The sequence below is a fragment of the Notothenia rossii genome (assembly GCF_949606895.1).
Source record: "Notothenia rossii genome assembly, chromosome: 7".
Taxonomy (NCBI): Eukaryota; Metazoa; Chordata; class Actinopteri; order Perciformes; family Nototheniidae; genus Notothenia; species Notothenia rossii.
In genome coordinates this window covers 53,183,982-53,256,070 of record NC_136905.1, presented here as the reverse complement: position 1 = coordinate 53,256,070, position 72,089 = coordinate 53,183,982, and the positions used below count along the sequence as shown (strand labels likewise).

The 72,089-nt window shown below is 39.6% G+C and overlaps 2 protein-coding genes across 3 annotated transcripts; one reads left to right on the top strand and one right to left on the bottom strand.

Moving 5' to 3' along the window:
* The first annotated feature begins 17,220 nt into the window (after nt 1-17,220).
* On the top strand, nt 17,221-66,594 carry gabra2a (gamma-aminobutyric acid type A receptor subunit alpha2a). Of its 2 annotated transcripts, XM_079691734.1 has the most exons (10): nt 17,221-17,392; nt 17,617-17,693; nt 26,790-26,899; nt 31,593-31,660; nt 38,997-39,217; nt 40,670-40,752; nt 42,183-42,326; nt 44,028-44,180; nt 59,278-59,480; nt 63,635-66,594. In XM_079691734.1, exons 2-10 carry the CDS (start codon nt 17,626-17,628, stop codon nt 63,935-63,937), a joined length of 1,353 nt encoding a protein of 450 aa, XP_079547860.1. In that variant the 5' UTR covers nt 17,221-17,392; nt 17,617-17,625; the 3' UTR covers nt 63,938-66,594. The 2 variants fall into 2 exon arrangements, with proteins under 2 accessions (XP_079547860.1, XP_079547861.1); XM_079691735.1 differs by lacking the exons at nt 17,221-17,392; nt 17,617-17,693 and adding an exon at nt 26,616-26,666.
* LOC307013443 (uncharacterized protein) lies at nt 47,229-49,355 on the bottom strand (the record flags this gene model as incomplete). Its single annotated transcript, XM_079640842.1, has 6 exons — nt 48,945-49,355; nt 48,696-48,853; nt 48,471-48,579; nt 47,853-48,096; nt 47,605-47,761; nt 47,229-47,501 (listed from the first exon to the last, which is right to left on the bottom strand). Exons 1-6 carry the CDS (start codon nt 49,048-49,050, stop codon nt 47,229-47,231), a joined length of 1,047 nt encoding a protein of 348 aa, XP_079496968.1. The 5' UTR covers nt 49,051-49,355.
* Nucleotides 66,595-72,089: the final 5,495 nt, after the last annotated feature.

Genomic DNA, 72,089 nt, shown 5'->3' with positions numbered 1-72,089 from the left:
TGAAAAATGGGAGCAAAAACAATAGTGTTGCGTTTATATTTTTGTTCAGTGTATTTCACATAAACAGACAATGAAAAAATGTGTCCTTCATGATGATAACTACTGTATGCATCTGCCAATTAGTATTCTAAGCAGAGTAGTGTGTTGAATCCTTATTTCTTGCATTTGAAACAGATACAATAAAAAAAAGTGAACTTACCGTTGTGTTCAACTTCTGCCAAAAACTGTACATTTTTCCCACAGGAGCCACAGAACACTTGAACTGTCCCCAGAAGTTGGCCACAGAAAGGACAAAACATGGCAGCCTGAAAAGACATACATTGATGTAGTAAATCCATTTAATCAAGTCAATCAAAAACACATAGTCTAAATAGTGGTTAGCCAAATAAATAGAAAGATACATCATGTTTACCGTTGAATCTGTGTTTTGTCTCTCTCTCTCTCCTTGAATGTATTCTCTATATTTGTTATTGAGCATGTCTAATGCACACTACTCTCCTGTCATTACTTTGTCCCTCTTCACATTTTGTCACTTCTCTCTCTCTCTTTCTCTCTCAATTCAGTAGCTTTATTAGCATGACCATAGTTACAGGCAATTGCTAAAGCTCTGTATTGCAACATCTATGCACAAATACATACATATAAACAAACCGTTAAGAATTCAAATGTCCTTTTTCCGCGGTACTCACTATGGCCCGTGTTATTTGCCTGCACTTGATTTGTCATCTCTTTTAACAATGTTCTTCCCTCACTTTATTTTCTCTTCACGTGAAGCTCTCCTCTCCTCAGCTGGTGCAGTAGTTAGGCACGCTAACGCTAGCTATATAAATATGACGCTCTATGAATAAAAACAAAACTTACCTTCTTATATCTTTCTCCACTTAAATGAACTTTCTTTCCTCCCGATTTCCATCACTCTTGTTCGTTCTCTATGTCTGGTTATACATCAATCTGTTCCACGTAGAGCGCCCCCTAGAGGCCTGGAGCACTTCCGGAATGTTTTTTTTTTGTTTGTGTTTTGGGATTTGTATGTGCTTTGGACTTTGCATATCGTTTTGGTATTTGCAGCGTTTTATTGTTGCGTTTGTTTTCGGGATTTGTGTGTTGTATTTAGTTTGCACCATTTCTGTAAATGCAGCGTTTTTCTGTTGTATTTGTTCTCAGGGTTTGTTTGTTTTTCATTTCATTATTTGCAGGTGTTTCCTGCTTATGTTTGCGTTTTGGCCGTTGTTCCGCGTTTGCACCTGCCGGCCACCGAATTCATGCTCTACGCTCACTGCCATTGATTGCTGAAATTTCAAAGGGAAGCTGTCTTGACCACCTACTCTAATTTCCCATGAACATTATTCCCCAAGCACATACACGTAACCCCTTGTGTGTGTGGCCCCCCCCCCCCCCCCGCCCCCCCCCCCCCTTAGGATCACACTGATGATCATCCAACAATGCAGATGTTCCCCAGCTGTAAATGTCAACAAATGTCACGTGCAAACTGTGATCATTGGTCAACAAAGAAAAAACTGTGCATGGAAATTATTTTGGTCGGGTCATAAACATATTAGCTTCTAGTCAGAAACCTACATTTTAAGACAACAGCTGTTCCTGTCTGCCTGGTATGAAGTACTTAAATGTTTGCTAGCATTAAAAAGGACATTCTAATATTAAAATGTGTGTGTCATATTATATTATAATACATCCATATAAGGGCTGTCAACTTTGATCAATCAACTCAATCAAATCAACCTGAGACTCTCTGGGGGACTCCGTCCTGGGATCAGCCTGACCCAGGAAACATGTACAATTATATCAGCTTATTATAGGAATCAAACACATCTATGAGCTATATGTATGTGTATTTTGTTTAAAGACTTTCCTCATTGTATTGAATTAAAGAGCAGTGTGCTTGAATCTAATTTTACAAGATACCGACTGAGGATGAAACAAGGCCTTATTTAAAATCAATTGAAGTCCATTAAATATGCTACAAGCTAGAAGCACTACAGAACCTTCTCTGTGGTTGTCCACTCTACTCTGATCAGTCGATATTACTATAGAAACAACACACTAGAATTCAATACAATAAAATATAAAACCAAATCAACAAATGTACAATATAATACATAAACCCAGCAACATCAAAAACACTTGCAAATAAATCATAAAACGCAATTACAGGCCACAGTTGAGTGAAGTAAAGTGAATTCTGAGAAAGGGATTTTATGTGAATGTATATACAGTACCTCCAGCAGAGTTGTGTCTGGAAGCAGCATTGCACATGTTTCCTGGGTCAGGCTGATCCCAGGACGGAGTCCCCGAGAGAGCCTCAGGTTGATTCTTCATACTGGACTGAACCTGTCACAACAGGTCAGCTGTAAGTGGAGCACCACGGCTGATGGTTGGTGTACTGTAATCTATGAAACAGTAACCACCCAACACAGTAAAGGGTTTGATTGAAAACACTGAAGCCAAAGGCTTGTATCGATCAACTATCTAAAATAGTTGTGTTAATTAAACGCACAAGGGTTCGAATGAAATAATATTATAAAGGCAAACCAGAATTGATAACGCCCAATCTACTCCTTAAACAAAATAAACAGAGACAGATTTCATGCATTGATCCATTATATTGACAGTTTTTCAGCCAAACAACACAAACAAAATGAAACAGTCCGCTCTGCACCAAAATTGTCTTTACTGCCTAATCCAGGCCATTATTGTTCATTGCTCCTGCGCCCGTCGGTGGCAAAAACAGAAATGTTTGTAGGCCTATTCAGGCTATAATCCACAAAAAAAGGAAACACGAGGACCGGCGTGTCCCAGAGGAGCGATCTCACCCGGGGTTGTAGAGAATATCTCTCTCTTTGAGCAACACGTTCTCACTCCCAACCCGTCACATATTGACGGACGGTCAGGGTCCCTCCCCGTCACTCTATTACGTACAGGGTACCCCTTGGAAGTCAGTTTTCAATGGGCAGGGCGTCCCATTGACTTGCATAGAGCTCCCTGAACGTTGGTAATAGGAGTTGGGATCTCGGCGAAATGCTCCCCGCAGATCCATTCTCACAGCGTTTATCAACCTTTTTCTTACTCCATATCAAGCCACACTTATTGTTTTTACTTTTTTATTTTAATTGAATAATGTAGGACTTTTGTTGCCGTCAGTTATGGGGAGAGTAGGGGCTCAGAATACTGAAATCTGTATTGTTTCATCGTTTTTTCCTTCAAATGTTGTAATCTAACTTTTTACTCAACAATAACACATAATTATCCTTGTTTTTATTTATTTGTTTGATTAATAAACACAAGTTGGAGTCCGTCAGGTTGCTTTAGAGCAGTGGGTCCCAAACTTTTTCAGTCGGGCCCCCCTTGGGTAATTGGAAATATGTTCGGGACCCCCCCCCAACCCGGTTCCCATCTATATTGGTAGGATTCATTGTATAGTGTTGTAAAAAACATTACATTTTCTCTGCTAATAATAAGAAGATACAAAGATCCAACTAATTTTATATTTTATTATGGATTACACATGAACAAAAGTGCTTGTAATAGATACTGTGAATTAATTTGGCCTAATTAAAACTGGTTGGCCTTCTTCCCTGAGTAGTAGATTTTTTAATTCAAATTTCGTTAAGGAAAATATATTAATTAACTACTATTTCTACTGCAGGTTGCAAACGATCACATCACTTTACCATTCCTATTCCACACATAGCTTATCAATTACTTGTGTGTGCTTGCTTTCCCTTGCAGATCTTCTCAAACCGGGGCTGTTGTTTTGAGAATGCCACTCTCACTTCATTCTCAATGATCAGCTTTGATCTGTATTTCGTTTTGATGGCAGCAAGAAAAGCCTATCTCACACAAGTAGGATGTTGCAATAGGCAGCATTATGCCCACAGATCTCTGACCAGTGAGATATTTTCAAGCAGTGCTTGATCACAATTGAATAATAATAATAATAATACATTTGATTTATATAGCAAACTTTAAAAACAACGTAATCACAAGGTGCTTCACAAAGCTAAAAGGAGAAAATAATAAAATAAAAAAATCTTCCCGCGCTCCCCCTGCAGTACCTCCGCGACCCAGAGAGAATTTTACACCCGGAAGTAAGTATTCTCTCCGCTTCGCGTGACAAACCCCGTGATAGTCCTCAAGCTCTGTGATTGGATGTTTGAGTGTGCGCCGAGGGTTACGCCAAGTGTCGAACAACACTTTGAAATGGGATGGAACCACGGCAAACTGTCCAAAACTGGATTTGAACGGGTCCACCCCGTCCCCTCCATCCCCCCCTCCCCCACCCCGTCCCCAGAACTACACATGCTGGCTATTTTATGTTTAGCAACATGCTCTATGGCACGTCTCTACTGGGAATTGTAGTTTTAAAAGACGTTTTCGTATTTCCCATAATAAGAAGTTGCCAGTATTAAACTGTGTACATCCCTGGAGGTTGAGGGGATAGGAAACACTCAAATTTAAAACATATAATTAATAAATGGGGGAAAATTGCTTGTGCCCATAATGGGCAGCATTAATATATACCCACATGCCAGCTAAGGTCAGAAGAGCTTTATTTAACAGCTGGTCTTATGTCTGTGACCCCTCCTGTTGATAAGCCTGAAACATGCACTTGTCAAGGTTCATAGGCAAATATTGCATAGCCATCGATCATCTTACATTACATTACATTGCATTTAGCTGACACTTTTATCCAAAGCGACTTACAATAAGTGCGTTCGACCAACAAGATACAAACTTGAAGAAAACAGAATCATATAAGTACATCAGGTTTGATAGAGTTACTCAACTGGCTTTAGATAAGCCAGTCCTTTATAAGTGCTTTGTTAGTAATTATATCGCTCGAAGTGGAGTCGAAAGAGATAAGATATACTTTATTGATCCTAAGTTGGAAACATTTGCGTTACATCAGCATGTGTAACAGTTGTAAATATGCAGTGGTGTTTATTTGTAAATCATTTAGTACAATCACACACATTCTGTGTTTTATATTTAATAATTCTGTGTTCTTTATTTTTGGAAAAACTTGGGTCGCAGGTTCCTCAACAGTGCATTACAAGACATCTATCAATATGTGTGTATACCTCCACCATTAAACTGTCGTATTCTGCACATTTCTTATACTATCTACATACATCTTATAAGAGAATAATACATATCTATAATATCAGTTAAAATAAGTGCTTAAACATACAGTAGTTAACATTGCAGGAAAGCAATATATTAGTACTTTGTCAGGCATGTATACCCCCATAGCTTTTTTCTTATTCAAAATAAGACCTTAACCTAAAGTAGTATTTAATCTTTAAATAAAGCCTTATTAGTTTGTCTGTCTATGTCTCCTATTGATATCTAATAATAAAAATAATACATTTCAATAACGTGCTTTAACCACCAGGTGTCCCTTCCTATCAGCTGTGCACGTTATGGTGTACATATACCAATATAACGATTGGATCAAAGATAAACGTCAGCCGAATTAGTATTGATACTGCAAGGAGACGTATTGTGTGAAGAGAAATTGAAGATTTAGTTTGATTGCTGATATATTTATGATCCACGTCACATATTCAGTTTCGGCGGCAGTTATTCCTGTTTGTCTAGAAGTCTTCTCATCAGGGCTCTATAAATAGCGAACTACGGCAGATATGTAATATTTAATGCAGCCAAAACGTGTATTACAATGCCGTTATGTGATCACCTCCAAAGAGAAAAGCAAGCACACTCGGAATAAAGTATTATTTTATTTTTTAAAGATTTTTTCGGATTTCACATCAACAGGAAGTCCGGTTAACTATAATGTCCGTGCGCAACAATACCCTAACCCAGGGGTCTGCAACCTTTTTGACCAAAAGAGCCATTTTGTTCCTTTTTCCCCCAAAATGTTTTGTCTGGAGCCGCAAAACATATTTCATAGCTTGATAGCTAATAAAGTTGTATTTATTGCTATATCAGACAAAAACTACAGTTTTTTTGCATTTATTAGGCTATTTATTACATTATATACAACTGTTAACCTCTAATAAGAAACAAAGAACTCCTATAAGGAGAATTACAAATAATACACAGGCCTACTTTAAAATAAATTAAACACAGCACTTGGGGAGTCCTCTGAACATTTGAAGGAAAAAAAAATATTATTAAAATGGTCCCACTTTGAAATAAATAAAACATATAGCTGCACCCTAAAAAGAGTTAAAGGTAGGGTAGGTAAGAATGGAGAAACCAGCTTGAGTGCACTAGAATTTGAAAATACACAACCGGAAAAAATAGGCCTCTTCCTTCAGACTTTCTTACAGAGTCCCTCCTCCAACACATACGAACGTGCATCATCAATGAGGCCACGAGATAAGTTTGTGCACAGATGGAACAGAGATGGAAGGCTGACAGGCAGGTAGGCCATCCAGTTATTTTAGCCAGGTCGGCTAAAATGATTGGTCGTGCTTTTTACAGCGCTACGGCTTCCAGAGATGAAGTTTTGTATGTATTTATTGTCAAAGCATTTAATATATTTATTGCTATCGGGACGTTAAGAGCATTCCATGGAATATAACAAAAAGTGTTTTCTGAAATAAATTACATACCCCATTGAATTATGACTGAAGATCGTCAGCTGTCTTCCTCTCCCGTGTTGTTCCTCGATACGTAAAGGCTGCAGCACCTTTGACAACTTCTCTCTAGATATCAAACATACCGGTAAACCAGCATCGTTTGCTGTGAAAGCATATAACTCTGTCCACACAGAATTAAATCCTGTGTACCTCCGGTACTTTTCTTTGATTTATCCATAGTTCGCTCATCGAGCCGGGGGTCCCCGCGCGAGTGCCTCCAAGAAAAGGCGCTCGCACGGGACCGTAGCAGGATGTGACGCATATTTTAGTTGATCTAATTGAAACCGTTTTGTTTTTTATTTATGTGTCACAGTATCACCTCAAAATACAAGATACGAAACATTTTCAACCGTGCAACAAAATATAAATAGTCCTACAAGTACTTTTATTTTATTTCCTTCTTATTTTTGTCTAAGCTCAAGGGAGCCAGAGCAGAGGGCTTAAAGGGCCGCATGCGGCCGACCCCTGCCCTAACCCATAGATCCGCGGGTGAATAATAATCACCACATTACACACATCCCTTCACATTTAAATTTAAATGTACATTAAAGTATTTCGTGAGGCCTTCTAAAATGTTTTTAAATATAATTAGGGTTGTAGTTGAAGAGTTTTTAAATTATTGCGTTGCGAGTAGTTATAAGACACCGGTTTCTGCCCGATTTTGATTTAGGACCCTGATAAGGAATGATTTATGACCCTAAACCGGAAGTCCCGCCTCCCAAACCGGGAGTCCCGCCCCCAAAAACCGGGTGTCACCTGTCACTCTGAAATCAGACCTTGGACCCTCTTATCTATTCTGACCTTTGACCACCTTATCTTTTATTACTTGTTTGTGCGAACATTGCCCTGTAGCGGCAGATAAGCCCCTTTGATGTGACCCTGTTAATATTTTACTAGGTCATGATCGGTCAATGATAAACCAAATATAACCCCCTGTTAATATCTTGCTAGGTCATGATCGGTCAATGATCTTACTAGGTCATGATCGGTCAATGATCAACCAGATATAGCCCTGATAAGGATATGGCGCAACAGGAGATGATAAGACTTGATAACAACATGTAAGACTTGATCAGCTCTTTCATGTGAACCCTGTTAATATCTTACTAGGTCACAATCGGTCAATGATTAACCAAATAGTATAGCCTACTATAAGATGGCTATATCTATAGATATATATATCTATATATATAGGGTTGTAGTTGAAGAGTTTTTAAATTATTCCGTTGCGATTAGTTATAAGACACTATATATAAGCTATAATATGGCCTGCTATAAGATAGTGTTCTTTATTAATAATATGACATAGCGACTTGTTTACGGTAATATGAACCCTGGAGTGTTAAGAGGGGATTAAAAGGGTCATATTGGCAAGTTTATTTAAAAGAAAATCAAAAATATAAAAAATCATATCTCCCCCTTTCTTTTTTTTCTTCCTCCACCCCTGCTCCACCCCTGCTTGCTATCCCTCCCACCTTCTCTCTCTCTCTCACACACCCCCTCACACTCTCTCTATTGAGCCCGCCCTTCAAGGCTCTTGGAGCGGATAAAGAGAGGTGTATTTACTGGTATGTTTCCCTAAATGATGTAAATAGACTAAGTGCCATTTTTAGGGGACTTTACGGAGCTCATGAGGCCGCCCTTTGAGGCACTTGGAGCGGGGAAAGAGAGGTGTATTTACAGGTGTGTTTCTTTGGATGATGTAAATAGTTTAAATCCCATGTTAGGGGGACATTACGGAGCTCATGAGGCCGCCCTTTGAAGCTTGAAGATCGGACAAAGAGAGTTGTATTTACTGGTGTTGATCCCTGGATGATGTACAGTATATAGTCTAAGTGTCATGTTAGGGGGACATTAAGTATCTCAGGAGTCAGCCATTTGATGCTTTGTTAACATTAATTTTTTTTGCTTTTGATTGTGTTACTAAGATACTTTTAGAAACACTTTGAAGTGTGCAACACGTTACAACTGCTAGAATATGAAGTACTTTGTAAGGAATTCGGTTTCTTGGTAGAATATGAAGTACTTTGTAAGGAATTGGGTTTCTTTAAAGGCAGTTTGTGATTTTTAGGGCTGTTTAAGTGAGACAATGCAGTTTTGATAATTTCAAGTTTCAAGGCTTTATTGTAATCTGCCCATTAGCTACAGTGTAGATATGTCAATGAAAAACGTAGGTCACAGGCTCCTCCAACAGTGCAACATATATATATATATATATATATATATATATATATATATATATACATAAAACAGATAAAATGCTGCAATAGAATCTTTTGAGATGACAGATGTGTGCGTAATTCTCTCACAAAGGAAATTTAAGATATACGTTTATGTCTGCAAAAAATTCAAACTAGAAAAATGAAATACTTTGTCAAAATAGATGTTATTTAAGAATTTTTACTCTTATTGACAGTTTTTGATTTAAGTAAGACAATCCAGTTAAACAATGTATGTGAACCCTGTTAATATCTTACTAGGTCATGATCGGTCAATAATCAACCAAATAGTATAGCCTGCTATATGATGGCCTGCTATAAGATAGTGTTCTTTAATAATATGACATAGCGACTATGTTACGGTAATATCAGATCATATGACATTTAAGTAGATATTGTTAAAGTTGTAGAGGTAGGTAAGCATAGATGAGCCCTGGAGTGTTAATAGGGGATTAAAAGGGTCATCTTGGCTAGTTTATTATTTTTTTTAATTGAGAAAAAAAAAATCATATCTCCCCCTTTCTTTTTTCCTTCCTCCACCCCTGCTTGCTATCCCTCCCACCCTCTCTCTCTCTCTCACACACACACACACACCCTCACACACACACACACAGACGCTGGCCGACTTCTGTGTGAGCATAAAGGAGTTGTTTTTGTTGTAGGGAATAATTTGAAGATACTTTTAGATACAGTTTGTAAAATCTTACAACTGGTAGAATGTCAATCACTTTGTAACACATTTATTTTCTTAAAGACTGTGACTGTAAAAGGCAAGTTTGTGATTTTAACACTTATTTACTGACACTAGGCAGATGTTGGCTTTTTTCTCTCACCAAGATACTTTTAGATACACTTTGAGGTATGCAAAACCTTAAAACTAGAAAATGAAGTACATGGTCTGAATAGATTTTCTTAAAGACTGTTTCTCTAAAAGGCAAGTTTGTGATTTTAACACTTTGTTTTACTGACACTCTGCAGATTTGTGTGTAATTCTCTCACAGAAGAACTGTAAGATACACTTTTATGTATGCAAAACCTTTAAAAAACTAGAAAATAAAAATACTTTGTCTGAATAGATTTTCTTTAAAAGTTTGTCTGAATAGATTTTCTTTAAAAAGCACTTTGATTTTAATGCTATTTCAGTGGAAATGTTAACATCAATGCAACACTTAACAACTGGTAGAATATTAAGTACTTTGTAAGGAATTGGGTTTCTTTTAATGGCTGTTTTTTTATTTTAACACTTGTTCAGTTAAAGTTAAACCATGTAGGTTTTTTTCTGATAACCTTACATATTTTAGTTATGTTTCTGCTACCAAGATACTTTTTTTGATACACTTTTATGTAGGAACATTTTACAACTGGTAGATTGTCAATTACTTTGTAACAAATGTATTTTTTTCTTAAATACTGTGACTCCAAAAGGCAAGTTTGTGATTTCTAAATGCAGTATTAAATAGCCCTGCTATATACTATGACCATGCTTCTGTTATTTAGAAATATGGTTCAAATGGAGTAATTGGAGTTGTCTGATGCACTTGATACAATTTGACGTGATCTGTTTATTCAAAACCATTTCAACACACAATGTCATGACTTTCTTTTTCAAGATCTTTTAGACAAACTATACTATGACTTTCTTTCTTTTTTTTAAATCCTATACTGACATTGCAGACAAACTAAATAATACAATTCTTAACTACATACTATACTTTTTTTTTCAAGATACTTTTTGACATACTGTACTAGTACTTTTAAAATAAATGTACGGACATTCTACACTGTGACTCTTTTTAAGTTACATATATATATATATATATATATATATATGAAATACTATACTAAGACTATGAACAGATTTGATGCAAAAGTTTACAACTTGGTAAAATAAGAATTATTTTGTAATGAATTGAGTTTCTTAAAGAATCGAACTCTAAATGGAAAGTTTGTTATTTTAACACTGATTTAACAATACAGTTTTGATCACTTTAATAACCTGAATTTCTTAAATGGTTTTTTAGATGCTTTACTGTGAATTATTTCATGTTATTCTAACATAACATTACTTTTTTCAACGTGCTGTTTTCATATTTTCCACATACTGTGCTATTTTTTTCCCTCTATGACTTTGTTCATTATATTTTGAAAAACTACACAGAGATTTTTATCAACATACAACTATTACAACATACAACTCGCTGTTTGTGAAATATTTCAATATACTTTACCTGTACCTGCTTTTCTTTTTTGAAGGGTTCCAGGATATTTTGCACTTCATGCATGAAACTACTCATCTTTCTTGAAACTGACATACATTTGAGAAAAAATACGTGCTGTCCTTTTTACAAACAAGTTATTTTTCTGCTTCTTCCTCGCCCGTGTCTCTTCCTTCAACCAACACAACAATCAAGTCGGATCTATGAAATGAATCCCCCACCTCTTCCTTTCTCCCACCCTAGGGTCCAGAGTCAAAACACCTTCCCCTACAGACCCTCCCCCTTCTTTTATATCCCTTGCCTGTTTTATGGTCAGTCCCTGTGACTCTATCTCTGGCAGGTATCCTCACACTGTTGGTTTAAACAAAAATAAGTAATCTTTCAGATAATCTAGTTCCTTTCTCACAGTATGGGTTTTAAAACAGAAGAAGAATAGACATCTCTGAGGGATGTAACATCACAGTTGTAGTGAAAATCCTTTCTTTACATGTCACAGTTTCTTTACTCACAATGTTTTTTGAGATAACAGTGTCTCCCATTGTCCCCCCACACACACACACCAAACAAATGCAAACACACAAAAAGAAACAACACACACTATACGGTGACTCTAAAAGGCTAGTTTGTGTGACCTTTTATTTATATTTTTATGATATTCTGATATACCATACAATTATTAGAGCCAAATGTAACTTAAATCACCAATCTCCATAAGAGTTAGCCTCTATTATTAACTCAACCTCATTTAAAGCTATTGCTTTCAAGATTTTAACTTAAATACGCAACGTTGGCTAAATACTGAAAGGTATGGTGTGAATATAAAAAAAAAACAGAAATAAAAGCTAGGTCAGAGCAAACAAAATTATCAGACCCCAATGTTATATGTTGTTAGAAAACACTTGTGACCACCAGAACATAAAAACTAAACATTTTGGCCACTGTCAGTCATCAGTTCCAAGATTCAAGCAGTTCGATATGTCCAGACATATCCAAGATGCCCGACCGCAAATACTTAAAGAAAATAGGCCATGATACCTGGATATACCATACTAGTACTTTTTTGTTTTTGTTGTTGATACATTCGAAAATATTATAATGACTATTTGACATATTAAGGTTATGCGATTGGCAGAGGTAATATATATATACAGGCCCTTTGAGTAGAATGTTAAAAAGTAAGCTAGTTCCTGATTGTAGTGCCCACACTTTAGATTGGATTCACTTAGGTTAAATTACTTTAGTTACAAATAGTGAAGTTCTAGCTATAGTTCAAATGGAGTAATTTAAGCTGTCTGATGCACTTTATAGTTTGACTTTTTTTAAATACTGATTTGTTTATTCAAAAACATAATGCACACAAGCCTGTTTTTTAGTTTAGTTTAGTTTGCACTGGTGTGTGCACTTAAATTGATGTTGATAGCTAAATGAGTTAATGGTTCACATGTACTGAGTTCAGAATGTCATCTAAATGTAGGAATGCCTAGGGCATATGGTTCCCTGATTTTTGTGTCATGCTTTTACAACATACAATATAAGCAGTCCTATGTTGTTGTAGCAGTACACTACTTTATCTGTAGCTATTAACATGACTGCTCATATTTCAAGGCATATTTTTCTTGAGTCCTTATTTTGGATCAGTTAATCAACTGCCCCCATTCAAAAACTATGAAATAGCCTGGCTATATACTATGACCATTCTTTACTTATTTAGAAATATGGTTTGAATGGAGTAATTTGAGTTGTCTGATGCACTTGATACAATTTGACTTTTTAACATGATGTGTTTATTCAAAACCATTTCCACACACAATGTCATGACTTTTTCAAGATCTTTTAGACAAACTATGACTTTCTTTAATATGTTTAGAAATCCTATACTGACATTACAGACAAACTATATAATATAATTCTTAACTACATACTTAACAATCATACAACACATTCACACACCATTGACCCAACTCAGGTTTAAAAATCTGGTAGTATGTGCTCACAGCCCTCCGATTGAAAGACGACTGCAGTCACTCACCGCCAAAGTCGCCGTACGAATGACTATACTGTAAGAAAAGCAGTTTGGTCCGTTCAGCTTTTTTATCTTCTAGAGCTTTAGGTCGTCAGATTGGATGTTTCTTGAAGCAACACTTAGGAGCATGGACTGTATTTATTGTCAATGTCAACCACCAACGGAGCATCAGTGATACAGGTTTCCCAAGAAGCCATTGTTGCAGTGTCTCCATAAACAAGATCAGCTTCTTGCCTCAGGCTGAGAGATTTCTCAACCCATACTTAAAACTAAATAAAACGTATATTATTTTTATGCAGTAGTAGGCCTCCTGTGTTGTAAAATAAGAATAAAATATGTTGGAATGCTTCTCCCTTGAAAATGGCTGTTTATCTTAGGCTGGAGCCACACCAGAACGGTAACGGTCGTATCCGCTACAGTTCTATCATATAGACGCTTCACACAAGGCCGACAGGGAAACGCAGATAACGATAACGGGTCCCAAGGTGGGTAGATCTGCGGACGAAACGCTCTAGGGGGGCCAAACGGCTCCGTGTCTACGCCCTATACGATCATTTTCTGATAACGATGACGCAATAGCCCCACCTCTCCCCACCTCTCCTGCTCACCCCCGTGTCACCTGCGTCATTGCTGATGTGTTTCGCCAACAACAACAACAACAACAACAACAGTTTTCCGAGTGTTTCGTGCCAGGTCCCGGTATCTCGCAGAACAGTGCACCCAGCAGGTGCCTCCAGCAGACCCCCCAGCACGGCAGAGTTTCCCTTAGCTGAAATCTAATCTCCGGTCAAAATGTCGCTTATTGTTTAGGTGTCCTTTGACACTCAGGCAGTCATATCATTAGCTAGAACTAGCTAGATCTTATCGAGATGGACATAAACGCGAGTGAAGTCTAATCGGACAGGAGAGAGAGATCAGAGATAGAAAAAAAGGGAGAAAAAGAGCCCTGCCTCTCAGTAGCGCGGCGTGGGGAAAAAATTAGGGGAAGCCAATAATACGTCCTTTCTTTTGGGGTGGGGGGTGGTGGTCAATGTAAACGTAACCAGATGAGTGATTACAGCGCCCGGTATCATTTTACACACATTTGTATCATACAGATGCAGGACTTACACACGCCTGTTATCTGACCGACAGGTCCGCACGCACTCCCCAGCCGAAACTCTAATAAGCATTCATTCACAAACTAAATCAGGAGACCTTTAACGTTTTACGTCCCCGGTTCGCTCCTTTGTTCCTCGCTGTACACAGCTCCAGTTTGGGCATTGGCCTGTCATCAGATTGTATTTGTTGTTGCTGCTGCAGCGGAAGTTTAGTACAATTATTTTTGATTAAATACTCCAAACCTCCACCCTCCATAATTGCACTTGCTTCAGTTGCTTGCTACTTTCTAACGGCGGTGAGAGTGGTGCAGTGACGCTATCTATCTTCTATCGATTAGATTTATGATTCGAAAATTATAAAAGTAGGGTAGACATGTGGATATTATCCAACTGAACAAAACGTGCATTTACCAGGTTCGTTTTCCACTGACCTTTTTTCGAGCTATTTTCCAAAATCCTATGGAGAAATCCCATTGCTATTTTGTCGAGGGAAACCGAGCGCAGCTTACTTCCGCTTTTTGGGACGCGTCACTGCACCACTAAATTGATGCGATTTGATTGGATTGTGAGGCAAGGGAAGCCAGCCGCCTCTGGCTTCCCTTGGCATGGCCCTGACCAATCACAGGTTGGCAGGGGCATGACGTGAGCCTCATCTGATTGGTCAATCCCTCCATTTTTTTTCACCAAGGGAAGCAAATTTCGGCTGGCCTCCTCTCGCAACAGAGAGTGCAATCTACTGTTTCACCATAATATCTAGAGGGGCGCTGTTTCACTCTTTGTAAAATACTCAATGAGAATGGGGGAGAGACGGGCCGGCAGCAACACACAACAAAAAGATTCCGAAACTAAACGAAGTGTTTTTATTTATTTATTAAAATTATAACTACAATCCGAAAAAACAGGGGAAGCCTGGCTTCCCTTGGCCTCCAGGAGAAAACGCCACTGCTGCCTCTCCCCACCTCTGCTGCTAAATCCACCGCGGATAATAAACAGAAGGGCAACCATGGAAACCAAGCTCGGAAGTCTTCTTCGCTGCTTTTGGTGTATTTTGTGGCGGAAGTACAGCGCCACTTACAGGCCTGGCATATGTACTACAGCGTCTCCAGCAGGTTGAGCGGTCTCGTGTGGAAGGACACGTTTCTGGTGCCTATTGCGTGTGGACGGAAGACTTTTTTTATAACGATTTTGGTTTGTTTGCGTTACCGTTCTCGTTTGGCTCCATCCTTATTTACTGAGCACTTGGCCTTCTGCAGGTTTATTGTTTGTATCTGGTGTATTTTATAAAGTAAGTATTGCTCTTTCCTTGCTCCCGCCCCCTGACATATGCTGGGCTCTGATCTCGGAGCATCTTTCTCAATTTATATCCCAGTGTGTTTTTGAACAGTGAGCACTGTTTGTGAAGGTTGCTGCCGTCAGGGACTATTACTGGAGACGTTTATGACCTTTCGGGTCACCATGCCTCTGCAGTTCATCTCACGCTGTGTTTCTGCTTCTCAAAGTGTTTTCACACAGTGGTGGAAATAACAGTTGATGTGCATTCCACAGGGTGATGTGTTGGTTCCTCTGAGATTACCAAGAACTCTTTGTCAGCAACACAACACCAAATTATGCTTTATTTAAATGTCTTGGTGGACAAAGCACTCAGAGGTTTTTTACAATATGGTATTGGTGCTTTTTTTAGTTAAAGATATGTTAAAAGTAAAATCCCTGTTGATCCATTCAAAGTTATTCAAAAGTACAAAAGTATTTACATCAAATCACACCTTAAAGTTTCAAAAGTAAAAGTACTTGTATGCATAATGACCCATTTCAGAATCATATAATAACTACTGATAACTGCTAATTGTGATTATTGATGCATTCATGTGTCAATCATAGTTGGTAAAGTTAGAACTAATTTAATAACTTAATATACTGCTGCTTTATACTCAATTTTGATATAGATAAAGTACCTATAACTATAGCTGTCACATAAATGTAGTGGAGTGAAACGTCCACTGTTGGCTTCTGAAATGTAGTGGAGTAAAAGTATGAAGTACAACTTTGTAAATCTAGTTCAAAAATACCATCCCACACATTTAATATGAGTGTAACTAATGGAGTTGGCTGTAATTGCCCCCTGGCTGTTCCCCTTTTTACCACACCCAAAGGTAATGGTGTTGTTCTGACCAGCACATGGTCAACCACTGGACCTCAGCAGAAACTAAGGAATCTATCCACTGCACCATCAGTCTGTACAAACATCCAGGGAGATCTGGCCCAGTAAGGTTACTACCTTTATCAGTTTGGTGGGTGCCACTGGAGGACCTAACATAAATTGGCTCTTGACACAACACTAACACATTTGTTTGGAGATTAATATTTGGGGTGAGATTTAGTTCCAGTTCCAGTGTTTGGCCAGCTTTACCCAGGTTTATCTGGCTGAGTAAATCCAAGCCTGAATTGTAAAGCAAAGCCTTTACTGTCTTTAGAAGCTAAACACAACAGCATGCTCCTAAGGCTATCACTGAATTTATTTCCAGTGGTAACTGAGGAACAAGCAAATAAAGTAAATGCATTTCCATTAATGTTTCTCACTTGAGGTGTTCAAGTACGGCAGGGGATTAGGGCCACATGTAAAAATGTACTGAGTTTTGACCAAAAAGCATTATATTTATCTTTTGAGGTTGAATGCTGAATTATTTTGGTGACTTTTACCTTTATTTTTTGCCCTCAAAATTCTGAATTCTGAATTTTATCTCAGAAAAGAAAAAAATACTTTTAGTCAGAATTGAATATTTGCCCAAGTTCTCTCCCGAATCAAAGGATCTGTCAGTATCTGGATTTAATTTGATGTTGTGGTCTTGATCAATAATTTGGCCAAGCTTCTCTCTTTTCTCTTTCTGTTTGAATGAACGGAAATACATGTTCCACATTATACCACCTAACACAACATGCTATTTTCGCACGCTCTTTTTTTTCGTCCGCTTGCCAGTCACCGCGTGCACTAATGAATTCCTCATTAGCAGGAAGTGGACCGCCTCAGTATGTCTCCGTGCGCGCGTGGAGTCTGATCAGGACTCTGAGCTCCGGGCTAGTGTCAGTGGGGACTGCTGGAGGAGCTCTTCTTTCTGGATTAATACTCTCTTTTTCTACCAAAGCCTTCTTCATCTCTACTGTCACTTCTCAGTTTCTCCTGACAACATAAAGGGCACCTGTCGCGACTCAGGTAGGCAGACCCGCTCGATAATGACATAATTATGCGAATTATAAAAAAAAACCTGGTTGTTGAGGCAGAGGGAGTTCTGTTTTAAAAGAGCTGAACAGAGTGTGAGGAGCTGAGCCGGTGTAGTGTCTGTTCATGGAGACACATCTCGGTGTGTTCCGTTCAACAGCTGGATGGTGGTTTGTGGAACAGCGCGCGCTCTGAGCGGTTTCCCCTCTTTTCTGCAGGTTTCCGCGATGAGAGGACGATGGAGCCCATATTTCACGTCCGTGCTGGTGTCTTTGACCATTCTGTGGCAGACACGGTAAGTTTTATGTCATTGAAATGTGTTTTTATTAATTATCAGGAAACAACAAGCGCTCGGCAGACATGGCGATCGCGCGGGTCTGATGTTTCCAACAATAGGTTTATCGGGATTTGTTAAGTAGAAGCGTGCTCAACTGCTACTAATGGACTATTACCTACTTTAATGAACCGCATTGAACATAGGGATTTAGAATAATGAGTATTTGCTGCTCCGAGCGCACCGTTCATCCTTTCATGCAGAAAGCACCACACCAGACTCCGTTCATAATTCTGTCAATTTAAGAATAATCTGCACATCGGAAAAAACTCACTCGTTCTCCAAGCTGCTGCAGTTTCTTAGGATGTGTTATGTCGTGCTGGTGAATTCGGAGCATCGATATTAAACCTAACATATTTGTATAGGAATCAATATCAACCTCAAGAGTTTTCACTAATCTTACAAATATCCTAACGCATATTAATACAAGAATTGGAACTCTATCAATCTGTTTAATTTTGATTGTAAAATGTAAACGTATAATGTAAACATGAATATAGGCTACCAGTCTGTTATCAATGGTAAAATAAATACAGTTTGATATTTACAAGTTGATTTATATATTTTTTATTAACTAATAATGTAAATCTGTGAAGTAACCTTTAACCAAAGCTGTCAGATACATGTAGTGGAGTAAAAGTATAAAGTAACATAAAATAAACAATACAATAAAGTACAAGTACCTCAAAATTGTAATTAAGTACAATACTTGAGTATATGTACTACTTACTGAATTACATTCCACCACTGCCCCTGCTATTGTGATAATGAACATTTACATTCCAAACAGAACATTTGCCAATTTTGTCAGAAATGCTCTTTCTCTAATCGTCATTACCTTTATAAAACTGTTGATCAAACAATACTTTACTATGGTAGACTCTTGTTTACTAATGAATATAGTTCTAATTATATCTTTATAAAATATGTAAAAAGTAAACTCCATTTGTCCACAGTCATTATGGCAGATAAAAAAGATTAGTCTTATTTTACATATGGAGTCATTCTTCCATAACTGCAGTGTAGTCATATTGTACATACTGATAAATACAGTACATGCAGCTATAAAGCAATGGAAAATGTAGTTGTTGTAAGGTAACAATCTTAACAACACTGAATGGGTACAGATTATGACAACATGAAGAGAAGAAAGCAAAAATAATTCCTGTGTAAAAGGGTACGTTTATCGCTGTGTCTTAATCTACGGACTTCTATACACTTTTTTTGTGTGCATTAGTGCCAAATGCAAAGGATTACAAAATGCACTATAATTATCCGGATGGTGCACGTATACATTAAAAAAAGTTAAATGTGTAGAACACTTCTTACACCCAACTAGGGATGGGTATCGTTAGGATTTTATCGATACCGATACCGGTACTGCTTATCTGTATCGGTATTTTTTGATACTCTTATCGATACTTTTCAATAATTTGGTGCTCAAAATTATAGACATGAATACAAGATGTGAAGATTAAACAGTCATTTTATTGTAATTTTCTTGCAGAAATAACTGTATAACTTATACATAGCTTCTCAGAAGCAGACACAAATAAATAAAATAACTTAAAGAGGCCTAGCTCGCCCTATCATGCTTTTTGGGGTTTTCCCTCAGACAGAGGATGAAAAGAGGCATTTTTTAACATTTGTAAATCAGTTACATCTTCATCCAGACATTTCAAACTGACAAGCTAGCTCGACAAGAGATCCTTAAAACATTGTCCAAGTGACATCATGCAAAACTGTGATATGAAGAAATTGGTAAAAAGGCTAAGATGGAAAAAAAGATAAAGGCGAGTACGTATATTATTGTTGATAGTACTTTTAAATCATCACAAAATAAATGATGTGCTGAACTGAAACACGTCAAAATGTGTCTGAAGGTTTAAACATAGAACAAAGTATTTGAGCTTAAAATATGTTAATTCCTAGTAAACGAGCAACAATTGCTGAACCATACATTGAAACGTTGACCTTTAACAACATTTAAATGCAGTTTTCCAATTCACAATGACATCTGTAAGTTTAACTGGTTTATAAAGCATTCAATGAAAGGCCAAATTATTATAGGTGTAGGAGCTCACATTAATACACTGTCAGTGCTAATAAACTAAAAAAAGACAAGGCGATGTGCCTGCAAGACTGCACTCAGGTAAACAAAACATATTAACCGTGCGCAGCAGCTAACCTGCCTGCGAGCCTTCGTTCAGGTCACCTTTACACACGGCGCGGCTGAAGCCCGCTAGCACTATTAGCACTAGCAGTATCGCTAGCAACCACATTGTTTAGGCTGTCAAATACGCTGCACCGTTTTAGATTCAATGAGTTGAGTTTGCAATGCTTCATTAAGTTGCTTGTGTTACCCCCTTTACAAGCAACTAATTGAGTACATAGATTGCACCTTGCTCTACCGCCACTACATTGTTTAAAGTGCACCCAGACCTTCGATCGCTTCGCTCTGTCCGCCATGCCTGCGGGAGTCTCACAACAAGTTATTGAGCCGTTTCCGCTCTACATCCTGAACTCCTCCCTTCGATGCAATGCACTTCCGTTTTGGCGGACTGGGTTTGTTTTGCTAGCTAGCTCCGTTGTGCCGACAAAGCACTGATATCGCAGAGACAAAGAGGATATAACAATTACAACATGAAGAAATGTGGTTCGGGAACTACGTGTGCGGTAGTTGGTTGCAATCACTCGAGAAAGCACCTGAACGAGTGGTTAGATAGAGAGTGCTACGACCACAAACCAGCACCCAGCACCCAGCCATGTTGTTCATTAAATACAGATAAACACAACAAATACTGCATGCATTGTATTTTTTAATATTATATATGAATATTTTCATAGTGATGTAATTGTGTGGGCTGCTTTTATATTTTAATTTGTAATACCTGTTAGGATTAAACATGTGATCTTTCTTGTTGAAGCCATTTCTTTAGTTTCCTCTCAACAATTAATTAATTCAGTGTTATTTATGTACAGTATGAGCTTAATATGAATGATGAACTGTGTTAAAAGAAATTGTAGCACTCTAAGGAACATATGAAATGCAATAATGCAATAACAGTGCAATAATGAAATGAAATTACATCAAACTTTATTTTCACTCAAACAGTACAGGCACATATGATATATTGCACAGCATAAAGAGATCATGTAAATTGTGCATTATGTAAACAACAGACAACTGTTGGCTCCTGTGGGCATGACCTAAATAAGGCAGTTTATTTTGGTTTTATGCTGGGCCACGTCGTCATGTTATCCTCCCAGTTTTGCACTGAATTCGGGTGGGGGAGAGTAACGCCATCTCCAGTCAAAGAAGTAGAATCGTGTTCCCAAGCTAGCATCACTGTTAGCATCGAAATCGCTGTGTTTACACCAGTGCCCGTCTGACTGTTTACATCGGTTTACACCGACAGACGCTGTGCAAAAGACTTCCGGCGGAAATGAAGTGCATTTGTGTAGTGTCATGGCGCTACCCGTGTTTTGGCGCGTAAACTTGTCTTATAGACAAGTTTACACAGCCCTGTTGAGAGATCAAGCCCCCAGGAAGTGCGCCGGACTCAGATAAAAATATTCGTGCTGGCCAAACGGCGGTACTACACTTCCGTTTGGTTGCCAGGCCCGTAAAACACTTTTTGCCATTGACTTACATGGGGAAAGAATGGTCTGTAAATCGTTGGATAATTTTTTTGAAACTAAATAAACTACCCAGTATGAACACTTGTATAGCCCTTATTAAAAACATTTGTTCCTCAAGTTGTAAAAATGTGCTAAAAACGTTATTCTGAGAGTTATTTCCCTCTGCATTATGAACGCGCATCTAACCCACGGGACCGCGCCGCACGGCACGTTCATTATTAATTATACTTGTATATGTATATATATATATATATATATATATATTAGGGCTGTCAAGTTAACGCATTAATAACGCCATCGCGTAGACTCCCACTACGCGATTAACGCATGTGCATTTTTTGTTCTCGGCCGCCCCGTAGTTTCAGAGCGCATAGAGTTTAAAATACCATCTAAACATTCAAAGCACACTGCTGATGCCGATAGCCCCGCTCCTGCCGCCCGCTTGCAGCAGACCACACTTGAAACTGTGCGGGAGAGACGCCTGGACACGTCTACGAGCAGCAAACTTTGAACAAAGATCGCTAAATGGGTGGCTATAGCTTGCGAAAGTAGAGGAGGATTTAAGAAAGACTTCCACAGTTGCGCTCACCGGAGACCATTGGACTTCACTCGGTAATGACAGTCACCTCGGTGTCACAGCGCATTATTTTGACCCACAGTGGGAACTTCAGTCTCATGCTTTGACAGTTATGAAAACAGAGGAGCGGCATTTTGCCGTCACACACACACACACACACACACACACACACACACACACACACACACACACACACACACACACACACACACACACACACACACACACACACACACACACACACACACACACACACACAAACACACACACACAGATACACACACACACACAGATACACACACACACACACACACACACACACACACACACACACACACACACACACTGTATTGTATTATTGTATTGTATGAGAGAGGTTCCAGGTTGAATTGAGGCGAATATTTGTAATGTTCAGAGGTTGTTGTGTTTAATATTCATGAGAATATTTGTCATTGTTCAAATGATAATAAACAAACATTTGCATAAAGCATATTTGTCCACTCATATGTTGATAAGAGTATTAAAAACTAGAAAAATATTCCTCTAAGGTACATTTAGAACAGACAAAAAATGTGCGATTAATTTGCGATTAATTTGCGATTAATCGCGATTAACTATGGACAATCATGCGATTAATCGCGATTACATATTTTAATCGACTGACAGCCCTAATATATATATATATATATATAGCCTATTTTTTATATCTATACACACAAATGAACAACCTTGTGTGTGTCAAATAACAAGTTGTATTGTAGAGTTTATTTTAGTGTTGTTTTATGCTTATCCACATTTTGATTTCAGAGCACAGGAGAATGCTGCACAACATAAAGCTCAACATTGAAGTTGGCAATGCTGAACAAAACCATGTAGAGTTATAATATTTATTCAGCTGAAAAAGTGAAAGCTCTACGAAAATGTAATTAAAAATACATAAGCATTTCAGGTAGAAATCAGCATTTTATATAGAAATTCACAAAAATAAGAAATGAAACCTAAAAAACATTAACACAGTTAACACATGTATACATCTGATGGCTGGCATAGGTGGAACAAATAGTGATAACAAATGTAAATACAATTTATATAGATTAAAAGGTAATATATATAATATTGATAGCAATTATTATATAAAAAAAATCCAACAAACATGATCAACAGGAAAGCCCTCTGAAGGCATTTCATGGTTTGAAAAAAAGTTGAGGATGGGGTCCAGACAGTTAAATCAGGAGAGACTTCATTTTGTTTAAAGAACATTTATTGACACATGTCATATGATAAATGTTAAGTCTTTGGCGATTAGTCCCCGATCCTGAAATCTTATATCTAAAGGGGGAAAAGCCGTGAGCATATAGGGAACCCCCCGGGGTCTAGACACTGGTGATGATGATGCTGAATATCTGGATTTGAAGAGGAGATGGGATGAAGAGGAGGTTTGATGAGGTCTTTGGATTAGCTCTCCTGGCTCTGGATATGATGAACGGAGGTGGAGAGGAGACAGGCGGCAGCATGAACACCTGAAATCACAGCTGACTGCAGGAGAGAGGAGAACCATTTTAAAGTTTGGCTGCAGCACGGTGATTGGGTGCTGGAGAATGAGGTGAATGTAATAGGTTAAAGACAGCGCCCGTGATGAGCTCATTATAAGCGGCTGCGGAGCTATCGAATGTATACATACCCAGTATTCCTGAAAGAACTTGCGCTGAGCTTCATATAGTGACAAGTGTTCAACAGTTCTTCCTGTTGACAGAAGATGGCACTTTTCTGAGAGGGAGCCAGCTGGCAGACACTGGACAGTGGCAAACCAACAGATGAAACAGGAATCCATCTGAGAGGCTATGTGGAAAAGGATAACAAATAATGTCAGCAAGACATGAACATATTTAACCACTATCATTCAATTCTGTAATTGCAGGTCTGTTAGCATGATATTTCAAACATAAATGGCCTGTCTTAGTTTAAAGCCCACTCACCACGTCAAGGTGCAGGCCACGAGTGAGGGCACAACAACGATCACAAACAGTACATACACACGAGACAACACTTACATACATATAAATAGCTTACATATACAATGAACAATGAACATTTAACAAATACAATGTTTGGGTAGTTATTTTAATACATTGAATACATTGAATACATTTAACACATTGAACACTTTGAATACATTGAACACATTGAATACATTGAATACATTTAACATAAATAACACAATTGAAATGTACAATAACTAAACCCTTAGCTACATACGCTATACATCTCCAGTGTGGCAATATTTCAGCAAGAATTTGGTATCAGATATGAAAAAAAAACTGACCTGTTGAGAGTTTTGCGTGTCCATGTTCAGTACAGACTTGTGCCGCGTTAAGCGTACTCCAAGTAGTATGTTGAACACAGACTTGCAAACAAAATACACCAAATTGGTCAGTTACAGTTGAAGGTACAGATACAACATAATGAATATTGTCTAGAAAGAAGCTTGGGATGTTGCTGTTGACATTCACATAAATCGTTCCACTGTTGAAAACCATGTGTTGCGTTTCTTAACAATAAATAAACAGAGGAATGTGACATACATTCAAATCCACATATAGAAGGAAATATAGAATAAATATGTTTACTTACAACAGTCATAAGGAAAAGAAACACGTACAGAGCTCATACACATATAGAAGAAGATATAGAATAAATATGTTTACTTACAACAGTCATAAGGAAAATAAAACACGTACAGAGCTACTAAGAGCTAATTACTAGCTAGCCGCTAGCTGCTAACTGCCGCGACCGCCTCGTTAATATCAAACTCCATAACAATCCAGTGCCATGCTGTCATGAACGCGCTGTGCTGTTACGTGTACGCAAATTGACGTGCTTGATGTGAACGAGCATTTTGGGGGCATGGTTAGAGTTGCGCATGCGCTATGAGCGCACATACGGGTACTTCTCAGGCATGCCGGGTAATCTGCGACGTTTCGCTCTCTTGAAAGTTGGGCCATTTTATCATCATGCGCTAATGAGCAACTCTCATAGGAATGAATGAGGCCCCGCCTCCGACGCTGTATCCATTTCTTATTATACATCCATGATACAGATAGCAGCACCGTTTGTCCAGCGGCTTAACGGTATACCGATACCGTCCAATCAGGTACCGTTATTGACTTAGTACCGGTTCTCGGTATCCATCCCTACACCCAACAATCACTAATTTGGGAAAGTAAACTGACTGGCCATGGTTGCAGTTGCTTTGATTTACACAGCAACAAATAGATATACATGTGTTATTTGTCACTATTTGATAACATACCACCATTCTGGTGTGGAAAATGTATAGGGTTATTGGGCAATATGTATTGATCTGCTACCCTGTAAATACCCTGACCGATCGTGGTTATCTATCAAGTCGCGAGAAAAATTCAAATGCAATTTAAAGGTAGGGTATGTAAGTTTGAGAAACCGACTGGAGATCGCTAAAATTTGAAGATACACGACCGGAGAAAATCTGCCATTTCCTTACAGTATAGAGCCCCTCCTCCAACACACATGAACGCGCACATGATCAATGAGGGCACGAGATAAGTTTGTGCACAGATCGAGCCGGGTTTCTCAAACTTACCTACCCCACCTTTAATACAACAAACTTGAGTCCAGATCCACATAATAATCTCTTTCAATAAAAGAACCTCAGAAGATCAGCTCACTTCAACTGATAGCATTAATGCTTGATCTTCTATACTGTTTATGACCTATGTGTGGCTCTGTCATATATGTACCTAGATATATGAGGCACCTGCTAATTAATTATACTTTAAGTCTAAATTCTCCTTAAATTCCCCCTTTACTCCGAATTGTAGCACAGTGCTTTGTCTGTCCCTTTAAAACTGTGTTATTTAAAGGTGACCTATCATGCAAAATGCACTTTTGTACGTCTTTTATACATGAATCAGTGTCCCCGGTGTGTCAGGGAACTCACCAAGTGTCAGAAAACACAACCCTCTCTATTTTCCTCCATACCCAAATCTCTTAAAAAGGGGCTGCAACGGATCTGATAAAAACTTATCCAGATTTGAACACTTCTATGACGTCACAGAAGTGGCGCTACGGCTATTGGGCCGACTCCACCAATCAGGAGGAGACAGCCACGGACATTGCCGTTGGAAAGCGCTGGAGATGCTGTAGTACATATGCCAGGCCTGTAGATGGTGCTGTTCTCACAGAATCAGCCCATGCAAAGACAGTGTTTCATTGAGCGAAATTAGGAATGGCTAAAATGCATGATCTGTTTGGTATTTTGAAAAATAAAAAGTATAAATATGCCTTATATAGTCATGGTCCTACACTATATTATTCAAATATAGCATGATAGGTCCACTTTAAAGAAAAACGTTATACTTGTTTGCTATTTGAATTATTATTTCGATTTTAATCCTTCTTATCCTAAATATATCCTTTACTATATCGCTACTATACTGGTCAAATTGCTTGTATCACATAAAGGGATGCTCGATCCAATAAATGAAGGTAAAAAATATGCAGCATAGCCTAAATCGTCCAAAAGCATCTAGTAACCGCACCCTCGCTGTTTCGTAAACGCGCATGTCTTCTAACGCTGCTGCGATGATGATGACGCATCGGGAGATCGGATGGAATAGATTTTCAGATTGGATCAAATTGCTGACAGACTGCAGCAGTGCAGGTTCAAGGATTAAATTGTAGGTGGAGATTACAGAATTGTGTTATCTTTCACAGTTCTTAGTCGTACTTAAGTAAAGTTTATTTATGTAGCTTACATAGATTCCAATAATCATGCAACCGTCTTATTTTGCCTTGTTTAGGTCCGGAGTAGATTCCAATTCAACACGTAACGTCAACATCACAACGTTCACCAAGATCCTGGACAGTCTGCTGGATGGATACGACAACAGACTGAGACCCGGCCTGGGAGGTGAGAGAAGGAGGAGCTTTCACATAGGAGGAGATATTCTGACCTTTAGTATGAGTCAAAATCCTCAAACACTATATCCTACATATCCTACAATGCAATTTAATGAGGTACCAACATTGCTACGTAATTACACACATCCTTCAAACTCCATACTTGAAGTTTTTGCACTTCCGAGTCCAAGCCTGCTGGCCGCCAGTGAATAGATGTCTCCTATTGGGTGTTAGCATACGACGCTGCACTGTTGTATGGATTTTGACGTGCGTCTTTTAGCGCATGTGCTAACCCATGTCCAGTGGGAGGGCTTTTGAGGTTTTCTTTCTGACAGTTGTTTGGGAAAGACCATTGCCCTCTATTAGAGAGAGCTAGGTACGTTAGCTGTTAGCAGAGGTGGGGGACTCGAGTCACATGACCTGACTCGAGTCAGACTCAAGTCGCATATTTTTGGACTTGAGACTTGCTTGACTAACATTGATAAAAGACTTGACTTGACTTTAACTTGGTATTCATGACTTGATACTTGATTTGACTTGAGACAGATTACTCGAAAGGACTTTACTTTAGTGTATTATACGGAGCCTATAAAGGGTTATGAAAAAAAAAAAGACACTGTATCTCGTTCGCACGAGAAAGTTACCGGAGTGCCCAGTAGGAAGTGGAGCGCACAGGAGACAGCCGTTTCAGCGCAGACTGTAATGTTTATGTTGGGAAATGGCAGTGCATACATTATTTTAGATATATTTCGAACTCGGACCCTCATTCACTAAATGAAATCGCTACAGCACCAGGAGGCAGTGGGACGTGTAACTCCGCCTCTTAGAAGTGCAGCACCAAAGAGCTGTGCTTTTTACGCAACGCCTTCACTGTGTTTACTTTCATTAGAACAGCTGAAGAGCGACCGCAGGCTGCTACGTGTTAACCACACACACACACACACACACACACACACACACACACACACACACACACACACACACACACACACACACACACACACACACACACACACACACACACACACACACACACACACACACACACACACACACACACACACACACACACCTCTACACACATCCAACTGCCCGATTAATCCCCCTATTACTCGTTTTATGAAGGAGATTTCCGGTCACTAAGGCGCATGATGTGCTCAGCTCTGCTCTGTGTGTGTGTTCGTTGTGGTTGTGTCTGTCCGACAACGGCATTTGATTTCAAATTACCATGAACAGTAATTGACACACATCTGGCCAACTCCATATTCATATGTGGGTGTTCCCAAATAAAATAAATGTGTTTAATCTTAATGTTGCACTGTCTGCACACAAACACACACACACATCATGCACCCTGGTACATACAGTATTCCGTTGTATTGGCTTTGATGCAATATTTCTTTGTGCACAGACACAGTTAGGAAAACAATGACACAGTGTCACATGGGAGCACCTTAGACAGACCATAGAGGAATGCTGTGACCCTGCTGAAGGGGAGCCAGGGCAGGAGGCTTAACATGTAGATGTAACATGTGTGTCGTACTCCTGTTATCCCTTTAGAGCCCTTTTAGAACTTATAGGGTTAACATTTCAGCGCCCCACTCTCCATTGCTGTTTATGTTGAAAATAAAACTAACATTTTCATAACCACAATATTTGAACTGATTTAAATGTGGAAACTGGGCTTATTCATCAGAACTTCCGATGACTTGACTTGTATTTTGCTTGACCTGAGCAATGACTTGACTTGACTTGCTTGACTCTCACCACAGTGACTTGGGACTTGCTTGAGACTTGTAGGTTAAGACTTGAGACTTGCTCATGACTTGCACATGTAGGACTTACTCCCACCTCTGGCTGTTAGCATCACAGTCCTGCTCGGCTAAATAACTGAGCTAACAGCTAACATTACCAGTACAGAGAAAGGTTTTATAGATACACATTATAATGCTTCAAGCTCCAATCAGTAAAAAAAACGTTTTGGTAAATTGTATCGTTATCCTGATGTGGTTAAACATAATTCCATTATGTGTTTAGTTTTGGCGAGTAAATAAAGTTGTTTGAAGGAGATGTTTTACACAGCATTACAAAATAGATATTGGAGAGGGAATTATGACATTTAACTTCCTAACAAACAGTAATAAGGGAATCTATAATAAAGTCATTGGAATTTTATGTTTTTCTTTAGTTGTCTATTAAAGTAACACATTTTGTATCGAGAATAGTTTTGTTTCACTATTATCTACTAAACTTCATGGTGTTTTTTTGGTATGAATGAATAGATTCAGGTGATCCTATCATAAATCAACTGTTAAATTAGCTAACATGCTAACTTAACCGTTACAGCCACAACTCATAGAAAACAACTGATGTGCTGCAAAACCTAAAAGAAATAGCAAGTATTAAATGTGGTAGTGGAGGCATTGCGTCACATTTTGTGAATCAAGTAATACTGTACAGTATACTGCTGGTTGGGAAGCTTTTGCGGGCCAGATGTGGCCTTTGTGCCTCCAGTTGACAATCATTGCTGTGCATAGAGCCGAGATGTAGTTCCTCTGGCTGAGACTCCACTTGCTTGTTCTGTCTGAAGTGCAGCAAAGCAAGGTGAGTCTGTGGTTTCTTGGTGAAAAGTGAACGTTTTACATAATCTGCTGTTGCTTCTAAATTGAGTTTGCTACAGTCTAGCAAGTATTTCTGCCTGCCTCTGCAATCAATCAGCTGTAATACGGATGTTGTTTCTGTAATCCTTGGTTAAATCGCAGGAGTTGACTGCAAGAGTGAAATATAGGCGCAGCTGTCTGTCTGAAGGAGAGAGATGTGGTGCAGTCGGGTGTGACAGCAACTGCAATCATAGCGGAGGATAAACAAGCAGTAAAGTTGTCACGTGGAATAAAATGCACTGTTAAGCTTGTGTATGAAAAACACAGGCTGTGGGTGTGTTCATAATAGTGATTTAGCGTTGACTTGGTTCCAAAGTATCAGTTCTCATGACATCCCTACAGATTACATTACCGATTATTCCGAACCAACAAATGATTTTAAAGGGCACATTTTTATGGTTAAATGTATCAAAGTATAGCATTCTTCAGTTATTTGTACGTAGATTAACCATGTCCTACGAGATGATATATATATTTTTACAAAAGTGCTTGTAAAATGTGACATGGCTTTGATTCACAATTAAAAAGTAGCCTACCTCGTGAAAAATACCAATTTATATTGTGTATAGCCACTATAGATATATTATATTTTGTCTAAACAGTAATGTGTTCTACCTTTAGTAAAGAAAAATCATGCTTTTTGCAGATTTCTTTTACTGAAGGGAGGACTTCTTTAAACTGAAAAATCAATAACGCTAAGATATACTATTGCTTTTGATTTGTTATAGTTTCAGCTATTTCTTTCTTCCTTTTGAACCAGCTTGACTATTATAATTGTTTCAATTGAGTAATAATATGAATACGAGACAGGCGAGAAAACACACAAACAGAAAAAAAAGATTGTACAATCTAAACGTATTTGATATAATACTACTATTTAATATAGTTTTGGTTATGAATTTGTTTCTTTAGAACCAGCCTGATTATTCATCATATGCTACACGTTATCTATGTCAGTACAGTATAGTACTGTTAGGGAAACTCACCTTGGTTCAGGGTGGTGTGTACAGTGGCCTTTATAAGAAAAAAAGAAAAAATGAAGCTTCTATCATCCTTGTTCGTCCTTGTGGAGTATTGTAAAGGTAACATCCACTGTTTTTTCTCTATCAGTCATACAAAACGTGCTTCTATTTGAATCAGTGTGTATGGGTAAAAAATAAATTACATGTTGGTGTAGAATGTATCCCGCATAGAGCTTTTGCCTTTAGTATCTGCATGTGTTTGATATATGTGGCAATCTCCATGCAGTGGTATGGGCTGTGTTCAATCTACAGCTCAGATGACATTAAGAGTCATGCAACTGAAATGAAATGAAATTTTTTGTGTGTGCGATGTAGTGTAAATGATGTCAGTGTCACCAACAACACCCAAGGCAGTGCAGGACTGTCATGTGTATGCATCATTCTAGATGTATATGCCTGCATACAATATACATCTTGAATCACTCAAAGCTTAATCTATGTTTGGTGGCTTCACATTCTGTCCAAACAAGAAGAAATATGGCTCTGCATTTATATCTCAGCAATAGTGGGTAAAAAGTCAGAAACATGATCAAATAGAGGGATCACACGGTTAACCTCTTTCTGTCTGCATGTTCTCACAACACTGATGTATGATTCATGGATGAACATAAGTGCACGTTTTCTATGCAATGAGTCTTTCAAGTTGTGTTCTTGTTTCCTTCTGTCACCATAGTTTAAAGTGTTCAGGATTGTCAATAGACTGTATTTGACAGTAGGGTCTGACCTCAAAAGTTGGGTTTTTGTAGGTGTACGCAACAATGGGAATAATTCATAGTACTGGACACTACAGGTATGAAGAAGGAATCAAACATGCTTTTTTGGGCGAAAAACATATTATTTTGTATACATGGTAAATAGACTGCATTTAAACAGTGTTTTAGATATAAAAGTCGGAATTAACCCATATTTATAAAGATGCATAAGAAAAACTCAGTCTACTTATTTGTCCTATCTCATTAAGGTTGTGCATTTCAAATATAATACGCTTTTCTACATTTCATTTGGCTGTTTGTCTTTGCAGACAGAGTAACGGAAGTGAAGACTGACATCTATGTAACCAGTTTTGGTCCAGTTTCTGACACCGATATGGTAAGTCTCACATCTATCCTCTGAATGCATTTTATCAGAATCCAAGACAACATATACAAAGGCTTTGTCCCAATTAAGCAGCCATAGCCTTCGATGTCTAGTTTCGTAGACCAATTACTTCACAGCTTCCACGAACGAGACTGTCCCATTTCTACAAATGCGGACAATTGAAACAAGGCATTTTAACTACCCTCATTTACTGTTGCCACCCAACTAATGTTAAAACACTTTTGGCTAAAAGAACAGATTAATCATTTTTAATTTACCTGGCCATGGTCTTTACTTAGCCTGCAATGTCAATCGCAAACAGTAAAGCATCTTCAATAAATGGTTAAAGAAAGAAACTAAAATGAAAGTTTCAGGCTACATTTTTGCTTAGTTAGCTTGTTAGTAGCAGTGTTCTGTAGCAGTGTTCCGTAGCAGTGTTCCGTAGCACTGTTCCGTAGCACTGTTCCGAAACCAAAGTTCGGTAGTGCTGTTTCTGACGCCCGGAAACCAGGAAAGTAGGGCCACGGAACACTGCTACGGAACAGCACTACGGAACAGCAATAGTGAACAGCGCTACGGAATAGTGCTATGGAAGAGCGCCACAGAACAGCGCTAGGGAGCAGTGCTATGGAACAGCTCTACGGAACAGAACGAGTGACCAGTGCAAGGAAACAATACTATAGAACAGAGATATGGAACAGCGCCATTGGAAGAGTGCTAGGGAACAGGGCTACCGAACAGTGCTACGGTCAGTGCAGTCAGTAACAACGTGTTACATAAACAGGAAGTCCACCGTAGATTAGACTGTACAAATTGTGAGACCGCTTGTTTCTGCTTACTTGACCACGGTGCCTGGGTCCTCTGAAGACTGTGGTCGCTGGGATGCAGCTAAAGTGTGAAATGGAAATGGCTTCGGCTCCCTGAAAGCCTTGACCCCAACACTCCAAGCTGTCAAAATAAATGTCCATTCAAAACACAGCACTTTTGAATCTGCTTCTAGCTAAACTGCTTTGTATGAAACATGGAACTTGACACACTGGCTAAATGTCATTTGTGGCAGGCTCTGAGGCTCTGACAACTAAAAACAATAATTTAGAAATGCCTCTGACAAAGCAAATTCATCAGGAAGAACAAGCTTGTTTCAAAAGAAAATGAAATTCCTAGAAATAGGGAAGACATTTTTAGAAATATTATTTTAGAAATGATTAATATAAATAGCATACTGTGCTAAATTGGGTGTTGAACTGATAAAGAATCGCTCCAGTTAACCAAGTGTAAGTGAGACATATTGCAACATTTAAAAAGGGTCATGTGATTTATACTTTCTATTCTGATACATGTACTCTTTGTTGGGTTTGACCAGACTGACATGATCGTTTAGGAAATCTCAGGGTTGCCTCGCTGGGCCAGTTAAGACAAAATCACAAAGGTCCAGCAGATAATATCTTGCAGACAGAGGCCTGTTGGCTCTGCTTGCCCTGTTGCCATTGGAAACCCAGGCACTCCAACCGTGAGAGTGATGACATGGCAAGGGTCAGCCTGTGTTATTAAAAATGAGATCTGATCATCCACTGCCATGCCGCTCTGATATAGGGCAGTGTGATGTTTTTACATATTAATGATCATTATCATATATTGGCCGTCCATTATAAATCCTAAGATTGTTCTAGTGCAGCATTTTAATAGGATGGCACATAGTTTAGTCCTGCCTGTTGAATTAAGATTGTAATGATGTTCAAAATTCAAAATTCTTCTCATTAAACCACAACATGGTTGAACGCCGTCTAACGCTGTTCTGTGGATTGGAATAGATTGACCGAGGTGGCACCGCTAATGTTTTTGTGGGAGATCCTTAGCTGTTTCTTGTCAATCAAAGACTTTTACAGCTTTTATCAGCTAAAGTCAGCCTGGAACCATAACCAAAACAGCTGTAAGCCAAAGTTTGGCCCAGAAAATCGGCCATTTATTGGATTTGTTGCCTCTCCAATTGAATTTTTTTTTATGGAAACTACATGTCCATTCACAGCAGCAAGAGGAGGGGCTGTTGAGATAACTATATGTGGTTCCCTGTAACTAAAGGTATTAAATAAATGTAGTGGAGTAAAGGTACACACCATTTACCTCTGAATTGTAGTGGAGTAGAAGTACAATGTAGCTAAACTTGAAATACTTAAGTACAGTACAAGTACCTCAAAATTGTACTTAAGTACAGTACTTGAGTAAATCTACTTAGTTACTTACTGCAGGTATGTTATGTGTGCTAGCACTGTAGATGAAATAAAAAATTTTTATTTGGTTTCCAATTTGTTTAGTTTTTCCCTTAAAAAGTAACAAAAGAACCGAGAAAAATACTGTTAAAGTACCAGATCGACAAGCAGTATCGGTAAGAGTAGTACCGTTACAATCTTAACGATACCCGTAGGAGTTGCTGATGTAGCAGGTAGAAGAGTTCAGGAGTTCATTGTATAGTCACTCAATGGAAAGACAAGTATTCCTCTCCGAACAATAGCAAATCAATTCCAACTCCTTGGGGTAATAGCCGATTGGAATACCTACGCTTGACACTTATTAAGACATCTTGGTTCTCCTTGGACTAAACATGTCATGTACCCACAAGTTTCCTAAGCAGTTTAATGGTCCTGATTATGCACCCAAGCTGGATCTTGAATGGGTTAGCACGTGGAAAAACTTGCATACTTGAGAATGGCTGACCCAGTCATTCTACTCCTTGGGACAGCTGTATCAAGGAGAACTTCAGGCAACTCCGTGCAATCTGCACACAAATGTCTTTAGCTTAGTTTAAATGCTAAAACCAAAGTATTTTCAAACAGAGGAATGCCTTGATCAAACAGTCTTCTGAGAAGGACAATCACTTGCACCTTCAATTTCAGACTTGGCTTTCCTAAAGATAACGGAAAATATTTGACAAGAATATTACCCAAAGTTGGGAAGCTAACAGTGACCTTATCAACTTTTCATGTCATTACGTCCTTACTTGAGAGAAAATCTATCATGAGAAGCCTCTGTAAATAATTGATGCAAAACATCCTGACCAACAAGCATGCTGAGAGTCGGTGGCGTGAGACTGATGACAGTTCACACCCTCCAGCAGGGCACAGGGTCAAATGTTTCTTGGAGATGGAAATCCTGCGTTCGTTACAGAGGCTGTGTTCATTTATCTTGGTTAATGGCTAAAACGTGTATCGAAATAAAAGCTAAAAACTGGGCAAACAGTGTCACGTCACATCATACTACATCAGCTGGTCACTACCATCAGGCACCTCATCAGGCCCTATTCTGCTTTTAGGGGTTTTCCTCTCCTGTAGTGCATTATATAGGTTTTTGTGCATGAACATTTTCTGCAAAGGCTAAAATCACAAAAGTTCCCTCAGAGGGAGTTTTTTCAGTCACCATGTACTGTATATGTTCCTTCCTCTGACAGAGTACATAGGACTAGCTATGGTTGCTACATGATTAGACTTCAAAGTAGTGCAGCACCCAATTTAACTTAAGAGTGAAATAGACAGGATGGTAGAATCAATGGTGTTACCTGTGGAGCTGTGAACATAAAGGAGTTAATGCTCTGCTTCCTGCTGCTTGTGTACTGTCCATACGTTGTTGTGTGAAGTGCATTGATTCCACAAAGGAAATGAGGGTCAGCCTAGGGGCTCCGGGACTGATGATTGGATGATAAGTCAGCTGTGGCCTTGGTTAAAGGTACATTTTAGATCAATTTTTTTTAACAGAACAGAGAATGGGGATTTTGTCCACCATCTTTTACACCGTAGTGATGCTATAAATGGATTGTCTCACTTCCAGAATGGACAGAGGTTGGAGAATGTACAAATGCGATACTGTTTTCTGATAGTTGGGATTTTCTCATGTCTTTAATAGAGAGTTCGAGTGTGTTGACAAGGAAACAAACTGCTCCAACTCTCAACCACACACACTCACACACTCACACACTCACACACACACACACACACACACACACACACACACACACACACACACACACACACACACACACACACACACACTCACACACACACACACACACACACACACACACACACACACACACACACACACACACACACACACACACACACACACACGCACAAGGCCTTAAAAGCTTTTCTCAGTTTTCCAGCACAATCCCAGCCATCAACCCCTTCCCCACCCCCACCTGCCTCTTCTCAAATATTTAAGTGGCACAGAAGCGAGGGGGGCAGATGGATGGAAGTGGTCGTGATCGAGACAGCACCTTCAAAAGAAAGAAAAAAGAGAGATGGTCTCATGTTTAATTCATAACATGTCTCCATCAAACTTGCAGTGGATAATTTCACCCCACCACTGTGTCTATCTTCCCTCTGCCTTTGATAGCTGGGCTCTGATACACACTCATATCCCCTCTGCGGTAACACACAGCGCACACAAACTCACACGCACCTTTTCCCTTTCCCTGATAGATTGGACAGCCCCCTGCTGTGCCCTCCGCCTCGTTGTTTGTGAGGTTTCTCATTGCTGATTATAATTTCCTGTCTGTCCGTCGCACTCAAATACTGTGAAAGCAGAAATACAGGGACACTCTTCAGAAACATAACACACCTGCTTATTTCTGTATAACGTTTTCCCCATTGTGATTGGCAGATGTCGACATTCTAAAGCCGTCTATTTTACAAGCCATTGGTGTTTAAGACAAACTGTTCCATTCAAGTTTAACTGAAATGCATACTACTACAGCATGCACATTTTCTCTGTAAATTACTTGTCCATTGTTTCCAGGAGAAGTGATCAGAAATCAGAATGCTGGTGTCTTTTTCATATTTTTGTTTTTGTTTTATTTAATTATATATATAAAATCCAGTATCAAGCAGCCACCATGAGAGTCAGTGTGTCTCTGAAATTCTTCTGAGTTAAGTTTTGCCCACATATATTGTCCATACATCAGGGATGCTGCAAGCAAGCCCGGTTTTTCCACTGTGGGTTTCCAAAATGTAAAGCCCATAATTCGAGATATTTATGTATCTGTGCAAGTCATTGAAACGTTCTAAAGCACATTGCTGAAGAAATGTCACAATTAAAGCCTTTGTCAACAAATAAAGGGATTAGGGCCACATACATTGAAATAGGGTTCTGCAGCCTGGATCTTTTAGAAAAATATTACCACTTATTTTCTTAGGCTAGTGAAAAGCGGATACTGTCTGGTGTCTTCTGCATGACTTTACCAAGAAGTTTTGCGTTTTTTTCAATCCTTACGCAGAGTGTAATAAAAAGTTTAGTATTAGACATTATTTCCTAGTTTAAAAAGGCCCTATTATGCTTTTTGGTTTCCCTTTCCTGTAGTCTGTTATATATTTTTGTTTTTACATTAATAAGTAATAATTCACACACAGCTAGAGGTTGCATGTCTGCTATACATAAACATCATTTAAATGTTCATTAGAACAAGCAACAACATGTTTTCTCTGTGAGTCTGTGACTCTGTGATTATTGGTCTGCCCAGATTAACCCTGGTTCTACAAAAAGACATACAAAACCTATTTTTATAAAAACAGTTTAAAAATCCACATGTATTATGTATATTAGTTCATAATAAAGTTGTAATTATGAATTAATATTTGACTGAACCATGTAATTTCTTTCTGTGCAGTCAGTAGGTAGTGATTCAGGCTAACTGGCTAACCATTGGGTGTGACGGTATTTCAACATATAACGTGAAGTAATGGGAGAGACAGAGTGAGGATGTTTCCACACTGTTAGAAGCTTTCAGAGTATTGATTTAAATCATGGCTGACACTTTGCCTCAGGAAGCAGCTGGCTCTCACACACAGGTCAGGTAGTTTGGGACAACAGGACAAAACACAAACCCCAAGCATGTAGGATTTCTCAGATTTGAATCTCACAAAGGAATTAATAGACATGGGATTACTTATTGGAACTGAGATGATCCTGCAACATTTTAGATAGCAGTTCATTTAGATGGCGGTATATACCCATACAGACAGTTTTGGGAAACATTTTTTCACTGGAAACTGGTTCAAGAATGAACTTTGAACAGCAAGGAAGGACAGTGTTTCTGAAATAATATGTTCTGTTGCACATGTGCAAGTCTCAACGAAAAGGAAGTAAGAAAGGAAGACAAGGAGAGAGATCAGAGTGAAAATGGGCCAATCTGAAATAATAAAATGAAAATTAGCAGTCCTGTGGGCTACGGACAGATGAAGTGGCTCTATATTTGTAATCTAGAAAGAGCTGAAAGGCAAGAAGCAAACTCCTTTTTACCATTTGAAAGTTTGAGAACTGTGAAAAAACAATGGATCAAAGTGAAGAACTCTGCAAAGAAAACAGAAATTAGTGCAAGCAAGATTCACCTGCATGATGCCCATGAAGGCACTCATTTGGATGAAATGTTAGTCTTCAAAGTGATCAAGATACTTTTAATACTTTAATAGATCCACATTGACTCATTGAAATGTTTTTTTAAATATCCTTTTCTATCCACAATCCTTCAATGTTGACAATTTGCTCCAAAGTCAATGTCCATAGACCCCATGTTAAAATGCCAAACTTTGAAGCAGAAATATACATGTATACTGACTGTTACAAATACCGTTTTGGTGGCGTAGCTAATTTTAACAACAAAACAGAGAGTGATGACTCGCCTATTAAACCCTCAGTCAGAGCCTTCCTCATGGCGTGACAGAGACCATGTCAATATTTCATGCATTCTATGGTCAATTCTCAATGATGTGAACATCACAAACTCGCCTCCATTGATGTTGAGTAAATGCATAAATATCATATTTCAATAAGAGTAAAAATACAACACAAAGTCATCCGCATGACTTAAAAAGCATAGGGAGCGATTTAGTGGGCAAATATGTTCCTTCAAATATCCTAAAAAAACAAGACTTAAGTCTATAGATTGGTCCAGAAATGAGTCTTGAAACCCAGAAATGAGTTAATATTTCAGAACTTCTGGTTTCCTTGTCTGAAAGTCAATGTTTGGCTAAATGAGACTACTAAACGTCATCACAACGAACATTAGCCGCCTTTATCTTAGCCGCAGAGACGCCCAGCTATGCAACTTGATGTACTTCATTTAAAGTTGTTCACTCATTACAGATAACTGCACAGTAACATACAGGAATGCAGACCAATACTAGTGACCAGTTGCACCTCTGAGTTTTGGTTAGCATTGGTTCCAGTGTCATGGCGGTACACCTGTGGCCCAGTGGCATCTCTTGCTAACTGCTTGAAGCTAACCAAACAGGACATCATTGATGAGCTACAGCTGTTCAGCCTCTTCTCACCCTGCTCTGTCTCTCTTTCTCTCCCTCAGGAGTACACCATTGATGTTTTCTTCCGCCAGAGTTGGAAGGATGAGCGATTAAAGTTCCACGGACCAATGAACATTCTGCCTCTAAACAACCTGATGGCCAGTAAGATCTGGACGCCTGACACGTTCTTCCACAACGGCAAGAAATCTGTCGCCCACAACATGACCATGCCCAACAAGCTGCTGAGGATCATGGAGGACGGAACCTTGCTCTACACTATGAGGTAGGCGGCTCTAACAATCCAGTGATAATATAGTAATGTCTAAATAGAACACAAGTCGTTCAACATCCGATAACGCAATCCAGACAAGCAAAGATACATTTATCTTATGGGTATAAGCATTTGTTGTTGTTTAAGGGGAAAAACTTAGATCACTAAGTCTTTATCAAATATTAAATATCATTTAAACCAGTCAACCAGCCAGGCTTTGGGAGTAAAGTATTACATGTAATGGGATTAATTAATCAGGATACAAAAAAGAAAGAGACTATGTTTTTTTATAGTTACAAAAACAAGATGTAATTGAATTACATTTGGACTTCTTAAAGAAAACTTCCTTCCTAGGAGGATTATGATGTTAGTAAAAATCTAAAAAGAGCACATCGTTTTTGTTGTAAAGGATCAGATGTTATCTCTTCTCTGTGAGCTGTTCTGTTCTGTAGGATAATACTTTAAGTGTGAATCTATACGCCTACTGCCTGAATCTGCTTTATGGTTTTCACTTTCTTTGCTTCATTTGTTCTGTTTTCAATTCAGCAGGTGAACCTTTATGTTCATAAAATAGTGTGTGTGACGAGCTTAACTGTGTGTGTTAAACTAAAACAGAGCATTTCCTGTCATATCAGATTTATTTATTTATTTATTTGTATTGATTTAGTATCTGTTCATGTGTTTCATTTCACAGTATTTGACATTAAGGTAACCCAAAAGTTAAAAAAACATATTTTTACAGGTAACTACTAATTATAATGGAAACATTTTTAAACTACCGCTCTCAGTTAATGTGAACTATGAAAAACATAAATCATGAACAGTGTTTGACCAATGTATGTTTTCTTTCCTGATGAAACATGGATGAAAATAGAGATATTAAGTAATTAAATGTCCTCCTAGTAATAGACCCAATTTCATGGCAATCGATCCAATAGCTGTAGTGATATGTTTGTCTTCCAGTGACAGACATCGCCATACATAAAGTGACTATGGATAACAGTTGGTTTTGAGAGTGCATCATCTACACTCTATTTAACAAATCACAACTATGATATAGCTAAAAAAACTGTATTCTACTCTGGATTTTATATTACATTTTACTCCCTGGTGGGACTTTATGGTCATAGTGTTCAGGCCACAGCAACAACACAATAACTCATACTTACAGTTGACAAAAAGGATTGGGTAATAAAGGGCACTTCAAAACAAAGCAGGGGTTGTCTTTACCAGCGCCTTTAAAATAGAATACAAAACAAAATCCATAGTGCGCAGCAAGCTTGCTACATTGCACATTTTATGGGAAGAATTTGTCAAGACCTCTCAGCTGTATCTTTTGACACCCTATGAAGAGAATCAAGTGTTGTAGGGAAGACATTGTCTCTTTATGCCTCTATGCAGCAATACACCAAGCAGATCAAAACTGTTATTTCTGTATCCATATTTGTGTGTGTGTGTGTTTAGGTTAACGGTTCAAGCTGAGTGCCCCATGCACCTTGAGGACTTCCCAATGGACTCCCACTCCTGTCCTCTGAAGTTTGGCAGCTGTAAGTGTGTGCACATCATCCACACTGTGCATCCTTAACCTTTGCATCATTTAAAAGGGGCAGTATGCAGGGTATGGCCAGATATTGTTAATAATACAAACACAGTCTATGCCGTTTTGGATGTTTATTGCAGATGCCCAGAATCCACACCATCTCCTTATCCTCATTGCAACAAATAACATGTCCCCAATCGAGAGGCAGTGATAACTCATTCACACTGTGTTCAAACATCAAGTTTTGACACCAAGAAGTCTTTATAGCAGTAATGATTACATTTTATACGCTACAATACAGTGGAAATCCAAGCATTTCAATGTTTGCTTCAAAATCACAAGCGTCCCAAAGCCATTCTAGAAATCTACAATAAACATCACATTTTTAATATCACACTTTGGTTTAAACCAGGGGTGTCAAACTCAAGGCCCGGGAGCCAAATCCGGCCCATGACTTCATTTTATGTGGCCCCACAAGAGCTTGCAAAGAATATAATATGTTTATTATACGGTTACATGCCGCTTTACAGAAGCACATTGCCCATAAACTACATGTCCCACAATGCATCTCAAATTTGACTTTTTTTTCAGAATTTGACTTTTTTCCTTCAAAATATTATTTTTTTCTCAGAATCTGCCTTTTTTTCAAAATGTTACTTCTTTTCAAAATGTCATATCTTTTTTTTTCTTTTGAGTTTTTTTCCAGAATGTGGCTTTTCTCTTTAAACCATTTTGTGACATTCTCACTGAAGAGACTTGCAATTATTTGCCCTAGACTTCTGCTTTCAGACGTAGTTAGTTATGAAGTTATTACCCTATCCGATAATAATCCAATTCAGAGGCAATAATGTAATATAATACATTATTTTATATATATTAAAAATGTATATATGTATTTTTATATAGTCTTATATATAAAACCATGATGCTAATGTGGCCCGAGATGAAATTGACTTTGACACCCCTGGTTTAAACAGTTTCTTTTGATTATATAGCTGCACAGGAGAAAAACTGTGACGAACAAGAAAAATTAACTTCTTGTATTCTTCGACAAAATGTGTAAATACAACTTCTGAACCAACCACCCAATACTATACTGTTCATGACGTGATAAGACTGAATAATAGGTGGGACTCTCTGTGTAATAATACCTCTCTTGAAGTCAGGATGGGTGAGCTGCTTTATTTGATCTGTAAACAGTACCATCTACTATGAAATTGTCTCCTATTATGCAAAATCCACTTTTTCATTGTCTTTTATACATAAACATGTGTCCCCTCTGTGTTAAGAGATTCTGAAAGTTTCAGGAACAAACCTGTCTGAAAATGAGCTGATCAGATTTTGGCCACTTTATGCTCCATTGTAAAATTGTGTATAAATGACACAAAGGGAGTTGGAGGACTGGTGTATTCAATGTCTCCTTGCTCTGTGCATCAGATGCCTACACTAAGACAGAGGTGACTTACATCTGGACGCATAATGCCTCCCACTCAGTGGACGTGGCGGCTGATGGATCCAGACTCAACCAGTACGACTTGGTGGGCCAGACGGTGGGCAATCAGACCATTAAATCCAGCACTGGTGAGCAGCATGCACTAACTTCAGTCCGGAAAACAGAAGTACCATACCAGTGCCTGGACACATTACAAGGTCTACCCAAATTTCTCATTTGCTGATATCCATGTGGTCGTCTAAGTAGCTGCTTCAGACTGTAGATGCATACCTTTGGCGGCGATATCACATTTCCCAACACCTATGAAGAGTTCCAGTGTAGTATAGACAGTCTAATGCGGACACAATGCTCTGCTGTCTACTTCTTTGGCTGCTTTTGAATATAATTGTACTTTATTGTTAAATATGTTTCCGAAATTGTGATTAATCAAGTACATCTTATCTTATCTTAAATTAAATCACCTCACATTGTCAAACACGCTATAGTGTACTTGTGACTGTTGACAAAAACTCACTTTTTTAGATGAGCTTTTAATGTGTGATTAATGTTGTGTCCTAGTGTTAAATGTTGTTGTGTACCCTTTTTTTCCTTTTTGTAATCTTTGTAAAGAACCTTAGAGCACTTGTAAAAGCGCTTGGTAAGTACAATGTATCATCATTTTAATATGAGTGATGGAGCTTAGGCCGGAAACACTGCCCTAGAGCCATCTCCAGGTGCTCTCACTGATGTTCAGGTGTAGATGCATACATGCCGAACTAGAACTGGCAAAAGCTATCGAGGGAACTTGATACACTGAAGATCAAATAGGAACTTGAATGCTATCAGGAATAGAGCATAGGGAACACAACATTTTATTAAAGCTAAGGGAAGAAAAAACAGCATCAAGAGCGACAAGCAGACAATGAAGTAAAGGTAGTACTCTGTCTCGGTTGAGAATATCTTTCTCAACGTGTTTCATGGCATTAAGTACTCTCACTTCAATACTCTTGGAAGTTGCTGTTATCCTCAGCCTGGAGGAAGTAGAGGAGTGGAAAGGGAATACAGAGCAGCAGCAGCTCACAGCATCACAGGGACAGCAAACATTGACTTAAACACACAGAGATACACTTAAGGAAACACAGGGAGTGTTCAAAGCCCACTTTAAAACACAGCACACACACACACACACACACACACACACACACACACACACACACACACACACACACACACACACACACACACACACTCTCACACACACACACACACACACACACACACACAAACACACACACAATTAGGGGTTTTCCCAGATGTATATTAAAATACAGTACCTAATTGTAACAATACTCCAAATCTGAACTGAAAGTACAAAAGTATTCATACAAATTACATCAAAAGCATCAAAATATACTAAAAGTAAAAGTACTACACGTAGTGGAGTTAAAAGTACAACACTGACTTCTAAAATGAAGAAGTAAAAAGTAGCATAAAATTAAAAAACTTCAAGATTATACTTTTTTTAAATATTTAATATACTTTCTTATATTCCTACACTGCACACAACACATAGTGTCTCATTTGCAAACTTCTGTACAAACATTAGCTGTTTTGAGCCGTGTGCTATTTGGGACAGCGCTACACCGCCAAGATTAATGAATTTCTAGTATTCACAGTGCTAATTTAAAAGTTTCCAAATAAACACAGTAAAATAAATGTGTATGTATGTCTTAACATGAATATAATACCATTCATACCTTATTTATGCCACCTTTTATCAGTCTACTAATACTACCCAGGTGTACCTGATGTGTGTGAGCGTCCCCACTCAGCTGACCCTCTCTCCTCAGGTGAGTACACGGTGATGACGGCTCAGTTCCACCTGAAGAGGAAGATCGGATACTTTGTGATCCAGACGTATCTGCCCTGCATCATGACCGTCATCCTGTCTCAGGTCTCCTTCTGGCTCAACAGAGAGTCTGTGCCTGCCAGGACGGTCTTTGGTGAGTGGTTCATATTCACATGTCATAGAAAGAGAAAGAAAATAAATGTTAAACATGGCTGTAGGATACAGTAAATGTATCATTATACTCTTTCAGAAGTCACGTGATTCCATCTTGAACCCAACAGTAAATAACAAAAAACTCTTAATATTAAAGATAAATAACATAGGGAAGCCAATAATGAAATGTAATGCATGTTATTACACTAGCAGCACAATGTATGGTGCCAAAACATACATACTTTTTGTAATAATCAGGAAGATTACACAAATATGTTACCAAGTATTCCAGCAGGAATATTCAGGCATGTATTTGATGAGTATTGGAGCAACTCAGAGAGTGATGAGTGACTTAATGGATTCACAAACAAAACATTTATATAATACCCTTTTTAAAGATCTGAAATGTTTGCGAGCATGACTCCTAATAAGTGATCAACAGAGCTCTGAAGGAGTTACAAGAAAGCAACTATAAACACATGCAGGTCCTAAAACACCCCCTGGACCAGGTACCACTACCTGCTATTAAACACTATTAGAACAGGCAGTCACACTGAAGGGGGTTTTGTGAAAGAGTGACAAATAACCCCAGATCAGATTGTATCTCTTTCCATAAACCTTGCAGTGTTAAAACATTTCACCCTTTTCCTTTAAAACAGTGCATCAAGGATTACAACATGTAGCAAAACTTACCATTGTTTGACTTTTGGGGTGAACTTTGGTGAACCACTTTTCAAATGTGTTTATTATTAAAAATAAAATCCCCCCAAATTACGCCCATGCCCTATATACATTTAGTTAAACAAAAATAAATGCAGGTTAATTGAATCCTGAGTGCAGGGGGAATTTGTAACTGATTTTGTTTTATCTTAAGAGCCAAAGGGCTGTGCTAAGCAAACAGTTCAGACCCTGGGAGGAAATACCCGCAGTACCTCAATTTGTTGTGTTACTTTGACAGCAACCCTTTGCTTGTCTATTTACTAATTTCCTGTCTATCTTCAGCTGTATTAAGAAAACAAAAATGCAAAAAAAGTAATATGAAAGAAAAATTAGGTGGCTAATTTAGCTTAGCATCAGTGCTCTGCCCAGTGTGTTCTGGGCATGCCAAACACACAGGTTGCTATGAATACATAGAAGGTATCAGTAAATGGAGATGAGCATGTTGAAGCCTGGGGAAAAAAAGGCCGATCACATTCACATCCAAACACAGGCTTTGGCAGTGTGGTGAACCAACAGCAAATGTTTCCCCAACACAAACCAACTCCTCTCCTCACCTGAACTGCAGCTCTTCTCTGCCAGGTCTCCCTCCTGATTGGTTACTGTGAGCTCGTGCTGACTCGTTTATCAGGCCGACGCAGGCAGAACCTCAGAACAAGGTCACGCTGCAGTGAGGCCTCAACAGGCTCATCAGGCCGAGGAGAGTGGACCCACAGCTGCGCTCTGACTTCCTGTTTGGTTAAATGTCAGGCAGTTGTCTGCAGTTATCCACGCAGCATAATGCACGCAAATAAAGCCAGTCCTAATCTATTGTGACAAACAGGGCAGCAGGAAAGGTCGTGTGGAAGGCATTTTGTGACTTAAGGTAATTTTGCAAGGTCCTATTATCAGAGATATCAAATCACAAATGAGTTCACCTGCATTGATCAGTGTCTTATTTATTTTCTGTATGCGTTCCATACATGCTAATTACTTTTTGGAGACACAACCTTCAAAAGGTCATCATTTTAAGGTTTCATACATACAGAGTTTTGCCCCTCAGAATCTACAAATTGCTGGTGTTATGACCAACTATCGCAAAAACAAACTGACAGGTAACTTGGACGCAAGAGTAAAGAAACAAAGCAATGTAGAAGGCTTGGGCCTGTCCCCAGAGGTGGGAAGTAACAGTACTGTACTTAAGTAGATTTTTCAGGTATCTGTACTTTACTTAAAGAGCATCTTGCAGGTTTTTTTTTTTTCTACATTTATGCTTAAACTTGCTTGAAAATTACAATTAAAAAAGTGAATGTAGGATTTGATATGTTTTACGAGACATAAGGGCAGGAATTCAGAGGGAAAGGAGCAATTTTGAGCTCTGTTCTTAAAAACTGCTTTTTTTTAAGGTCATACGTCAAACGCGTCATATTACATAACAAAGGGGAAACATCTCCGCTCTCTGACCGCTGGTATAGTTAGTAGTTGCGTTGAGTAGAGCGGTTGTGTTTTAGTGAGCTGGTATTTTTCGGTAGTTTTACATTGTATTTCACCATTTGTAATCATGGTGCAGTATTGTGTTACTTCTCTCTCCCCCCCTTCGCTGCTCTCTCTCTCTCCCCTCCGGTACACGGCACTGTAAGACGTAGTGGAGTTGCATTAGGTAACGCTGTGGTGGCTGTACTGCTCCAGCCGTCTCCTTTGTGTTTGTTTGTTTCCCCCTGTCTGTGTTGTTTGTGTGTGCGTGGTGGCTGTCACTCCTGGCTCCCGGCTCAACTTCCACTTACCTGCTGCAATCAGCTGTGCACCCTCCCCGACTACACACCTTCTTTCCATCAAGCCATTTACAACGGCATATCAACGGAGGCTCCACAACCTTTCTCCGCCAGATCGCCAAGTATCAGCCGTATCTCGCGTCTCTCCTCCGGTACACAGCACCGTCGTGTGGAGTTGCATTTGGTGAACGCGAGATACGGCTGATACTTGCGCATTAGTTTCTGTTATGGATCAGTATCAACAGTCCTGCCAGTAAAGGCACCAGGGCTCTCAAGTTTTGAACAGAGTTCAGAGTGAGATTTTGGCAGCGGCGGGGCTTTGGGTGGGGACGGTGGTCTTATCTGATAAATGACACATAAATTCATACAAATAAAAACACATTTATTTCATTCTTAGTGAAGGGATGTGTGTGTGTGTGTGTGTGTGTGTGTGTGTGTGTGTGTGTGTGTGTGTGTGTGTGTGTGTGTGTGTGTGTGTGTGTGTGTGTGTGTGTGTGTGTGTGTGTGTGTGTGTGTGTGTGTGTGTGTGTGTGTGTGTGTGTGTGTGTGTGTGTGTGTGTGTGTGTGTGTGTGTGTGTGTGTCAGTGTTTTTTGTTGTAGGTGTTGGTGGCAGTTTTTGAGGCCTTCAGCACTGGGGTTGGTGGCTCCCATCTGAAACAGTTTGGTTCCAGGCCTGCCATCTTCACTGTCATGATGGAGGACAGTGTTCCATCTAGGGCCAAGCTGTTCCTAGTTTTTGTCTTGTACAGTCCAACCATCGAGAAAACCCTCTCCACGTCGGCATTAGAGTGAGGGAGCACTAGAACAAGTTGAGCTATTTTAGTGAGCCTCCCAAACTGGCTCAAACCGGTCACCTTTAAAAAAAAAAAAAGGAACCAAGAGACTCTATTACTCAAATGCTTTGCTTTTGATTTCAATTGATTATGTGTATGTCATGTGGTGCCAAATATTTCTTACCTTGCACTTGATTAAGGACTTACTCCCCCAAAACTCCTCAACATTAAAGGTGTTGGGATCTTGGGGCATGGGGATAACTATCAGCTGATATTCCAGGAACTCCTCACACACCTTGTCCTGTTCCTCCGGCCCATGGAAAGGTAGTAGTTCCTGAAATCTAAAAAGAGCACCATGTGTAAAGAACTGATTAATGTATTCAATCAAAGTATTGAATGTGTTGAAATCCTGGAAAATGTGGAAACCCTTACCTGTCTATAAAGTATAGGGCATCTTCCACCCCACACTCAGTCCTCTGCTGCACATCCACAAATCTGGTATGCCACAGAAGAGCCTCCTTCAGAGGGAGTTTATTGATGCCATACTCCACAGCCCTGACCAGAAATGCCAGTGCTGCCTGTTGGAATAGCTGCACCTCCTGAGGTGTGATGTCTCCAGCCTCAAGGAGCCTATTGAGGGTAGCTCTGGTGGTGGAGCCAACATTTAGTTTTTCTCCTACCAGACAGAGAACAGAAAGAGATAGAGAAGCAAATTAAGTCCAGGTAGTTTCAACAATATGCATCAGGTAGAGACAGGGATTTCACTTGGCAATTTAACTCAAAACTAGACAAACAGTCAGTCTATAGATTCAGTCTGTCTAGTTTTGAGCACTATGTGCACAATAAGTGCAAGTGGTTGAAGGTATTCCTCTATGTAAGCATACAATTTTACCCATAAACTACACAAGCATGGTATGCCTACACACATTTATGCTTTTTAACAGCCATAACAGAGATATCACCCAACCCGCCCAATGACAACAATCTTCCCAAAAAGTATATTTGGGGTCAATGAGAATACAGGTGTATCTCCTTATATGAAACTTTTACCTGGCAGTTGGTTTAGTGGGTCCTTGTAGAGGATGTCATGGACTTGTCGGCCCTGTAGTGCTGACGGCTTCATGAACCTCGCACACAGTTTCTTGATGAACTTTGTCATCTGCAAATTTGTAGTTCATAAAACATTTCCATGTATTACTTGAAAAAGGACATATCAGCCAATTCAAGCAGACATACTGTATTTGGCAGCAGGATGGCCTAACCCTTGCATTTTACCTCTCCGTGGAGCTGAAAGATGGAAGACCTTTCTCTCTGGAGGAGGAGGTTCAGTAGGGTGAACACTGGCAGCGTCGCTTGATAGAAGAGTAGGTAGACTTCAGTCAGGGGGTTGGAAAATGCATCCACCAGCCTTCTAAATCTTGGTTGTTTCTCATCTGTAAATAAACACAGTCAGTGCTTAAAAGTACACATTTAGTCTGGTGTAATGCACCTGTATTACTGTCAATGAAACAAACAACATAAGACTTAAAGACTTAAAATAGCTGGTAAGAGGCCCATACTGTCGCAGAATTGGTGTGATGCACCTCTCCAGGCTTAACCATCGCATTGAAATGGGCAGCAGCATTTCCATGTACTCGCTCTCATGGAATTCACAAAATTCTGGAAAATATAAAACATAACATCAACAGTAAACAAATTAAAAATGTCTGCATTTTGTTGTATAACAGTAGAGCTGGTTGAATCACAAACCTGCCAGGTAACCTTTACGGTTGGTGCTTCCTTTAAACCAGTACCCAACATCCACGGTCAGATCCTCTGGATCAAATCCGGATATCTGCAATACATGAATTCAAGTATCTATTGCAACACTATCAGCAAACTGTTTTACATGGCATTGGGCTTAACGGATTGGTAATATAGAGTGTACATGTTTGAATTTACTTCCATAAACTTCTGCCCCGCATGTTTGGCAGTGTTGTGGATGATATGACAGGGGCATGCATGGATGTAAATACTGCCATTTTCCTTCAACATTCTGGCTGAGATTGATGTTCTGGCACCTGTATTTACAGGGGCATTGTCAATAAAGAGACCTACACAATTTCTCCAAGGGATGTCATTTTCCTGCAAGGTGTCATTGATTTTTGTGTAGATCACTTCAGCGGTGCCACAGCTCCGCCCACTGGTGGTGCACATATCAAGGAACCTGTGCACAACTTTGTTGGTGTCAAAAATTCTGACAGTGAGAGGATTCATCTTCTCTAGACCTGTAACAATAAGGACCATAACTAAAATAATATGTTGTTCAAATTGTATGAGTGCATATAGAAATGGATAAAAAATAAGTACTAATTACTGATAGAAGTTGTTTAGCACATACCAGTATCATTCGAGCCATCTGTGACAAGTGTGAAGGGATTCTCTCTCATCTTCATCACCAGTTCCTTCTTAAAATGAGTTGCCACTGCTTCATTTATGAGGCACGTTGTTTTTGTGCTTGCGCTCTTAAAGCCCTGAGCTGTAGGGGAGTCTCTAAAACATTCTTTGTACAAGGGGCTGAAATGGTCAGCAACGGCAAAGGGAACATTGTGCTGCACCATTGCAACAGCAACCTTCACCTCAGCCCTCCTGGTCTGCAACAGAAACAACTGATTACATACCTCATAACCTTAAATACGTTTTCAAGGTAATATGACCATCAATTTGAAGAGAAATGTAATTCATCAAACATTGCCGCCAACTTTTTAGTTTTCCTGTGCAACACTGTACTGTATGTACCTTGGCCTCTTGTACACTCATGCCTCCAACAGACGTTTCTGGCACGTATAACTGTGCAATACTGCTGACTGAGTTTAGAGACTGTTCTTTGGCCCGATGTCCCTTGCCTTCCACATGCTTGCTTATGTCCCTCACGCCTTGATGTGCACAGGAGTTCTCTTTTCTGCACACTGAGCACCAGTAGAAGGAGCCAGTGGTTCCCATTGTGATGAATGGCCATCGAGTTGACCACTCCTTCTTAAAGGAACACCTATATGTGGCTGCTCCACATAATCCTCTCCTTTTCTCTGTTTCCAATGGGTTCTCCCCAGTCTCCTCCACTGCCTCCTCTAACTCCTCCAGTCTCCTCTACTGCCTCCTCTACTGCCTCCTCTACAGTGTCCTCTGACCTAGCCACCTTTTTAGGGAGCTGATTGTTTTGAAAGCATGAAAGAATGCTTAGTTGCCTCTTTCCTGACATCTTTCAAAGACAAATGCAATAATTATTAATATGCTTTGTTTTCTGATAAAATATACACACACTCACGCCAGGGATGGAAATGAACACCAAACATCAGCCAAATGCTGGTAAAGCATAACAGTGGCTCGTAGATTTTAAATACATAATACAAATGTACCATTGGTTTACTACTGAATGGCTGGTAGATTTTCCCCAGTGGCTGGTAAATGTTTGTGTGGTGTGTAAATATTCAAATGTTTTGAAAAATTAATTTCCAGCCCTGGCGCGCGCACACACACTGGGAAAATAGGAGACACAGGGACAGTCCAACAAGGGAGCAAATAGCCTTGGTGCTTACCACAATAACAATAACAACAATGATAATAATAAATAACAATAATAATCATGATAATAAGTTAGTGTAGGCGCAAAATTCCGAAGAAAACAAGCGTCAGAATAGCTGCTAAAATTAGCTAGCAGGGATTCAACCGGCTAGCTAGGCTAGTTCATGCATACTCTAGTCCAGGGGTTCCCAAACTTTTCAGCCCGCGACCCCCAAAATAACAGTGCCAGAGACTGGCGACCCCCTGTCTACGGGGGGGGGGGTGGCCGGGGGCTAGTGAATTAATTTTAGTTTCCCGCACTCTTGCGGGAATATCTCCGCAATGGAGCGAGCTTAAGTTCCACTTTCGATTGCATGATATAGCCCAGCGCAACACCTCCTTCAAGCATGTTGCCACTTGTTTGTACCATTTTCAGGCGATTTGTAATCTGTTCTGGAATAACGATGTGTTTTTTAGGATTTCAAGAAGCATATAGAACAAACAATGGATGTATTTTATGAACATTTATCTATCCTGAAAGTAGATTTAGATGTGTTAGGAGCAGTGGCGGGCCGTGCATTTCACACCTAGGCCTTCAGTGATGTCCTACACAGTCCTACCTGAATTATTCCACCTCTTAATACCATCATTATGACGCCATGGCTCTAGAAACTATACATTTAGACAGAAACGCAGTATAACCGGGCGTTGCATCACCTTAACATAGTCAAGTACAACAGAGTTATATTAATATTTCCGAAGCATTTATAATCAATATATCCGCATTTACAATTAAGAGTGTTAAACTACCAGCTTTAAGATCGCTTGGATACGGTCAAAACTTAAAAATAAAAGGGGCTTTTAAGGCATTAGTCTACAAAGTTTTATTAAGTCCACCAAACCAAGTTTGTTCACTAAACAGCGCATTGTCGCACCCAAAGCAGTTTCATTTAAGAAACGTGACGATAAAGACACAAACTATTCACTGAAAATAAAAGAAAACAAACAAATAATTTGCATTTGTTCATGAGGATATATTTGCGACAGTGGTGAAAGTGTATTCCTAGCACTGAATGTCCACTTTGATAAAGGTTCAACCAAAACAATTCAACAAGTCTCCTTGAGTACTTTTACTGCACAGCTGAGCCAGTGCGCCACACACATCTCTATATCTCTTGCAGAAGCATCAAACATTTATTTTTTATATATTTGTCATTTTAATTACATATATATTAATTCGTTAATATTGATTTAATATTAACGACATAAAATGACAAAAATATATTAAAATAAAATAAAAAATAAAATGCTTTGTACTCACCAAAACAACTGATTATTTGAATACAAAATCCATCCTCCTTTCTTTCCTCAAGAAGACTTCAATGACTCTGTTGTACAGTTTATCTGTGCGTTTCAGTTCCACCAATAAGTCATTTTCTATAGACATGAAGGCTAATGATGAAAGCCTAGTCTGTCCAGTAGAATTTCTGGCATAAGTTTTAATTCGCTTTAAGGCCGAGAATGACCGCTCGACAGAAGCAGTGGACACAGGGATAGTCACTGCCACACATACCAATGTGTAAAGCTGCCCCATGCTCTCACTCAGATTTGTCTGCTTAAGGAAATCAAGGAGATCAATGGGACTTTTCCCTTCAAAATCAGTCATGGCATACATTACAGTCAGTTCTGTTTTTAGCCGGGACAGATCGAACAGTGTTCCGTGACTCTGTGTTAATTTGGCTAAGGCTGTATGCGGGAATTTTTTCCGGTAGGTCTGAAAGTGCTGGGGGTCCAGGAGGGAGAGAAACATTAATTTTTCGTGGTCTTGAAACCTACTCCGTATCTGGCAAAGAATGTTGTCCAGAATATTGCTGTGGAGTTGTTGGTAGTATGCGCGAAGGTCTCCTTGTGCTGTACGTGGGCCTCTGCGTGCGCTCGGACCACTTGAGATGCGCGCTGTGTCCTCGTAGATCTGATGAAACTGGCACCTCTCTCGCTCAATTGTGTCACAAAACTCGTTCACCCTTGTCAGACAGAATTGTACATCCAATGTTTGTTTCTGTAGTATTCCAAAGAGCACATCTGAATGCTTAAAAATCCCATTGAATGTTTCAAGCAAAAAACAAAACTCAAAATCATCCAGACGTGCATTAAATCCATCAGCGCTAAGCATAGTATCCCCATCATACTCCTCATGATGTTCCAGTATGTGGTCAAACACCTCCTTTAGGGAAACTCTCTTCTCAAAGACTGCATTGACCAATCTCGATGTATATTGCCACCGCGTTGGTGCAACATTAGGAAGACGACGCTTGCAAATGTCATCCAGCAGTTGCGTGCGCTTAGGGGATCTGGAGAAAAATGCTGCAAGGCCATTGAGGCTGGCAAAAAATACCTTGCATTCTTTAAGCTTTGAGGCCCCTTGAGTCAGTACTAAATTTAGTCGATGTGCATAGCAGTGAATGAATAAGGCCATAGGTGCCCTCTCCTTAACTTTAGCCTGCACCCCGTTTAGTCCAGATGCCATGACCGCTGCGCCATCATAACACTGTGCCACAACTTTATCCAGACTACATTCATATTCCTCCATGAAACGGAAAATAAGAGCGGCAATGTCATCAGCTCGCTTGCCGCTTGTAACATCTTCAAATCTGACAAACCGCTCCTTGACACCTGTGTCCGTCACATAACGCAGGACAAGTGCCAGTTGTGCTACATTACCCACGTCTGTCGTTTCGTCCACCATAACAGCGACAAAGGGTGCTTTTTTAATCTCCATTTTGATCTCTTCTCCCATCACTTCAGCAATAGCATAAATCAGGTCGTTTTGTATTTTGCTTGACGTCCCAGTAAACACTTTGTTTGTGGACAGGTGGTAATGCAAGTCTGTCTTGTTCTCAGCAAGCAAAGAAAGAAGCTCCACGTAGTTTCCTCTGTTTCTGGACTCGGCGCTTTCATCGTGTCCCCTAAATGAAAGTTCCTGTTTACCCAAAAACAGGACACAATCAATCAGTCTTTTCAATATTTCCCTATTTTTGTTCACCCTTTCGTTGTGGAGCTCCGTTTCCCGGCGCACTTGTTCGTTGAGCTGTAGATCCACTCGGGTGTCCCCAAAGGTTTTCAAAAGCACCATTGCTTGTAAGTGCCCAGCCGTGCTTTGGTGTCTCGTTGCTGCGTTGGTTAGACAACTCAAGTTTGCAAATCCAGTGTGGCTCCAAACACCAAATCGATCAGTTGCAAATAGCAGGCATTCCCAGCAGTACAATTTGCAGTGCCTCTCGGAGGCTGTGAGCCAGGGGTACCGCTCGTAGTTAGTGATTTGAAAGTGGCGGACAAACCCTTTCCCCCGCTGTGATAGGCTCGCTAGCGTCGGGGTTGGCCGTTCTCTTCTCACGATGTCTAGCTTTTCTTGAAAAGTTCGTCTTGAAAATGGCGTTGTAATTATATCTGCGACCAAATCGATCTCTTCTCCTCCTTCAGCCATTGTGGGTTGAAAAAAAACAGCTTGTAGAAATCTACACAAATTAGCTCGTTCAAATTCAAGTTCAGTTTGCTAGCTCTACATAGCTCTGCCTCTCAATAGTGCGTATCCAATCAAAAGACGTGCACGTGCTAACGTCATCGTACGCCTGCTAGCTGGCCCGTTGTCGCCAACTCAAAATCTGATTGGTTAACGCCACAGTTTTGTTTCCGTTCACTTTAATCTACAGGCGCCCGCACTGTTGATTCTGAAGGCCTAAGGGCAGATTTCTTGGACCCTGGCAACACATTATGGCTGAAATATGATTGGATAAAAGCTCTAACATAAAGGCCAACCCTCCAAATCTCGTTCTGAGGCTGGAAGCAGCGCAACCAAGAGGAAAGCTATGAAATGAAGAGAATAGACTACAGGGAATAATTTAATACATATTTGTGGAAAAAATATATCAACATTTAATTTATATTCTGATGATGTTTAGGCCAGCAGAGAAGGCCTTGCTGGCCCTGACTGCCCACCACTGGTTAGGAGTGAGATAGAGATTATTATCTAATATATGCATCTGATGAAGCATTGCATGAAGTCTGTTGATGATCAGAGGCTGTTGTTGGGGCTGCATAAACGTTTTTTTATTTTGGTTTTGTAGGCAGACCATGCAGGCCTCAGAGAGTTAAACTTGGGCCTGCGACCATAGTTTTAATGTATTTTGTTTTGAAAATCCACAGCGGAGGTTTGTGTCGTACTACATGCAGTGTATTTTGCATATCTCTCAGTAGCCAACAATCTGTGAGTCTGTTGGCTCGGACATAAACTCGTGTTTAAAATAATACTAGATAATACATGTAGTCTACATTTTATAATAAGAGGTGTAAAACCTGAGAGGATTTTAAATCGCATTTTAACTAAATGCTTATACAATCTGTAGTTGTATTTGTATTGTTGATTTAATGTGTGAACGAGGCGATATAGAGAAGGTTAAGCTGTCATTATTAGGCTGTAATTTGTTATATACTGTTGGAATGGCTAAGCAGGCCTATTTTTTTTTGGATATTTGTGGAGTTAGGTGGTCCATAAGTGTTTTTTATTGGTTAAGTGGTCCTTGGTATGAAAAAGTTTGAGAAACACTGCACTAGTGGATTGTCGAAGGGGGAGCCTCGTTGCGGGGAAATTAAACAGATGGCTAGTCCGCCCCTGAAAATGTCTATGCAAACGTGATTATTAATAATATATATTTTTTAAATTAATCAATTCTTTTTTATTATTATTATTTTATTTTTTTTCCATTTTTATTTTGTAATCATCTCCCGAACACCACTCGGGGTCTCGCGACCCCCACTTTGGGAACCCCTGCTCTAGTCTAGTCAGTCAAACTGTTAGCTAAAAGCTCCCTGGACATATATTCCATAACAACGGAAATCAATGATGAGATGACTTACTGTACTGAAAATATGGTCTTCTCCCACGTCCAGCAGTCTGTAGCCACGCAAAATGTCAGCAAGTGACTATGTGACAGCCGTCCTCTTTGGTTACGGCCCGTCCACACTACAGCTTCAAAAAAAGCTTTGCCGGCGGGCGTGTCTGAAGCTCGACCAACAACCAATCACATGAATCTCCCGCCCCCGACACACAAGCAGCGGTTTGATTGGCTAGAGCTTGTACTTGCATATGATTTGATTGGCTGACGCTTCCACCGAAAGCTTCAGAAGCTTCAAAAGTTGAACATTGCTCAACTTTTGCAGCCTGAAATGCCAGGAAAGCTCCGCTCTGCTACCCACAATTCAGTTCGGCGAAAAGCGAGGCAACGTGACGTCACCCCATTCAAAGTGAATGGGCAGACGCGTTGGAAACCGTTTTTGAAGTTGTCGAAGCTGTAGTGTGGATGAGCCGTTACTCTTCAGCAAGCGTCTTAATCATTGGAATGGAATCAGAATGTAATGCTGTAGCGGAATGTCTAAATCCTACCCGGATACATTCATTTTATTTTCTAATTGGCTGTTCGACAGCTTACATTCTTTTGATTGGTTGATGCGTGGCTACAGTGATTCTGTACTAGTAGGCTTGTTTGAGACAAGCGAGACCTGCGCAGACCTGCGCAATTTCGATCAACGTCTTGCTAGTGCGTTGCATGATGGTTAGTCATTTTGTCCGACTTGCTCTTGAGGCTTGCCTACATGAGACGTTGAAATCTCGCGGGACAAAGACGCCCGCAGCCTTGAGAGCGAGGCGCGGCGAGGCGGCGCAGTTCCTCTCCACGGGCTGCGGAAGCAAAATGCTTGATGGGAAACGACTCGCTGGTATCTCGAGCTGAGCGCTCATTGGTGGGTTTTACCACGTGCTGGTGATGAAACTCTCCAATTGGCTCGGCAAAAGTTTGTTGTTGTTTTGTGTCAGTTTTACGTCGCCCCCTCCATTAACATTTTTCATAATTGTTCCACAATGTTTATCATCATGAAATTAATATCTATATATGTTATACTATACTTGCACTGCTTACCGTTTCCATACTTTATATATCTTAGCATATTCATACACACTGTTCATACTGCTCACAGGCTGCTGTGTATATTCATACCCCTCACTGTTTATTCATCATTCAATTCATTCTATATTTTATTCTGTAGATTGTGTACATTACTTTTCACTTTACTGCTTGTTGCACTCCTGGTTAGAAGCTAAACTGCATTTCGTTGTCTCAGTACCTGTAATATGTGCAATAACAATAAAGTTGAATCTAATCTTGAGCAGGAACAAATGTATTTACTTAGTACATAGCTGACATTAGCGATTAAACACATGTGTGCATTATTTATAAATGCAAACCGAGTCAAGCCGACTCCGGAGGTGGCGGTATGCACCTTAAAGTTGTTTGCAATCCGCCAAAAAACCGAGAGAAGAAGAAGAAGAAGGCGAAGAAGTAGAAGAAGAAGAAGAAGAAGAAGAAGAGGAAGCCGACTCGGAGCTGTCCGACTTTCGAGGCGAGCCGCAACGCGTCTCAAACAAGCCTAGTTTGTTTACAAAATTTCGGCGCAACTTGGTGGGCGGTACCCTGGAAAGAAATCTCTGCGTGAGAAATACAAGGTGTGGCGTGTGAGCATGTGAATGAAGTGAAATGCGTGTGTCTACTTGATAGCTCTACTTACTATATTATCAATGCTACGTTAGTTATAGCCTGATATATGATAGCTAACTTCACAATGTTGTGATGTGACGTTAGCTAACATTCTGTAGCTAACGCCGGTCACTCACCAAGATAGCTGCCCAGTTCTCCACTGGTTCTCCTCACACCACAGTTCAATTTCTCTCCGATGGCCGTTATTTCTTCTAATCCTTGGCTCCTGGTCTCTTGGACGCCTAGCAGGCTCATAATTATAAGGTTGTGGTCCGTCATATGCATTTGAATATTCATGTTCAACTTCTTCGGTGTCTTCTGTATCGAAACTAGCATTGGGATCCATGTTTATTAATACGTTACACCGGCCGCTCTCCCCCTTGTTTTCCCCATGTTACGTCACACGCGGGAGGTCACGTGCCGAGGCTTTTTTATGCAGAAGTGAAAATGTCTTACCAAAACGTCGCCAGATGTCACTGTAGTGTATATTTCTGTATATTTTTGGCGAAATCTAGTGTATTCATCATTTTCCTACACATTTATTCACAGGTGTCTTTAACCTGTAAGTTGCTCTTTAAGTACTTATTTGCTTTTACTCCCTACATTTCAAAACAAATATCTGTACTTTCTACTTCTTACATTTTCAAAACAGGCTCGTTACTTTCGTTTTAATGCATGTGAGGTGAATTATCAATTATTTTTATTTTACATCATTGTGGGCCTTCCCCGACATCAAGATTGATTTAAAACTAAATGAATGTCACAATAACACGTAGAGAAGATGAGCCATGATGTGCAGATCATGCACGACAGATGAACACAACGGAAACAACGTGAAAGTAGTACTGTAAAAAGCACGACCAATCATCTGAGCCGGCCCGGCTAAAGTAACTGGATGGCCTACCTGCCTGTCAGCCTTCCATCTGTGCACAAACTTATCTCGTGCCCTCATTGGTCATATGCGGGTTCGTGTGTGTTGAAGGAGGGGCTCTGTAAGGAAGTGGCAGATCTTTTCCGGCTGTGTACTTTCAAATTCTAGCGCATTCGAGCCGGTTTCTCCATTCTTACCTTTAATAGAAGAGTTTGTACTTTTGCCACCTCTGCCTGTCTCCACATAGGGACTTTTTCTTAGTGCCAGCGTCTTTTTTCAATTGGTTCCAAAGAGTAGTGAGCGCATGATGCACATGCACTTGGAAATATTTCAACTCTTCTGGAAATGGCTGGTGATGTCACTGCAGAATTTTAAGGAGATGATTGTTTTTGGGCAATGGCTGTCAGACAGAAACTACAATAACGCTCGACGTTGCTGCCGAGCGTCTTTTATCTCTTTTATCTCCGTATATGGGGATCCTCCGCTTCTTCTCGCTGTACGGATACCAGACTGAGCAGTGAAGCTCGATCATTCAAAGTGTGAGAGCAAGAATCTTCTGGTTGGAGCTAATGTTGAAAATATAACAAAGTAGCCAATAAAAGTCAAGGGGGCAAAGTTATTCTGTCTTACAAAAGAGGTGTCAGGTTGTCAAGACATCGTTTTCATACAAACATACGGAGGTGTTCAATGTTAGCCAGAGCTCCACCCAGACCAGGAACGCGACAAAACAAACCTTCAGCGCATTATAACGCCAATGGGAGCTTTCATATGAACAATACATCTAAATTAGCCTTTTACTAAATATATTTTTTGATGCTGAATACTTAATTGTCCTCTATGCTTTGCCCTCTCTTCCCAGGTGTAACTACAGTCCTCACAATGACCACCCTGAGTATCAGTGCGCGTAACTCACTGCCGAAGGTGGCCTATGCTACAGCCATGGACTGGTTCATCGCCGTCTGCTATGCCTTCGTCTTCTCTGCACTCATTGAATTTGCTACCGTCAACTACTTCACCAAGCGGGGTTGGGCCTGGGACGGGAAGACCATCGTCAACGAGAAGGTAGAGCTGTCCCGTTTCTCTTCTGGGTCCATCAGCAAGGCCATTAGCAGTCTTCATTCCTTCATCATCATTTGGTTATGTTGGCTCAAAAACTACTTTCACATGATCAGCGGCAAAATGGATCGGGCTGATATTCTCTACTCCAATATATCCACTGGTTGATTTTGTACGACATATATTTCCATATTCCATCACTCTGCTGCGGTTAATCCCAGTTCTCTCCCCAGTTCATTGAAATGCATTAAACTCAGAAGAAAACTAAGGTTTTCAGAGGTTCCCCACCCCCAATATCTGGTGGTGCTTTCACGCCGTCTTAAATTGACAGGAAGACAGAGGGCCAGTTTCAGTGTCAATTCAGCTGCTATTACTTCAGGGGCAAGAAACTGGCAGCAGTTACTTTTAGGGCTGTCACTGAGAGAAAAGTACAAACAGTATGTGGTTGTAGTGCTGGATGTGTATCAAGCAATCAGATTTCAATCTCTTTCAAAAGCTTCTTGTTCGCAGGTACACTTTTCTTTGTTAAAACAGCTATTCGATTCAGCCAAGGTACTGTACAGTAGCATATATACTGTACATTTACAATTCTATTTGAACCTGTAAAACTTGCCATACAATACACGTTGATCATCAATTCCTGGTGCTTTATAGCAGTGGTTCAGGGGTCCATAGAGTTTTTTCTTATTCATTTTTGAATACATTTTCATAAGCCTTGGGTCCTGACTAGTTCTGTGTTATAGTTGCAGTTCCTTCCGGGATGGTGTTGATTGTAACATCTCTGTAGATCCCGTTCACACTGCGGCACATGGATAGGAATTAGCTAACATTAGTTGCAAAGTGGCAGTAAGAATGAATGCATGGTTAGGCAGGGATAAACGCAAAGCTACCGGTGCCCGCGCTGTGAAACCGGGTTTAGGAGAGCCCAGTGAAGAAAAACACCTTGGGACTTATAGAATGGCTACCCGCTCAAGGGGTACACCATACAAAAAGGTCCCTCCCATGCTTGGTTAGGGTTCCCTGTGCATCTGTGTATCTTGACCACGAGTTCCTTTCTGTTGTCTTTTCCACCTTCATTGTCCCCAAAAGGAATACCACCGTTTTGCAATTAAGTCTTTTGACAGCCATTGATGGTATTCAGAGAATACTTTGACTTCTTTGGTGTTGATTACACATTCCTAACACAATTGTATGAGCAGCATGTAATGAGACAGTCTGTCAACTCATGGGTGTGTCTGCATGAATCAAAAACATATCCCAGTATGTAGTCCTAAAACAGCACCTTAGTTGGGAATCAGTGGCTCTCTTCCAGACTCAAGTAGTTTTCTCATTGTCTTTACTTGGGCTTTACGTGAATTGTAACCTCATTCAGCGTATTGTTAGGTGGCCTTGAGTTTGATAAGTAATCAAGTAGTTATACTTTGGTTATTTTGTTATATATTGAGCTTCTGTCAATTAAAAGCCACACTTTCTGTATAGAGGTGTCACATTTCCTTATCGGATCCTTAACAAGATAGAAAAAAACTGTTAAAATGAACAGCAGAAGTTACTTCCCTTTTTTTGTTCTATTTGCTTTGCCTCATTGTCATTTAAATGGGTAATAACCAGTGTCGGGACTACCGCGCTACAAACTAACGCGTTACTGTAACGCAACCACCTTTTGCGGTAACTAATAACGTCACTAGTTACCTATTCCCATTCAGTAACGCCGTTATAGTTACTGTGATTTAAATGGGTGCGTTACTGCGATACATTATGTGACCCAACTGAACCGAATCTCCCTGCGGATGTAACTTACAGGCGAATACAGCGATGTCCTCTCACAGTACCATGGAAAAGACAAAGTAACCAGAGAGGAGTGATGATTGGTTAACACGGGGTAACATTTCAGGGTAAGCCAATCAGAGACAGAGTTGGGCGGGTCTTGCCTTATGGGGAAAATACACAGACACACAAACACTTGCTCACACACACACATACACGGCAACGCCCACCACCAGCACACACACACACACACACACACACACACACACACACACACACACACACACACACACACACACACACACACACACACACACACACACACACACACACACACACACACACACACACACACACACACACACACACACACAATGGCAGATGCAAGTATCAGCGAGAGCAGCAGCGCATTTACAACTTGGAGATATAACCAATATTTTCAATTTGTGGGGATAAAGGACGCAAAAAATATGTATGTAAACTCTGTGCAGGACAGAAAGCATTGTCCACTTGATTGTTGAGGCTACAAGAAAGATGCCTGTCAAATTGTCTAAACATATCTTTTGTGTTTTATTGTTCCACCAAATTTCATAATGATAATTGCTACAATGATGGGGAGTTGTCTTTTCTCTTACTGTGCCACAGAATAACACCAAAACTTGTATTTGTATTGTTATTATTTTTAAAGTAAAGTAACTTGTTACTAGTTACTTTTATAATTTAGTAACTAATAAAGTAACTAGTTACTTTTTTGAGAGCACTAACTATAACTATTACTAGTTACGTTTTAAAATTAACTTGCCCAACAGTGGTAATAACACAGTTACACTGCCTATGTATAGTATAATTGATAAATGGGCATTTCCCTACAAAATACAATTATATACAGGAAACAGTATTTTTGCTTAGGAGAGAAAATGGGGCAGTTTTCTCTAGTTAGTGAAAATACACACTATACTGACTATCATGCTCAGTGATGCAAACACAGGTATGGTGAAAAAAGAGAGAACTATTCGAAGCAGGAAAAAAACAGTGTAATATACCATCTGACAAAGGCCTGTGCTATAATGCTTAAATTAACTGGCTATTCTTTATAATATACTCAGATGAATAGGAGACAGAGATGTTAAGTTATAAATCAAGGATTTTTATTATCATTTACAACAGGGGTGGGGAACCTTTTTCCTTTACATTTTTACAACATCCTCCGAGGTCCGTACAAATGATTGAACTCAACCTCTGCTTAAAAAAACTAAAATCACAGCCAATTCATTTGGCCTTTCTTTCATGCTGTGCAAATAAAAAGCATATCTTAATCCAGATATCTTACCATGACTCGCGCATGCATGCATGCATGTGCACGGTGTGGCATGACCACCAAAACAGAAAGATATGGACACAAGATGTGTGCAAATGTATTTAGTATCCATGGGAACATGATTTAAGTGGGGGGGACCTAACCTTGTCTAGGGGGGTCTGGGGGCATGCTCCCCCGGGAAGATTTTTTTTTTAAATATTGAAGTTAAAAGCATCAATCTGGTGCACTTTGAGAGCAACATGAGGAGATCTATGGGTACATCTTTCAACACCTATTTGAAACAGAAGCAGATTTTTCTTTTTGGATATTTCACAAATCACTCCCCTTTTAAACTCTATTTTTGTTATTTTTAACAACTTTTTTGTTACAGTCATATAGTATTTTATACCTGTTTTTCATTTAGTCTCTAATGTCTCATTAATAATTATAATGATCATATCAAGGTGTGCCTTAACCTCACTGAGCTGAGGTTATTTGAGCCTCTCAGGAGAGAGCTCACTTCCACCTGGTTGTAGAAAAGCTCTTTAAATTCGTTAGCATAGCTAGCTAACCAGATGCTAATAACAACAGAACGTCACTGTGCTTACTGTACAACTAAAGACACAGCCACGCAAACACTGCGGCATGTGTACAGCTCCTTATGGGTACTGCAATATTTGAAGAGCTGGAGCGGCGTTCCGGTGCTCTCCGTAAGCACTCTAGTCTAGTCTACACTCCTTTCAGACGAGACATAACCACGTGAAGACACGTTACGCTCGTGTTGTGTTCAAGGAACCTGTCCTTGGCCAGGAAAAACAGGCACTCGCTTGTTTAATTATTTTGCGATCTAGATTTCTTCTTCTTTTTTGAAGTGATAAGTTGTCCGTCAGTCGGACGGACTAACGGACGGACTAACCCCAACCCCCCTCCCCCAAAACGAATTACACAAGTCACCCAAAGCAGCGTTAAAAAAGCGGGAGGCGCCGAAAAGCGACTAATTTGCATCACTGCATGCTTGCCATTATTGCGAATTATTGATATTGTTTAAGTCCGAATATTTTTCTTTAAATGTCTAACCCTGTGGCCTTTTTTCACACAGAAAAAGGAAGCAGCAGTGATGAAGAAGAACAACGCCTATGCTGTAGCTGTGGCTAACTACGCTCCCAACATCACAAAAGACTCTACGCTGCCCACCATCTCAAAATGCGGTCTGACCGATAACTACAAGACCGCAGCGGAAACAAAGCCTGAGCACAACAAGAAGACCTTCAACAGCGTCAGCAAGATCGACCGCATCTCCCGCATCATGTTCCCTGTTCTGTTCTCAAGCTTTAACCTGGTCTACTGGGCCACCTACCTGAACAGAGATCCAGTCATTAAAGACATGGACCCTGCCAAATGAAACGTACAGGACTCACTACAAACACACCAATTCAGGATTTATACATCTGTTGGTATTCATTTTATCAGCCAGTAGCTGTGTACAATACATGCATTGAGAGATCAGTTTTCTCTTGCCGTAATGATTTTTGGATTGAAGCAGGAAAACATCCTAACTGGGTTACAATAATCCTGAGAGATCATACAGGAGTAAGCCAGGTATCTTTACAAGGTTAAAGTCAGGATACTTTTAGTTCCAGATGCCCAAACAGAGAGGAACGGAAACTTATACTTCCTCTTGGATCTAAAAACATATATACATTGCATAAAAAAAAAGAAATGTCCTCCTAATTATCGTTTCCAAATGTGATATTTCTGAAAGGATCTGGTAACATTAGAAAACAATACTGCAAAAACTAGAAGAAAAAAACAATGTTTAAAACTGCAGTAATCAAAAACTTTATATCGCCAAAAGATCAAACTCATAGTGATTGAACCATAGAGATTTATCACCAACTGTCTTTGAAACAAAAGTTTCCCAAATTGGGATCAATAAAGTACTATCTTGTCTTATCTTATCTTACTCAGCAGTAACTGTTTGTTTGTGAAAAGGCTCTGATAAAGCCACTGCAATGTTCACTGCTCAGCAGCACACAGCAGGCACAGTGAGAGATTAGCTTGACAACATTGTTAGCATTAAGTAGCTAAAGGCACAGTAGAGACTAACTGGAGAGCAGACTTAGCATTTAGCAGCTAAAGACACAGTTAGAGACTAACTGGAGAACATACTTAGCATTTAGCAGCTAAAGACACAGTTAGAGACTAACTGGAGAAAATACTTAGCATTTAGCAGCTAAAGACACAGTTAGAGACTAACTGGAGAACATATTTAGCAGAGCAAGACACAGTTAGAGACTAGTTGGGGAACATACTGTAGTTAGCATTTGGCAGCTAAAGAAACAGTCAGAGACTAGCTGGGGAACATACTTAGCATTTGTCCATGAAACGGTTCGTAATCACCAATAAGAGTTATTATCTAAGGATCCTTTCCTCTTAATTGTGTGTTGCAGTACTGATGGATAATAGAGGCCACAATTACAAGAACATGTCTCTTGAGTTTATTTCACCAATCAATTACTTTTGAACAGTTTTTTCATTATAGAACTTTTGTAATCATGAGACAGTGGGGCGTTTAGCAGCACGAAACATCAACCAACCCCTCCACTTATTTCTGATCGTTTCTCAGTCTCTATGTTGAAATGTACCTTTCATATCTCTCCTATTAACATGTTTACCACATCAAACAATTTGCTGGGAACTTATTCCACACCGCAGCTTCACCACAGTCACACCCAGGGCTGCACGGTGCTTCACTGCTCACTCTGTACTCTTTGTACAGCTCTCTAGACTGTGTCACACTGTGGAAGATGATTATGATTGGATAGAAATGTGTGAGAATGCGTGTAGAAATATAAAGTGTCTGTGTATTTAAATGTAGATTTATGGTAATCTTTTAATATACAATGTAGCAGAAAAACTGGACCAACACATTTAACACTAGGACCGCCAGAGGTCGCTGTATACCTAAAACCGCCAACGGGTAAAATGTACCCGCTATACATTTTCAAGGTACAATGTTCTTTTATTTATCATACAGAACACTGAGTTTTGATCGCACAGGGATGAAACTTATACCAATAGAATCTGTGGACTCTCAGCTTTTCATATGATATAGGTTGTGCAGCTAGCATGAAGTTTAAAATATCGCTAAGAGTGCTGATTTAAACGTTTGGTGTTAGACTTGTGTTTTGTTTAGGTAAAAATCTCTCTATCTCTCTCTATCGATATATCTGTAATGTTCTGTTCTATGAACATATAATTGTCTACATAAATAGATGACACGGACTACTTCTCTCATTCCGAGTGTCCATCTTTATTCAACTGGCACGTAACCTGCACACATGCATTACGTCCTCAACGTGAGCTCAGTCGTCCAAGATCTTGTATTCTCCAAGATGTTACACTATCTATAACTATCTATCTGTCTATCTCTCTATCTATCCATCTATCAATATATCTATCTATCTCTCTCTCTCTCTCAATCTATCTCTCTATCTATAAGGAACTGCAGTAGACAAAAGGCGTTGATATAGCAACACGTCATGTTTACGCTGCATTTTCTATGAGGTAAATATTACCCGCTGGCGGATATAGGTATAAATGGCATTGTTTTTGGCGATTTTTTCAATCTGACTTCATATTGACAATTGTTAACAACAGAGGGTGCTCCATAACACACTTTCAGGAAAAGCCACGGACTGGGAGACTTTAATATGTTATTGAACAAAAGTTACATACAATCAAAAAACAGCTGCGGGTAAAATTTACCCGTTGACGGTTCTAGTGTTAAAAGTCTCAACCTTGGAAAAAGAAACTGTCAATTATACTGTATTCTTTACATTTTGTCGTTTTTTATGTGTAAAAGTTTTCGATATATTTATATGTATATACATTTTGTGCTTTGTTTAACCCACTTTTAAAATCTATATATTTTAGATGAGAATTGTTCTAGAGATTATTATGTTTTCCAACTTGACCCCGTGTTTCTTTAAATGTTGGAGTGTAAAAGCTCTTCCTGATTCCTCTGACCATGAATACAGGATTGTGAAATTCACTGAGAACAAATCTGTGTCGTTCTGTTTTTACCTGGGCAAAACCAAAATGTAGTATGAGTCCTAAAAACAGGAAATTAGATTTAGGCACTTCCTGTTACCTCAAAGTCACCTTTTTTTAATGTGCGTTTTTAAAATTTGTGACGTTTTCTTCTATTACTGTTACGACCCACCCTCTACTCAGTGGTAGTGGCTCGAGGGGAGACCCGCAATATAAAAGAAAACACACCAAACATTCAGCCCTTAATGGCGACTGTGGGTTACAGCCGTAATACACATAGGCCAAACGGCAAAAGAACGAGGTCTGGAGGACTGGTAGAAACAAACAAAAACAGAGGGGAGCCTTGGGTCAGCCAAACCATGGGCCGTAGGACCCAGACGTCCCTACCCAAAAGTCTAACACGTCACTACGGGAAAACAATGCCGCGAAAAAACTATGCTATCAGATCCTCCAGAACACACAAGTTTACCATGATAACACACAGAAGCTACAGATCCGAAACACCAGCTAGATTGTTCTCGAACAGTGTCTTCCAGCATCAGGATCGGGGGAGAGAGCTCTTCTCCTCCAGCTTCTCCTTTTAAGTCCCCAGCTGAATGGAATTAGGACACCTGCGGGAGGCGGAGCCAGGGGCGGACCAGGTGTACCTGCGCAGCAGAGGAACAGAGAAGACAACAGAAAAGCGAGCACATAACAATGACCACGGATGCACATAACTGGTATACACCAACCCAGTCTCATGGCATTTCGTGTTCACTAACACGATTTTTAATCTATTGATTTGTGTTCACCAACACAATTTTTCCCTTTTTTTCGTGTTGCACAGCACGATTTTAAAAGCAATGTATTTCTACTGGTAATGTGTTTCGTGCCTGCAGCACGTCTTTTTCTCCGGTCGGGTCGTGGAAGACCGGTTCATAAAAACATGTTCTTACTCAATATCAAGCCATAATTATTGCTTTTATTTTAAATCGTATAATTTCGGACTTTTGTTTCCGTCTATGAGGAAAATAAATGGGGCTCAGAGCCTCAGAATACTGAAATCTGTATTTTTAAAATCTTTTTTTCCTTCTAATTTGTTATTCTTTTCTAAATAACACACTGTTATTTACTCACCAATAACACACAATTATCCTTGCTTTTATGTATTGGTTTGATTCCATAATCTCTGGCTTTTTTGGCGTCCGTCAGGAACTGAATTTCAAAATAAAAATAACCGAAAACAGACGTAGGCATTGTCACTACCCGATCCGTCCCCCTGCCCGATCTGTACTGCGCATGTGCAAGATGATCCACCATATATTGGAGAACTCCGGACGGCAACCCAAGAAGGACACTTGACACAGTGGCTTTTGGCAAAGCTGAAAAATAAAACTCGAGAGAGATGAGTTATTGTTATTACAACGTGACTTCACTATTATTTAACAACACTTTTTATTGGGTTCTTTTATTTGGGGTTAAGTAGATTGTCAGAATAAGTGAGAAATGAATTTAACTTCTGTTAGACAGCTATCATACTGAATAAATATGTACTGTGAATGTATGCAAACATGTATGGCATATGGCTGTCTAACAGAAGTTAAATCCATTTCTCACTTATTCTGAGTCAGTGGAGGGAAGGATCAATGTTTCACTATATAACATAACAGGTATAGTTGATCAATTATTATTTCGTACAATAATCAAACAATAATGAGAAGTTACATCACCCACTACCACAGCTGCCAAACAGTAGCAACAATCATACAGCATATAGCCACTGCAATGAGCACACATCATTTATGGAATCTCATGTGATCTCTAAATGAATATAGAAATACGCCGAATTAGACTTTTTAATATAACACTATAGCTGGAAACTGTGAACACCTTTAATTCCCCCTTTTGATCTCACCTCAAGAGATCAATTTACACAAGGCATTTGAAAAATAACCACTGTCCTTTTTTTTTTTTTTCACTGTGTCCGTCCTTCGTCATTGTATAGATCTATCAGAAACTGAGACCTAGAGTACTTGAAACCTTCATGGGGACAGAACACAACTTTCCATGGCAGTGAAGGAACTATCAGAGGGGTAACCTGACTGCTAGAAAGCAGTATCCTTATGTGGTGAATCATCAGGGTCCTCCTCCCCCTTTATCCATCAGTGTGTTTTAGGATGATTTTCTCATTTTACTTTAATAGTTTCCTCTTTACTGCTATTTTAATTTACCAATTGATTAATTCATGGTTAAGAAATATTTTTGTCTTTACGTATTTATCAAGTCTATTCAAGTTCTTTAAATGTGGTCTCTTTTATGTGCGTTTTGTGAATAAGTGTGTTTATGTGTAAACTCACTCATTCCCGTTTTCCTTTCCTCCTCCCCTGGTTTTCTCAAGTCGTGACCACGGCCTCCTCACTTCTAATCAACCTTGCCAACTCCTCTGATTCTGTCTTCTCTTCAGTCCATTACAGCTCTTGAATCCATCCGCTGTAACTCTTTTAGGCCTTTGGCCCAGTTACATCTGCAGCCCCCATTATGCCACTGTTCTTGTACTGCTTTGCATTTCATCTACTCCTTTACAGTCTCTTCGCTGTTTTTATGGAGGGCGGATTCTGCTCTCATGTCCCCAACTCTGCTCTTGTGCCAAATCTCGTGGCTCAGCTTGGAACTTCAAGTCCTGTCTGAGGGACTGATGAGAGTATCTCTGTGTATGTCAGCAAGCTGTTTGGTTCTGGATGCCACAGGTGGAGCTTGTTGTTGTTGTTGTTGTTGTTGTTGTTGTTGTTGTTGTTGTTGTTGTTGTTTCAGCTCTGGTTCTCTGTCTGTTTGATGGATAAGGAGGAGAAGGAGTCTCCTGTTGGGTTAGGTCTTTTGTCTGCTTTGAGGGTCGGGGTCGTAGCCTTTCTGACTCAGAGGGGGAGTCCAGGTCTCGGAACGCATTACCTATAGGAAGTCTAGCACAAATCCAACCCTTTCCACTCTGTCTTTTCTAATCATACTACAAATGTAGCACTCCAGATAGGACTCACATGGGTGTGTCCCAGTCAAAAGCCCAGCGGATCCCAGTGGCTGGGGGTGTTGCCAAATTGCTAGAGGGCGTTGCCAAATTTCCCCATTTGTTCAATTACAGGATTTAACCATGAGATGGCGCTTCATTCACAAATACACAAAGACAACTGGGTGTTGTAGAACTTAGTCTGTTTGCAATGTTTGCAGCTCTGCAGTTGTGTTTGCTGAATACTGTAGCATTTAATCACTTATTTGTTATGGTTTTCACAGGCTACTATAATGAAAAAACATCAATGGTTTAGATCAAATAAAGTATATAGTTTGCTTTATGCAGTATATTTTTTGTAATATTGTTGGGGTGGTTTTACACAGTAGTGAGAGTGAAAAACAGGATAGCACAGATTAATAAAATCAAAAATGAGATGAGCGATACAAATAATAATAATGAGAAACTATGAAATAAGAAATGAATAAAAATTAAAATGTAATTATCATATCATATATTCTAATGTATTGTATTATTAAGTAATATCATACATTAACCCCATTATAGCAGATGCCACATTGAATGGATGAACACATTTATGCATCAATAATTACAACAGAGTATTTCTAAATACAAGTTGTAACAATACTTATATGTATTTAATATTAATAACATAATGATTAATTTCAGATGATAACACTTTTCAGGGTTAGGTCCGGTCTGACAGCGCTTAGCTCTCTGCTGCAGAGAAGATCACTGCTCTAAACAAAGTCAAAAATCCTACATCCAAACGGAATAAATATAATAAATTATTATTAATACGTTAAGCCTTGTTCATTGTTTTTCACTTTAATTAAATGTTTGATATTTCCGGTGGAAATGGTGGACTATCGGACATTCAAAATGCAGCATATTTTCACTCTTACACACATATATTCTCCTTTTACTTACATACATTTTCACTCTTACACACATATATTCTCCTTTTAAATACATACATTTTCACTCTCACACACGTATATATTTACACTCACACATTCTGCTCTCATATTATCATATTTCAAGGCACACATTCATACATTGTCACTCACACATTCATGCATTTTGTTCTCATATTCATATATTTTAATGCTCATATTTATACATTTTGCTCTCATTCACATTCATTCAATGTTTACATTTACTATTAAAAATAATATATGCATGTCTGAAGACAATATATGTATGCAAGAGAAGAACGCATGTCTGAAGACAATATATGTATGCAAGAGAAGAATGTATGTATGTCTGAAGACAATATATGTATGCAAGAGGAAACTGGGGTTACGTAATGTAACCCAGCTTCTATGAGTATAGGCGCAGCCCTCTAAGGCTATCGCTATTGGGTAATCCCTCCTGCACGTGTGCAGCACTGACAGGTTTAATCCACGCCCACCTATGACGTGGGCCCCACCTCCGGGCTCACTTCCGTATAAATAGGAAGTAGGCCCTACTATCTACTCCCACACAAACAGCTTTTCTTCAGCTATTCGCGGAGCCAGTGGGGCCCGACCCTTAGAGGGCTGCGCCTATACTCATAGAAGCTGGGTTACATTACGTAACCCCAGTTCTATATCGTATAAGGCTTCGCCCTCTAAGGCTATCGCTATTGGGTTAAGGGCGAAGCAGGATGTAGTCTACGCCCCACTGGTTCCGTCCGTTACCAGAAGCACAAAACACACCTACTCAGTTAATAACCCATGTCCATTTCGTCCTGCGTAAAATGGAGCATCACATTCCCAGGGAATATATCATTTAAAAAATGAATATTCTCCATAAGGGAACGAGGGTAGGCTTACTTATGCTACCTATCGTTTATAAGAGATAGAGACCGAGTCTCCTTTAAATAAAACGATCAAGAGAGGGGGAAAAAGGGCAGCTCTCTAAGTGCCTACCGGCCGGAGAGAGGGCACGCAATTAAAAAAACCCGACATTACTCATTCTGACAGGCTATTCAGCACTGAATGTGTCAGAGAGGAATGGGAGACATCCCTCAAATAAAAACGAATAAAAGAACAGGGTGAAGACCAAGATGCAGCCGTGCAAATGTCTTCCACTGTCATTCCTCCGTGCAACGCCGTAGAGGTTGAAACTCCCCTGGTGCTGTGCGCTTTAATGTTCTCCGGGGGATCCAACCCAGAGGAGACATACGCCTGTGACACCGCCTCACATAGCCAGTGTGACAGGCGCTGTGTAGATAGAGGCTGCCCTAATGAGCGCTCTCTATAATGTACAAACAGACGCTGGGATTTGCGTAAAGCAGCCGTGCGTGCAATATAGCCTGCCAGCGCGCGCACGGGACAGAGGAGATGAAAAGTGGCTTCTTCCTCCGATATATGAGGAGGGGGAAAGAAGCCCTTCAAGGTTATCACTCTTGATCTAAAAGAGCTTGTTATCACCTTTCGGTACGTCTACACTACAGGCATCAAAAAATGCTTTCAACGCTTCGCCCATTCACTTGAATGGGGTGACGTAGAAGATTTTG

What these genes read in the sequence shown, in the direction of transcription:
- gabra2a (XM_079691734.1), top strand. Translation starts at nt 17,626, where the DNA reads ATGAGAGGACGATGGAGCCCATATTTCACGTCCGTGCTGGTGTCTTTG. An exon ending in ACCATTCTGTGGCAGACACG is followed by an intron (nt 17,694 to 26,789) that starts GTAAGTTTTATG and finishes TGCCTTGTTTAG; the next exon opens with GTCCGGAGTAGATTCCAATT. An exon ending in GCCTGCCAGGACGGTCTTTG is followed by an intron (nt 44,181 to 59,277) that starts GTGAGTGGTTCA and finishes CTCTCTTCCCAG; the next exon opens with GTGTAACTACAGTCCTCACA.